Here is a 72089-nt window from a genome sequence, read left to right as displayed (position 1 = left end):
CTCCTGCCTAGTTCTTAGTCTCCTAGGAGTCTAAAGGTGGTATAAAACTTCATTTTCAAAAAGGAAATGGTACCAAAAACAAACAAACAAAAAAAGGAAATAGGAAATGGTAAAAAAAAAAAGGAAATAGCAAACCCCTCTCATATCTTTGCCAAGAAAACCCCATGGAAAGTAGGGTTCACAGGGTCTCAAAGAATAGGACACAACTGAACAACAAAAGTTCATTTGCATAAAATGCTATATGTGGGCATCTAGGTGGCACAGTGGATAAAGCACTGGCCCTGGATCCAGGAGGACCTGAGTTCAAATGTGACCTCAGACACCTGACACTTACTAGCTGTATGACCCTGGGTAAGTCACCTAAACCTCATTGCCCTGCAAAAACAAAAACAAACCCCCAAAATGCTATATGTTAGATATTACTCTCCCTGGAAGGTTCACAGCTCCTAATAAAGCTCCTTCTTAGAAGAACAGAGCATATTTGCCTTCTGAACACTGCAAAACACATGCTAATATAATCATTTCAAGCAAGGATAAGTAATTTTTCTACAGAATCCTTGAATGTGTATATTTTATATGCTTGTGAATACATATTACCTTGATACACACACACACACACACACACACACACACACACACACACACACGGGTTTTTTATTTTTATGGATTTTTTTTGTTTTGTTTGTTTTTATATATACCTCCTTCATTTCTGAATATATCTTTCCCCTCTCGCCTACCCAGGGAGCCATCCATTATAACAAAAAAAGGGGGGGGGAGTCAGCAAAACTAACCAATACATCAACTGAGTCTCACAGTATATGCAGTGTTCCACATCCATAGGCCCCCACCTCTACAAACAAGAAAAGGAGGGTACATTCTCTCATCTTTTCTCCAGAGCCAAATTTCCTGGTAATTATAATAACACAGCATCTGCCCTGGTTTTTGTTGCTGTTTTTGTTTTTTTTCATTTGCATTTTTGTTATACATGCGTATATATATATATATATATATATTGGTTCCTGGTTCTGTTTCTCTGAAGCTTTTTGTATGTTTTCATGCTTCTCTGAATTCTTCATAACCATAATTTTAAAAGTTTTGTGTTTGACATCTCTTGTTTTTATACCACTTCCATGTTCCAATGCATATCTTCCCTTCTTCCCTCCCAGAGATTCATTCCCTATAACAAAGAATTTAAAAAGGGGGGGAAATCATTCAGCAAAACAAACCAATACATCTTCCAAGTCTGATATTACATGCAGAGTTCCACACCAATAATCAGCCCCCTATTTCTGAAAAAAAAGGGAAGTTCATTCTCATTAGATTTTTTTTCGGGGCAATGACTTGCCCAGGGTCACACAGCTAGTAAGTGTCAAGTGTCTGAGGCCAGATTTGAACTCAGATCCTCCTGAATCTAGGGTTGGTGCTTTATCCACTGTGCCACCTAGCTACAGGAAGTTCATTCTCAAATCTCTTCTTTAAAGCCAAACTTCATTGTTGAGATTCTAAGGATTCTTTTTTTCCATCACATTATTGGCATTTACATTGTTGTAGTTAATAGTTGTTTTGATGGTTGTACTTACTACATCAGTTCATAGAGGTCTTCCCCTGCTTCTCCATATTCATCATCTTCATTGTTTCTTGTGGCACAGTAGCAATTCTATTACATTCATGTAGCACATAAATGTAATGGAATATTTGTTTATCTGTTCCCCAGCTAATGAGCACCTACTTTGTTTCCAGTTCTTTGCTACCACAAAAAGTGCTTCTATGAACATGTTCTTGTATTTGGGACATTGTTGTCATTAAAGTCCTTCATAACCTGGGCTCTTCCTATTTTTCCAGTCTTCTTACACTTTGTTGTTCCATCATATCTGACTCTTCATGACCCTGTGGATCATACTGTCCATGGGGTTTTCTTAGCAAAGATATTTGAGTGCTTTGCCATTTCCTTCTCCCGTGGATTAAGGCAAACAGAAGTTAAGTAACTTGCCCAGGTCCCACAGCTAGTAAGTGTCTGAGTCTGGATTTGAAATCAAGTCTTCCTGATTCTAGGACCGGTCTTCTATCCACTACACCACCTTGCTGCCCCTCTTATACTTTATCTACTCTCAAATATTGCTAAACTATTCTTTTACTATTCCTCTCATACAAGACTCCATTTATTTGCACTGTTTTTGATGCTCCTACCCCTAGTTTCCCTGGCTACCTTCAAGACCCATCTCCAATCTTTCCTTCTTTAAGAGGCTTTTTCTGGTACCCTCTCTACCTCTGATCCCTTCCCTTTAAAATCACCTCCCATCTGCACTGTATATGCCTTTCATGTATGCTTATTCTCATTCTGTCTCTTCCACTAGAATGTGAGCTCCTTGAGAAGAGAGACTAGGTTTTTGCTTTTCTGTGTATCCTTCAGGCTTAGCACAGTGCCTGGCACATAATAAACTCTTTTTTTTTTTTTTTGGTGGGGCAGTGAGGGTTAAGTGACTTGCCCAGGATCACACAGGTAGTAAGTGTCAAGTGTCTGAGGCCGGATTTGAACTCAGGTACTCCTGAATCCAGGGTCGGTACTTTATCCACTGCGCCACCTAGCCGCCCCCACATAATAAACTCTTAATAAATGTTTTGTTTTGTTTTTTATTATACCTGCTGACTGATTTGACTTGGGATATATGCCTGGTGATAAGATCTTTAAGTCTAAGGATAAGGACATTTTAGTCAATTTTTTGCATAATTCTAATTGCTTTCCAGAATGTCCAAATTCACAGCTCGACCAATAGTGAATTAGTGTGCCAATTATCCTCCAGTCCCTCTAATATTGACTATTCATATATTTTGTCATCTTTAACAATTTTCTGGATATAAGGGGAAATCTCAGAGCTGTTTTTATTTATATTTCTCTTATTAGTGTTTGGAGCATTCTTTCATGAGTTATTGATAGTTTTATAATTCTTTCGAAAACTTTGTTCATATCCTTTAACCACTTATCCATTGGGACTCTTGGTCTTGTACATTTATGTTAGTATACATACTAGAAATCAGAATTTTACCAGAATTTTGAAGCAAAGATATGTTTTGCTAATTGATAACTTCCCTTCTTATGCTAGCTGCATTGATTTTGTTTGTGTAAAACATCTTGTTTCAGGTACTACAGCTATTATTATCTCTAATTTACCAATGAAGAAACTGAGGCTCAGAGAGGCCCATAGTCACAAACCTGTGTCAGAAGGGAGATACATACAAACATAGGTATCCCCATAGTCATGCTCCTACACTCACACACCCATCATCTTGGCTCTGTTTGTCTCTTTTCTTCTTCCTGACTGTAAGTCACATGCTCTATCCACTATACTCTCTCATTATAGTGTAATGGATAATGTGCATGTGTCCAAGTGTCTTTGTGTCTGTATTGTTCTGTATGTCTGTGTCTCAGCATGTCTCTTTGAATCTATAGAGCCAGTTTTCAATTATTCGTGCTAATGGAGTATAACAGTGGTCCCAGACAATAAAAAATGAGAAGCTGACACGAACTCTATGTCTCCAGGGTTTTTATAATAATAATGACTCCCATTTCAGTAACGCTCTTAAGGTTTACAAGGTGTTCTCTTCACAACAACCTAGTAAGGTAGATACTTCTGAGTATTGTTAGGCCCCTTTTACGGAGGAAGAAACTGAGGCTCAAGGAGGTTATACGAGGTGCCTTGTCTGTAGTAAGCACTTAATTAATGTTTGTTGAATTGTATTGCCTGGAGCTAGGAAGCCATCTGAGCCAGGGCTTGAAGCCAGCCCTTCTGACTCCAATCTTCACTACACCTGGCGGCCTTGCCAATGTAATGCATTCGATGGCTATTTTGGCCTCTGTAATGCCTCTTGGCTTATGAAAATGAGTTTCCCTGCACTGCATAATGCCAGGTAGAAGATGGCCACCTCCACAAAAGATGCAGCATGACTAGATAACACATTACTTCCCCTCCCTGGTCCTCAGTTTCCTCTTCTGGAAAATGAGGGGGTGGGATGAGATTTCTAAATCCCTTCAGGCTGGAAATCTATAATCCTAAAATATTTTACTAGTTCCATGTCTCACCCCCAAGGCCCTCTCCCACCTCTTTGGGAATCAGCCAAGCTTCTAAATTAATATCCTTTTTTCCCCCAAGCAAAAATAAATACACCCATACACACACACACACACACACATACTCAGGCATTCACACACCCATCATTTGGGCTCTGTTTGTCTATTTTCTTCTGAGATAAATAGAAAACCTTCCCCTGCTGGTGGTTCATCAGTAGCCAAAATCTGCCACTGGTTAATTTCATGGGCCTGCAATTGGGCTGGAAGGAGCCAGGAACTACTGTTGAATTCAAGACAAAAGGGACAAAATGATGAAGATGACAGATTTTTTTTCCTTTGATACCTTCATTCAGTCAAAGAACATATCTGAAGCATTGCAGGCTCATAGACTGATTGTTAGAACCAGAAGGGACCTTAAGCAATACTTGGATTCACTTCACCTGGCATCTCTTGTGAATCTGGTTCTATGCTTGGCTACATTGTATGGGAGACCAAAGAAGGAAGGACATGGGCTTCTGTCTTCAGGGAGCCCATAGTCTACTTGGGGGGAGAAGGTACACATGCTGGCAAAGTATACAGTAGATAGAGCACTGGCCTAGAGTCAAGAATACCTGAGTTCAAACCTGACCTTGGACACTTACTAGGGGCATGACCCTAGGCAAGTCACTTCACCTCTACCTATCTCAGTTTCCTCATATGTAAACTGGAGATAATAATAGCGCCTACCTCCTAGGGTTGTTGTGAGGATCAAATGAGAAAATAATTGCCAAGTGCTTATCATCATACATAGAGTAGAAGCTATAGAAATGTTAGCTAGTATTTATTATTGCTAATTTGATTAAATCCTTATTAAGCAAATCGAGCTGTTTGTGTTGATATTTCATGCTGTTGCTTTTCTAAAAAGTGGCTTATTGATTATTTTTGCCTTTACATTTCCCTCAGAACCTTTCCTTGTGACAAAGAAAAAACAATTGAACAGAAATAGCTTCAACTGAAACCTACTAAGATATGGGGTCAAATGTCAATCCTGGTAGTCCCCCACCCCTGTTATGACCCAAGAGAACAAACAATAAAAAGCCGGGTTGTAGAATCTAGCCTTGGGTTTTGTGCTTGCTTGATACCACGGACGGGTCACAGAAGATTTCAGTAGAAATGAGGAGGATGCTCATGACTGTGGTGCCTCGGGGCCAGTGAAACTAAGAGTCGGGGTGCCAAGTGACTAGGAGGCTGTTGCAGGGATCCAGATGGAGGGGAATGTGAGGCAAGGGCAGCGGGAATGGGCAGTACAGGGAGAAGAGGACCCAGTAAGAGGGGAACGGTCTGGGTCCAGTGGGGATGTTAACAGAGTTATTGTTATTGTTGTTTATTCGTTTGAGTCGGGTTCAATTCTCCATGACCCCGTTTGAGGGTTTCTTGGCAGAGATACCGGAATGGCTTGCCATTTCCTTCTCCAGCTCATTTGACAGATGAGGAAACTGAGGCAAACAGGGTGAAGTGACTTGCCCAGGGTCACACAGATAAGAAGTGTCTGAGGCCAGATTGGAACTCAGGAAGATGAGTCGACAGAGTCAAAGTAGCCAAATGTAGCCTCCCATCCCTTTAACTACTGAGAAGACTGCAGATAAAAAGGAAAAATCAAGGCATTTCCCCCCAAGACTTGGGTTACCTATCTCCCCTAGATGGGCTGAGCACAGGCCCAGAAGCCGGGCCAAATGGCCAGTGGAAACAGACCTTCTTCCAAGGAAAAGAAAAGAGCCACCGGGGTTCTAGGGAGAAAAGAACAGAGGCTGTATCAAGTTGTGTGTGAGTGAGAGTGTGTCTTCTATTTATAGCCCAGGCTGTAGCATGATGCGTGATTCAGACCCAGCAAGGACCAGGTAGCATGGTACAGTTGGAGGGGGTTGGGGGGAGAGTCATGAGGGGACAGCAGAATTCATTTCAGCACCCAAGTGCCGAGCCTTGTGCTCAGCCCTCCAAGCCAGCCCATCAGCCAAACACCGGCAGTCACAGAACATCTGCCCCAAGTGACTAGTCCTGTTCTACCTACCCTGTGTAGGCAACAGGAAAACAAAGAAACTCCATCTGAGGCATTCCCTGCCACAGAACCACAGAGATGGAGATCAGAGATCTACAAAGATAGCTAGCAGTAGCCCTCTGCTTTTGCCCCTGAACCAGTCATCTCACCTCCTCAGACTCTTGTCCCCACCTCCCCTGCCTCCCCCACCTTCCCCCTCCCCCCACACCTCAGGTCCCTCCTGGCTCAGTAAAGCTAACACACAGCAATGAAATGGTAAGGACGAAATGAGCAATACAAATACACAGCACTTCCGGCGGTGGGGGTGGGGTGGGGAAGAGAGCCCTTCAAGCTCTGGTTATCTCCTCTGAGCCTCATGGCTACCCTAGGAGGGAGGAATACAATGGTTCTCATTGTGCATATGAGCGATCTGAGGCTCTGAGACTTGACTAGGATGACCCAGTCAGTCACCCTGCACCTAAGGCAGGATTCCAGTCTAGGACTGGCTAGCTCCATTGGTACAGAAGGCCACACAACATGACTCTTCTCAGTAGCCACATTGGTTTTGGTCATATTATTACCAACAGGGCAGCTAGGTGGCACAGTGGATAAAACACTAGCCCTGGATTCAGGAAGACCTGAGTTCAAATCCGACCTCAGACACTTGACACTTACTAGTTGTATGACCCTAGGCAAGTCACTTAACCCTCATTGCCAGGCAAAAAATTAAAAAATATATTATTACCAACATAGGCCTTCTCCAAAAGATGATCTTTTAAAACCAGTGTGGAATGGTGGAGAGACTTTGGAAAGACTCGGGTTCAAAGTCCACTTCTGACAGTAGCCCTGTGACCATAGGCAATTCACTTAACATCTCTGAGCCTCAGTTTCCCTATGTGTAAGATAAGAATAATGATACCTGTACTGTCTTTCTGAGGTTCAAATGAAATGTCTGTGAAGCACTTTGACAACCTTCAAGCGTTATGTAAATGCCAGGTGGGATTTTTGAAATCCATAGTAGTGAAAATACAATGGAATGGGGTAACTTCTCTACCCAGCCAAGTGCCCGGAATAGGCACTAAGGATCCCATTACATTTCAGACTCACTGCTCACATAGTTTGCCTTCATTTTGGCAAAGAGACTCCAATACATATTTTCAAGCTCTCTCTATACCTACCCCTATGTTTCTCTCAGTCTCTTTGTGTGTTCAGTCTAATTGTTTATGTTTCTGTCTCTCTGTCTCTGTCTCTCCCCGGCTCTCTGTTTCTGTCTCTGTCTCTCTCTGTCTCTGTCTCTCTCTGTCTCTGTCTCTCTGTCTCTGTCTCTCTGACTCTATCTCTGTCTCTCTGTCTCTCTCTGTCTCTCTGTCACTCTCTTTCCCTCCTTCCCTCCCTCCCTCTCTCTACTCCCTCCCTAGTTGTACCTCTCCTTTGCCTCTCTGTGTATGTATGTTTTTCTTCCTCCCCAACTCTTTCTGTCTCTATCTTTCACTTTCTCAATCTATGGCAGCCTCTGCTCTTCTCATCTCAGTGTCTTCCCGGCTGGTTGAGTTTGGGGGCTTGCTTGGTCACATGGCCTAACGTCTATGCCAGTCTCTGCTTTTGGGATTCCTTTTTCCTCCCATCTGCATTCCCAGGATGCAAAGCCGTTCCCAGTGTGGGAAGCCAGCGCTGAAGGGATAATAGCTGCTCTCTAAATTTAGACAGGGGAAAAGTCCCCATAGATTTTGCAGAAATATTTCTGAGCCTCTTTTGAATTGGGGGAACAATAGGATTCATTTGGATTTACTATGCGCCCAGCAACATGCTCAGCCCTAGGCCTCAGTCTCTAACCCTTCCAATGAGGGGCCTGAAATCTATAAAGCAGGAGAAGGGACAAGAGGCTTTTGGGGGCTGGAGCTGTGACCAATCTCAAATAGTTGGGTGTAGCAAATGTTGGAAGTAAGGGAATGATCGCTTGGGAACCATCCTCAGGGGAAGATGAGATAGATTTAATACACTTACAAGTTGGCTGATCCTGGGCAAGTCACTTAACTTCTCTGTGCCTCAGTTTCTTCATCTGTAAAATGAGGGAGTTGGACTCAATGGCTTTTCAAGTCCCTTGTAGCACTAAATCTGTGATTCTATGTGGTCAAACAGCTAGCACAAAGTCCCAAAGGAGTCAAACCAGGGTCATCTAACCCCAGGGCCAAGATTTTTCCGCTGCACCATGTCCTTGGAGAATCTATCCAGATGGAAATCCTGTGATTCCATGGTGGATTCCGACCCCATCAATTACTCATAGGCCACATATCAATTACCTGGAGGAACAGATGATCCAGTTTGAAGAGTATTCCCACTGACTTCATTGAATCTCCAAGTTAGCAGGTAAGTCAGCAGCATCTTATCATAAATAACAGGCTTAGGCCTGGAAGAGGTCACTTAGTCCAACTCTCCCATTTCACAGATGAGGAACCTGAGGTCTGGAAACAGTCAATAAGTGGCCCAAGGTCACAGAGGTAATAAATGGCAGACCTTGACTCCCAATCGAACTGTTTCTCTTTCTACTATACCATGCACATCCCACTCATTTTTGACCCAGCAGTCATCTATCCTTTGATCCTAGATGGAGAGCTGGGAGGAACTTCAGTGGCCGTCTAGTACAAATTCCCCCCTCATTTTGCAAAGAAAGAAACTGAGGCAAACAAGGATATCGATTGGCTTGCCCAAGGTCCCCCAGGTAGAAATTAGAAGCAGAATTTGAAGGCTCCAATCCCTTTCCCCTGTAATCACCCTGACTCCCCTCCTCTGCTGGAAGCCACTCCCTCCCATTCCACTTTGGGACAATCTAATTATTGGGAAGTTTTTCTTTAGATCAAGCTGAAACCTGCCTCTCTGGGCCTTCTACCCCTTGCTCCTTGTTCTGTCCTCTTAGACAAACCGAGACAAGTCTGGTTCCTCTTCCATATGACAGCCCTTCAAATACTTTAAGAGAGCTATCATATTCCCCACCCTCCCCAACCCCCACAAGTCTTCTCCTCTCCAGGCAAACCGTCCCTGCTTCTTTCAACTGCTTCCCATATGGCACCCACTCTGTTCCCCTCCCCATGCTTTCTAGAGCTGGTCATGCTCTAAGAGCTTGCCAATGTCCTTTCTAAAACGAGGCACCCAGAACAGGCATAGCACACAAAATCTTTATCTTTATGAGTCTTACATGAAGGGTAACTTCTCACATTATAGCATTTTAGCGTACTCATTCAACAAGCATTTACTAAATGCCTGCTGTGTGCAGAGGACCATACTAGGTACTGGGAGAGAAACAGAGATAAATAAGAAATGGTCCTGTGGAGCTTCCTGTCCGGCATGAGAAGATGCATTGGAGGTGGTCTTAGGAGGAATTCATAGAAATTCAGTAGGCAAAGCAGAGGAGGGAGAGCATTCCTCACTCATTCAATTCAACAAGCATTTATTCAGTTTTGTTTATTAAGTATTGATGATGCTGATAACTCTCTTTATCCCTATAATCCATCTTTGCCTCCATCCAGAGGTGGAATGACTCCTGAGACCAATGTTCCATCCCTGATGCTCATATACACACATCCACTTCTACAATTCCTAGGCACCTCATTGATTGGGTCATGGGGTTATGGTTTCTCCCTTAAAGTACATTTATCAAGGGTACTCAACGATTGTCTTGGCTAGACCCACATCCCTTGGAACTGTGGGTGTTGGGGGGAAAAGGGGAGAGGTAGTCCATGAAGGATCAGCAACAGTTCCATGGTCCTTGTTGAGATTAAATGTGAAAGTTACTTCGTAAGCCTCTCCATTCATTTGTTCATTCAGTATATCCAAGAAACATTTCTTTATTAAGCACCTACTATGTGTGATGGGAATAGATCAGAGAAATCCCTGATCACATTGATGAGTATTCTAAGCAACATAATGAGATTACAGTGTGTAGCCCTTTGAAAAGGACACTTACAGGGGTGTCTAGGTGGCGCAATGGATAAAGCACCAGCCCTGGATTCAGGAGTACCTGAGTTCAAATCCATCTTCAAACACTTGATACTTACTAGCTGTGTGACCCTGGGCAAGTCACTTAACCCCAATTGCCTCACTAAAAAAAAAAAGAAAAAGAAAAGGACACTTACCCTGAAGGTAAGAGTGTGTCTGGAACCTTTTGGAGAGGACCCACAGAACTCCTCTGATTAACTTCCAGTGACTTCAGTTGCCTCTAAGATTATTGGCAACTGAGAGTCAAAGGGGAAAGACTCTTGCCAGAAGAACCATCCCTCCCCCATAGTCTATTAGAATGAACCAGTTTCATTTTTCTGGTCAGGAAGAGGTCGCTCAGCTCTCCATTGAACACCCACACCAGAGCCAGCAGAGCATACCTTTTTTCTGGGGGAGGGAAATGGTTTCTCAAACAGTGGGGAGGAACAGAGGCAGAGCAATACAAGATCTTAAACTGCACTACAAAGCAGTAATCATCAAAATTATTTGGCACTGGTTAAGAGAGAGATCGATCATTGGAACAAATTAGGTACCACAAGTTACAGAAGCAAATTAACCTGGTAGCCTGGTGTTCAATAAACCCAAAGACTCTAACCATTGGAGTTAAAACAAAAACTGCTGGAAATTTGGAAAGGAGTCTGACAAAAAGTAGTTATAGATTAAGACCTCATACTATATGCCAAGATGAGCTCCAAATGGATACATAACTTGCATACATAGAAAGTCACATCATAAACAAATTAGAGGAGCAAGGAAGAAATTACCTTTCCGATCTATGGCTAGAGGGGAGAGTTTGTGACTAAACAAGGAATAGAGAGGATCACAGATGATAAAATGGACAAGTCTGATTACATAAAACTTTTAAAGGTTTTTGGACAAGTAAAACCAATACACTTAAATTAGAAGGGAAATGTTGAACTGAGGTGAGGAAAATCTTTCCAGCAAGTTTCTTTGACAAAGGTTTCATTTTCAAGATACATAGGGAATGGATTCAAATTTATAAGAACAAGAGCCATTCCCCCAATAAAAAAATGACCAAAGGATATGAATAGGCAGTTTTCAAAGGAAGAAAACCAAGCTATCAACAGCCATTATGAAAAATGCTCCAAATTAAAGAAATACAAATTAAAGCAATTCTAAGCTTCTAGCATTTAATACCTATCAGATTGACAAAGATGGGAGGTGAGATTTTCTCATTTTTGTCATTTTGACAAATGTTTCATGGGCTGGGGGGAAACAGATAGATCAAGGTTTATTAAGCACTTAATGTCTAGCAATGGGGATGCAAACAGAAGCAAGACAGTTCCTACTCTCAAGGAACCTCCATTGAACATAAAGTAAAGCTGGAGGGGGGTGGAGAAGAGGCTGTATAGAGTAGGGATGGCAGGGAAGTCACCTGAAGGCATCATCCCTGACAAGATAGCTGAAAGCTCACCTAGCATGGTCTTATATCCCAGTGGTAGAGTCCAGATTTCCAGTGGAGGAGAACGGGATAGAGAGGAGGGATGTTGGGATGCTTTCCAAGGTGGAAGTTGAATGGTGGAGATATGACCAGGATATGGGGTAGAAGGAAGAACCAAAGACAATTGTTTTTTTTTAATTCTTTTTTTTTTTTAGCAAGGCAATTGGGGTTAAGTGACTTGCCCAGGGTCACACAGCTAGTAAGTGTTAAGTGTCTGAGGCCGGATTTGAACTCAGGTACTCCTGACTCCAGGGCCGGTGCTCTATCCACTGCGCCATCTAGCTGCCCCCGACAATTGGTTTTTAAGCCAGCTTTAACTCATCCTCTGAGCTCTGATTCCAATAGAGTGAGTGCATCTCTTGGCAGAGCACATCAATGCACTGTTAATGGAGCTGTGAACTGGTCCAGCCATTCTGGAAAGCAATTTGGAACTATGCCCCCCAAGTCACCAAACTGCATACCTTTTGACCCAGCTATTTCACTCCTAGGTTCAATACTCTAAAGAGATCAAAGAAAGAGGAAAGGGACCCACTGTAAGAAAACTATTTATAACATCTCTTTTTGTAGTGGCAAAGAACTGGAAATTGAGGGGGTGCCCACCAATTGGAAAATGGCTGAACAGGTTGTGATATATCAATGCAAAGGAATGTTATTGTGCCATAAGAAATTGTGAGAAAATTTCAGTGAAACCCGGGAAGACTTGTTTTAACTGATGCAGAGTGGAGTGAGCAGAATCAGGAGCACAACTTATAAAATAACAACAAAGACTTTTTTGTGGGGCAATGGGGGTTAAGTGACTTGCCCAAGGTCACACAGCTAGTAAACAACAAAGACTCTTGAAAGACTTAAGAACTCCAATCAATGCAATGACCAACTACAATTGCAGAGGAATGTTACCTACAATTACATGAAGAATGTTACCTACCTTCTGAAAGAGTGATGATGAAAAAAAAATTTTAAGTATAACAAAAGTATACTATAAGTATAATTTTAAGTATAACAAAAGAACAAGACAGACATTTTTGACATAGCTAATGTGGGAACTGGTTTTGCCTATATGTTATGAGGGGTTTGCTTTTCTTTTTTCCAATGGAAGAGGACAGAGTGAAAATAAATTCTTGTTACTTGAAAAAAATTAAAACTTAGAAAAAGAAAATAGATTTGTTTTTCTGCTCCCCTCCTTGCCCAGGAACAATAATGACGGCTTACAGAAGAGGCATACAGCACTGGTTGAATGCTTTCTTTCACATGGCCTGAGAGTTCAAGGACAGTGTTCCTGAACCCTCTCCTCTCTTGCTGAAGAGGGAGGGTATTTAATTCCCTAGGCATCATGATGCCAGAATCCTAGCCTTCTAGTCAGAGAAGGCAGCACCAGTCTGGGGAGTTATGTCAAGTTTGAGACCTTTTGAGTTCAAACTTCTAGGCACCCGCCTCCTAGCAGGAGATTTCCTGAACAGCTGCTTCTTGAAGAAGGAAAGGGCTCATCATTTTGGTCCCTTCAACTGGAAGACTAGAGGCATGGCATGGGAGACCAGGAGACCAATAATCCTATCACTGCCGGGAGCTGCTCATAGAGCAGAGGTTCAAGGTGAAAGGAAGAGTCTAATCTAGTACGTTATATGTTTGTGTATGTGTTCATGGATTCCTTGGGTGTCATTCATTTTGTGGGGTGGGGGGGGTGAAATAAAGGCTACCCCCTACCCAATATGAATTATTAGTACATTAAATGCCTATCCAGGAGTTAGGGACCTTTTACCCACATTGGAGGAAATTTAAGATTTGAACTATACCAAGAGGATATTTAGAGATTTTTCTAGGCTACTCCAAGTGGGGACATGAACCAAAGAGAGAAACTGACCCTCAGTACCCCAGGATGGACTGTACCTAGTCCACATCAGCCCTGAGTCTTTGGGGGACCCTGAGCCACAGGTTACATATATATATATATATATATATATATATATATGCACTAAGCACTGTGCTAGGTACTAGAGATACAAAAACCAAAAAAAACTTTACAAAGTAAATACAAACCATTTCCAGGGAGAGGGTCCTGATTCCTGGGGGAATCAGGGATGGACAGTCTCTTTTGTAGGAGGCAACACTTGCACTGAGATTTAAAGAGAGCTAGGTAGCCTCAATCCAGTCTCAGACACTCGACACTTACTAGCTGTGTGACCCTGGGCAAGTCACTTAACCCTCATTGCCCCGAAAAAAGAAAAAAAAAGAATGAAATAAAGAGAGCTAGGGATTACAAGAGATGAAGATCAAATAGAGGTACATACTAGGGAGAGCTATGGAGATGGGAGATGGACTGTCACATATTGGAACTAACAGGTAAGCCGGCTCATTTGAAATAGAGAGAGCTTCTGGGGGAGTAATGTGAGATCATCATGAAAAGATAGGTTGGAGTGAGACTTCTGAAGGGCTTGAGAAGTTTGTATTTTACCCTCGATGCTTGAGCCGAGGAGACTCAGTCAAATCCTCTCAAAAGGGTTGTTAAACAAGCAATCACTAAATCATAACGAAGCATCTGCTCTGAAAATTCCTGACTTTTATAAAGCGCTTTCCCATTACATTGATCTGCTCCTACAATCGGGGTGCTATGTGTATTGTTATGCCCATTTTAGAGATGAGGAAACTGAGCCTTGGGAAAGGGAAGTGACTTGCCCCAAACCCCACAGTCAGCATACGGTGGTGTGACTCAGGCCTTTGCCTCCAAGTTGTGACCTTTGGTGGTCAGGATGAGAGACGTGATGGGCCTGGCGTATTCCGCCTTCATCAGCTCCCAGGTGGTGACTGGCCTCCAGCTAGGAAGGATGCTTACAAGCTGGAGAGTCTCCAGAGGAAAGAGATGAAGGAAGGAGGTGATGAAGGAAGTAGGACTATTCAGCCAAGAGAAGAGAAGATTCAGAGGGAACCGGAGAGCTACCTTCAATGGGGAAGACGACCTCACTGGGCAGAACTAGGAACAATGGGGGGAAGTTACACGAGGCTGAGTAAGGGAAAAACTTCCGAATAATCAAAATGGAATAGGCTGCCTCCGGGGTAGGAAGTTCACTATCATCTGGAGATCTTCACCCAGAGATAAATCTTCTGTTTTTCAGGGATGGTACAGAGAAAACATCTGCTTGTGTTTGGGTTCGACCAGGTGGCCTTCCAACCCTAGTCTTATGGGCTTCTCTTATTCTTTCCACTACGCCCAGGGGCCTCTTCTCTATGAGAAGACATCTAAGTGGGATACCAAAGAAAGAAGGCGTTCTGCCCTGAAGGAACTTTGAAGGGAGAATAAGAGAGGCAGCTAGGTGGTGCAGTGGATAGAGAACTGGCCCAAGATTCAGGAGGACCTGAGTTCAAATCTGGCCTCAGACACTTAACACTTACTAGCTGTGTGACCCTGGGCAAGTCACTTAACCCCAATTGTCTCATAAAAAAAGAGAGAGAATAAGAACCTCAAACCTTAGAATTGTTTTCTTTAGATTTAGAAGGGACCTAAAAGGTTATCCAATACATTCTCCCATGTATGCAGGAGAAACTAACTAAGCCTAGAAGGGAGCATATGCTAAATACAACATGAGCTGCATATATAGTAAGGCCAATGGAGATCTAGTGGGGAGAAATAATAATGGCTAATATTTATATAGTGCCTATTATACACTGAGTCGGGACAGCTAGGTGGTGCACTGGCCCTGAAGTTGGGAGGAGCTGAGTTCAAATCTCACCTCAGACACTTACTAGCTGTGTGACCCTGGGCAAGTCACTTCACCCCAATTGCCTCAAACATCAGGGGCCATCTCCAGTCATCCCTATGTATATCTTGCCACTGGACCTAGATGGCTCTGGAGGAGAGAGTGAGGCTGCTGCCCTTGCACAGTCCTCCCTCACTTAAATCCAATTTAGTGCAAGGCATGACATCACCCCGATATCCTGGTCCTCTCTGAGAATGAAGGACAAACAACAACTACATACCAAGCACTGTACTAAGTGCTTTAAAAATATCATCTCATTTGATCCTCACGATAATTATGGGAGGTAGGTACTGTTATTGTCCCCATTTATACAGGAGGAAAATAAAGGAAACAGAAATTAAGTGATTGCCCTGGGTCACCCAGCTGGTAAGTGTCTGAGGTCAAATTTGAACTCGGGGTTTTCTTGACATCAGACTCAATGCTCTTTCTATCCACTGAACCACATAGCTGCTAATCTTGGGAACTGGAAGGTGTCCTAAAGGAGGTATGACTTGAGCAGAGAATAATAGATAGGTTAAAACAAGATGGAGAGGAGGCATTTCATAGAATGACTGAGCAAGGGCTTGGTTTACCAAGCTACGAGTATTTGTTAAGTGGGTCACATTATGTTGATTGTATCTAGCCCTAAAACATTGTAGAAGATCCTGGAGGAGATCTATAACCACTCACAAGAATTTGACCTGACCATCCACATAGGAAAGACCAAGTGGATGAAAGATGTCTATATCCTGATTATGAAAAACAGTTGGACAATCTATAAAACTCGTATGTGTATCTAGCACAGACAGTAAAAATGAACAAATTGGGTCCAGGATTAAACAAGAGGAGGAGAGCAGGCTCAATTGCCTTCAGGGAATTGCAAAACTCCTTTAATGACCCCCAAATTTTCTCAGAAACAAAGGCCCATGCTTTTAATACCAGTATTCTTCTAGGGTTGTTATGTGCATGGAATACAAGTGCCTCTGAAGAACACAGAGGACAACAGAAGGGCAAATGGTGTGAGCAAGCAAACATGTGACATGAAACCAATGAGGAACTTTGAACATTAACAGGAGCAAACAATGTTTTCAGGGAAAATGTATGAGAAGAGAAGATAGGCCACTCCCATGATAAGGGCACAGGAAGATGGGTAGATAGTCCAAGGGTTCCACTCTTGATAAGAAAAGAAATGGAAGAAGGCCTCTAGCATGTTGGGTGGACTGTCTGTGGGGAGTTTGTGGGCGGCCATGGACAAGAGTCCCACAGGATGGGTTGCAATCTTCCCCATTGGAAGAAAACGCTCAAATCCATGCAGATCACAGACCCACTGGAGTATTGGAGCAGGCCCTGTTCTAAGTGTGGAGTAGATAAAGACAAAACTGAAACAGGTCCTGACTGCCCTCAAGAAACTTACATTCTGTAGATTGTTGTTCAGTCATTTCAATCATGTTCGACTCTCTGTGACCCCATTTGGGGTTTTTTAGCAAAGATACAGGAGGGGTTTGTCATTTCCTTCTCCAGCTCATTTTACAGATGAGGAAACTGAGGCAAACAGGCTGAAGTGACTCACCCAGGGTGTAGTAAGTGGCTGATGTCAAATTGGAACTAGAGTCCTCCTAACTCCAGGGCTGGCACTCCATCCACTGCACCACCTGGCTGCCCTACATTCTGTATGAGACAAAATAAATACAAAGCAAGGGGGGAGGGGCCTGAGAGGAGACATCAGAAACTAGAAATATCATGAAAGGCTTCTTGTAGGAGGTGGAGCTTGAACTGAGCCTTCAAGGAAACTAGAGATTCTAAGAGGTAAAGGTGGGGAGGGAGAACATTCCAGGCATGGGGGGACAGCCTGTGCAAGGCCACGGAGAGGGAAGATGGAATGCCATTGGGAAGGAGCAACAAGACCAGTTTAGCTAGGTCAAAGAGTGCCCAAAGAGAAGGAATATGTAAGTAAGAAAGCTGTTTGAGTGGAGAGAAGGGTATGGGTTCAAGAGATATCATGGAGGTGAAATCAATGAGGCTTGGTGACTGATTGGCTGGGGGGGAGGATGGAGAGAGGGAGTATGACAGAGGGTCAGGATGATGGGAAAGATGGTGGAAATAAGGAATCTTGGTGGGGGGAGTTAAGCTTCTTAAGGGCAGGGGCTTTTGGCTCTTTCCCTCTCATCTTCCTAGCCCTAGCACCTAGCACAGTGGCTTGTAAAATCAAGTCCTTAATGAATTGAATTCTTCCTTTGTGCCTCCCCCCTCTCTCTGGGTCACACAAATTCCTTTTTGAGCTTTGGACTAAGACACGGAGAGAGCAAGAGAGGACCATGGGACAGCCGGGAATGAACAGATCCCGAAGCCAGGAGGCTAATGGAGGATCAGCATCGCAGCCAAGCCATGAAGTCATCTGTTTATCCTCTCTTCTCCTTCTCTTAAGTGGGGGCTGAGGCCTTTGAAAGATTGATCAGCCAGCTGGACTATGAAGCCAGGCCTGTGCTTCACCAGCTTCACCAGGCCTCTTCTCTTCCCCAGCCATCCTCTGCCTGTTCAGTCCATGGGCCCTGGATGGATCTCTCTCTCTTTAAAAGGATTATATCATCTGTGATGTATATCCAGAGAAAGACAGAGACAGAGAGGGAGAGAGAAAGGGGAGAGACAGATTGAGGGGGGAGTGGGAGGGGGGGATACAGAAAAAAAGAAGGGAGACACAGAAACAGAGAGAAACCTAGTGGCTCAGAGGACCCTGGCAGGAGGGGCAGGGGGCATGCAGCTAGGTTGAAGGTTTTTTGGTTTGCTTTGGTTTGGTTTTTTTGTTTTGTTTTGTTTTGTTTTTTTAGTGAGGCAATGGGGGTTAAGTGACTTGCCCAGGGTCACATAGCTAGTAAGTGTTAAGTGTCTGAGGCCGGATTTGAACTCAGGTCCTCCTGACTCCAGGGCTGGTGCTCTATCCACTGCGCCACCTAGCTGCCCCTTGGTTTGGTTTTTTTAAGGACATCATTGAAGCCCAGATCTCCAGGGTCGTCTCTTTTCAGCTCCTTGAATCCTGTGTTACCCTTGGGGTCTGGCCTTCTAAAACCTCCTGAGCATCAGATTACCTTCCGGGGACGTTTTGTTAACACTGCCTGGGTGTGTCCTCTTTGGGGAGCTGGTGGGCATCAGTTAGGAAGCTAATGACCAGTTGGGACTAGCAAAGGTGGCGGGGTGTGGCATGGCCAGTGGAGGTGGCCCGCTTGACCATTTCCAAGATGGGTCTAGAACACTGGCAGAACATGGCAAGTTCATTTCCAAATAGGTCCCAAATGTTTATTAGAATGCCGCTGAAGTGCATATGGTCTTGCCCAAACGTGATCGACCATAGAGGATGCTGGGGGGTAGGGGGAGTGGTTGTCATGTGAGCAGCCTTCAGGAGCCCTGAGGAGGTCAGCATGGACAGAAGCAAATACAGGCAGCGGGAGGGAGTGAGGATTGGACACCTCCTTGGGAGGGGGGAAGCAGGGGGATCCCCTCTTTCCCAGCTCAGCTTGCCCTGCCTGGGCTGTGTCTGGCTGTGAGCATGTGTTTCGAGGCCCAGACAGTGGGAGTGATGAGCAAATTGATAGCAAACATTTCTCCTAGGACACATTATCCTAAGGGGATGAGGTTCCAGAAGCAACCTCCCTTTCGGGTGAAGGATGGCTTGACGTTTTAAGCTTCAGAAGTTGGCAGAAGGTTGGTGACAGGAGGGTATTTGGCTGCGTATGAAATGCTTTTAAGAAAAAAAAAAGACACACTTTGGCTGGGAAAAATGCTTAGACCAGAGGGACTGCTACCATCCCACTGGGGCAGTTAGCCAGGGTTTTTCCTGTGCCCCTATCAATACCCGTGGGCAAATTTGAATCATAGGTGAAGGGTAGTATTTGTAGTAAGAGGCCACAGCTCCAGTCCTGGCTCTGCCACTCACTACCTGGGTGAGCTCGTCACCTCTCTGAGACCCAGTTTCCCCTAGGGTGAAGTGAGGGACCAGATGGCCCGAGGGTCCCTTTCAACCTGAAATCTGGGAGTGTAGGTTCCTAGAGGAAGAAGCTCTGTCCTGGGAGCCAAGAGATCTGAAGTTGAGTCCTGGCACCATAGTGCTCTCCTCTGGGCCTCAGTTTCTCAAGCTGTAAAATGAGACGGTTGGACTAGATGATCTTGACATTCCCTTCCAAGTGGAGTATTTTGTGATTCTTTGACTTGATTAGCTCTAAGGCACTTTTGAGCCCTAATGTTCTATGAATCTATTTCTCTGTTCCCTACCCCATGTCCTCTTTCTAGCTGTCCTCTCCTCAAAGCTCCTCACTCCGAGCCTCGTGACCCAGACCCAAGCCTCCCCCATCTGCACTTGTCCTCCTATGCCCTAGACACTGAGCTAGCTGGCCATGATTTATACACTCATCCCACTCAGGTATTAATGGCCGAGGAGAGCTCAGCTCAGTGCATTCCCCGTTCCTGGGTAGCAGGGATCAGAATGTTAAGCCAAAGAAATTGATCTCAAATGGGGGTACTTTTAGGAAACGAGACTGAAAGTGAGACGGTGTTGGTCCAGGGAGAGGCCTTCCTTCCCAGGGCCTCTCCAATCAGACATTCACAGAGGCTGTCTACTGGGCCTTCAACCTCCTGCCTCGTAGAGGGTGGGTCCTTGTAATTTCAGGAATGTAGAAATGTATGGACTCTCCCTAGTCCCAGCAGAGATCCTGGAATAATGTTCTAGCCCCAGGGGAGAAGCAAGAAAATTCTGCCCAATTATGGGCCCCCACCTCTTGCCTTTCCCCTTCCTTCCTAGGAGACCAAGGTAGGAGAAAGGGAAACGTCCCTCTGTCTGGGGAGGGACCTATCTGCTTCCAACGCCATTGGAGTGGGTCAGTTCAGTGGTCAGTTTGGATAAGGAAAGACTGTCAGAGCTAATTCCACAGTTCCCAGCTTCACCCCAGCAGGCCAGTGAACTTGACTGACCCCCCCAACCCAAAACTAAGCTCCTCTGAACTCTTCCAGTCCATGTCATTGGAGCACATGGGTGATTCTTCCTCGTGACTTAACAACCAAATGGCACTTCAACCTGATGATATTGCCCAAAGATCCCTGGTTAGGCTACTGTAATGGGCTTGTCCTGCAAGAGGCTAATGAAATGAGACCAAATTCATTGCAGTTAGAAAAAAAGAAAACAAGAGAGAGAAAAGGAAAAACTCCTCAGACTATTCCATTCCCAGGCATCAGGGCAGTCCATATCACCTTTGCAAAGCACCTCCCGACTCATTGCATGTTCTAACACCCCAGCCAGGTCCAGGCCAAGACCTGCCTTCCAAGAAAAACCCATTAGGGGAACAAGTAGGGGAAAGAGTAGAGGAAGTTGGGCAGGCCTGGTTCCTTTAAGGATCCCACGGTGCATTTGGACTGGATGCCTTCATGGTGGTTTGGTTTGTGTGTGTGTGTGTGTGTGTGTGTGTGTGTGTGTGTGTGTGAATGTGTGTCTGTGTTTTCTGTGACAGTGGTCCCTCGTGTTACCAGGGAGACTGAAGAGATGGGAGGAGGATTGGCACAGGGGGTGGGGGAGGGCTGGCATTATTTAATGAAAATCAGCTCAGGGAAGTTTACCTCCCCCCCCCACACTTCATCTCTCTCTCTCTCTCTCTCTCTCTCTCTCTCTCTCTCTCTCTCTCTCTCTCACTCACACACACACACACACACACACACACCACAGACATACCACACACACCACACACACCACACAGACATACCACATACACCACACAGACATACCACACCACACACACACACAACACAACACACACACACCACACAGACATACCACACCACACACACACACACAACACAACACAACACAACACAACACACACACACACACAAGCTTCTCCTCCCCCCACCTTTTCCTCAGCCCTGAGTCACCAGCCACTAGCTAGGGAACTTCATTACTGGCTGGAGATGGGGGGTGGGGGTGGGGGGGGGCAGAACTGGGCACCTAACTCTTCCACCAAGTCCCATCTCTGCCAATGCAATCCTGGGCAATTCCATTCCATCCGAGTCATCTGCATTGAGTATCTGGCTGTGGTCTCAGAGGCAGTGTAGAAGTGAGAAGTCTTCAGCATGCACCCAGCCTAGCTAGAGAGGCAAGCTTCAAACAAACAACAAAAAAGTCAAACCAATTTTAAAAGGGGGCTAGTGCTAGGCAGAATGTACAATGGGTGCAGACAGTGAGGCCTGCAGAAGGGGGGAGTGGGGGGAGTGCCCTTGGCACTGGGACAAGCAGGGAAGACTCAGAGAGGAGGTGGGGTCTGCACTCTGGGCCTCGGAGCACAAGAAGGCTTGGAACTGACATGCAGGAGAGAGAGCTGAACGAGAAAGGGTGAGGTAGGACTGAGCCTCCATGAGGGTGGGGGAGGTGGGTGGGAGGGGGAGGTGACAAGAGTATGTATGCAGGCATGTTCTCAGCAGGGCCCAGAAAGGGGAGACAAGCTGTCACTGCTTTTTGGGCCCAAATAACACATGGTCCCATTTTAGAGATGGAGAAACTAAGTCCCGGACTTCCTTACCCAAAGCCACACGTTGAACTAAAAGCAGAACCAGGCTTGAAACACAGGTTTCCTAATCCCCCGCCTGGTATAGCGTCCAACAGGCCCTTCTCCACCTCCACCTCTACCTCCAAATCCTGCTGCGGAGGGGGCTCCCCAGCCCCGGTGGCAAATGGCACAGGAGGCCCTCGGGACCTGGGACAGGAGCTGAGAAATTGCCTCTGTACACTTGTGCATGTCTGAGCGATGATGACTCAGGGGGATTAGTCACAGAAAAAAGCCTGCCGCTGGTCACCTTCTCCCCTTCCCTCACTCAGCCTGTCCTAGCAACAGTGAGGCCCCAGACCTGGGGTCAGCTTTGATGCTGAACTACGAAAGCATCTTCTCATCTCAGCAGTCTGCCCGAGCAGAAATCGTGCCGGGCTGGGAGGAAGGGGCTCCCGGTCCCAGTGCTGGCTGCGCTCGGAGCTAGAGACGGGAACCTTGGGCACATCGCTGGCTTAATGGGGGAGATGCCGGGGTCCTCATCAGTTACCTGAGGGCGCCGGACTCCCGACTTATCTTCCAGCTGGAGCCCAATGAGTCCGTGGGGCTTCCCCAACCCCGAGTTCTCTCTTCTCTGTCTGGCCTCCCAGGCTGGCCTTGGGAGGAGGCTTGTGCTGCCTCCCCTGCCCTCCCTCAGTCCAGACTAGAAGCTCCCCGAGGCAGGGCCCAGGGGAGGGGGACTGACTGAAGGCGTTAGTTCTGTGTTATCTCGGCTGACTGGACGCCCTGGTCTGGGGTCCCAGCTCAGCCCTGAGTGGGTTGTACAGATGGAAGGCATTAGGAGGAGGGGCACTGCCTGCATGGCTTCCTTGTAAGAGCTGTGCTAATGAGACCAAGGTCACTGGTGAGCCCTGTGGGGGCCAGTCAGTTCGACTCTGTTCCCTAGTCCCAGAGCGAGGCCGAACCACAGCCCCAGACTGAACCCTGAACCCAAGCAGTCTCACAGCTTCATACACCCTCGGTCCCTAGGAGGGAGGGTAGGGAAGAGGAAGTGGGGATGGCGCATTCTCACCATTCAGTGATCACACAGGGGGGCTAGAAAACAAACTCTGCCTATCCCCCCACCCCCCACGCGCACGCACACTTTAGATTTGGGGCTCTGGGGGGTGGGATGTAGCCCTCCCCCAAACTGGGGAGCAGGCTGCCCCTCAGCAGAGCCCAGAAACTCAGAAGGGCTCTGAGGCATGGGCCGGGGGCTGGATGCAGTGCCCACGTGGAGCTGGGGTGGGGGATCTGACTGCAAGAAGGCTAAAAGCCTCCACAGGATGCAAACTGTTCGCTCAGGTCCCCCCCCCCCCCAGAGAGGGGGCGGTGGCCGTGGCAAGTGGCGGGAGGGGGGGAGAGAGGAGCGGGGGGAGGGAGGGAGGGAGGGGGAGAGAGAGAGAGAGAGAGAGAGAGAGAGAGAGAGAGAGAGAGAGAGAGAGAGAGAGAGAGAGAGAGAGAGAGAGAGGAGGGAGAAGGGAGAGGGGGAGAGAGAGGAGGGAGAAAGAGAGAGAGGAGGGAGAGAGAGCGGAGAGCGGAGAGAACGAAACAGGGAGAGAGGGAGAGAGCAGAGAGAGAGCTGAGACGGAGAGAGAGGGGACACAGAGAGAGGGCAGAGAGATAGGGAGAGGGGCACACACACAGAGAGGAAGTCAGAGATGGAAGAGAGAGACCCAACCGACAGAGACAGAAAGAGAGAGTGAAAAGGGCGCTAGAGATTGGGGAAGAAGAAGAAAAGGGAGCCAGAGGGGGAGACGGGGGTGGGGGGGCCGGAGGGGAAAGAGGGACAGAACGGAGCTAGACAGCGAGAGGAACGGGAGACGGTTCGGGTGAGCGCCAGAGCAGAGAGCCGGGAGAAGCGCGAGAGAGCCGGAGCGGAGGCTCGCCGCCGGGGTGCCCGGGTGCCCGGGTGCCCCTGTGCCCGTGGCGGCGGTGCGGCTCGCTGCTCCCTAAGGTGCGGAGGAGGAGCCGGAGCCGGAGCCCGAACCCGAGCCGGAGCCGGAGCCCGAACCCGAGCCGGAGCCGGAGCCGGAGCCGGAGCCGGGGGAGGCGGCGGGCTGCTCGCCCGGTTGCCCCCGCCTGCTCTCTCTGGGCTCTGCGCGAGGCCGCTCGCTCACTGCCCGGAGCTCCGGAGCCCCGCTCCTGCCCGCAGCGGCGGCCCGGGTGCCAGCGGCGGCCCCGGTGCCAGCGGCGGCCCGGGTGCCAGCGGCGGCGGAGCGCGGCACCACCGCGCCGATCCCCCCCGCCCCCCGGCTTCGGAAACTTCCCCCCGGCGGCGGCGGCGGCGGCGGAGCGCGGCTCGGCTCTAATACACTAAGGTGAGCGCGCGCCGGACCGGCCCCTCCCTCCCCCTCCCCCCCCAGTCCCTCTCTGCAGAGACGCCCCCTCCCCAGCGGCCCCGACCTCGGGCCCGGGCCGTGGGACCCGGGGCAGCGGGGGCCGGCCGAGCGTCCCCCCACCCACCCCGCACCCCCCAGGGCTGGGGGCGCCGGGAGCCCAGAGCAGAGCGGGCGGGGCTGGGAGGCGGCGGCGGCGGCTGGCTGGGCTGCGGGAGGCATGGGGAGCTGCTTGCATAACCGCCACTCGCGGGAGCCTCATCCCCAACACCCACACCCCGACATATCCCAACATCCCCCCTCAACGTACACGCTGTGCACACCCCGACATCACACACATGCATGCACCACACACACACACACACCAACGCACACCCTCAGCACACACCCCTAAACACACCCCCCAGCCCAACTGTCACACTCAAATACAAACCCGACACCACCCCCCCAGCATCTTCCAGCACATCCCACCCCGACATACACACCGAGAAACGCACACACACACACACACACACACACACACACACACACACACACATACACACACACTCACACTCAGCCCAGGTACCCGCCGCTCAAACCCACATCCACGGCACTCTGTACCCCCATGCTCACCCCCCACCGCGCTCCCAACGCAGAGCACCACCAGAACACAGCCTTCCACCCCCCTCACCCCCACAATGCACACATTCACCCTCACAAGCTACCATTCACATACATTCCAAACAGCCTTCCAGCACTTACACCCCCTACACACGCCCCTCCAACATCAACGCATCGGCTCAATACAGAGATGCAACTCTCCCTAGCCCCGCGCCCCCCCCCCAACACCCATTAGGTACCCTCCTAATAACACATCCATTGTTAGGGGTTAGGGAGGCGTGGGCCTTGACTATCTCTGGGCCTCAGGTTCCCCCTCTGAAGAAAATGAGCAGGGTGGAGAGTGATCTCTCAAGCCCCTTCCAGCTCTTATTATATTCTGGTCCCACATCTCCACAAACTCACTGAGGGCCCTTGTGTAAGTCCCTGGCTCTCTCCAGGTCTCAGTTTCTCTATCTATAAAATAGGGGGAAGGTTTCTCCCAGGTTCAACATTCTGGGTCTGGATCTGTTAAGGTAGGGAGTGAGGTGCACTCAGGCAAGGGCCTTGGGCTCCCCAAACCCCTCCAGCCCAATGCTGGCTTATGGAAGGAAAGCCCTGTTGGGGATCCAGTCGTGAGGGGTGTCTGGGGAAGTACCTAGGGGGAGAATGGCCCTGAGAGAAGAGGACCATACATGCATGCCTCAGGGTTTCTCTCTGTCTCTCAGTCTCTCTGTCTCTGGGTCTCTGTCTTTCACCCCCTCCCTTTCTGGCATTCTGTCTATCTGTCCCTCACACCCATAGACACGGAACCAAAGTTATCTTTTATCAGGTGCCTGAGATGAGGGGGCTTTCATGCTGGGGTGGGGTGGGTGAGAGGGCACACAACCCTACTTGTGGGAAAATCTTCCCAGTCCCGGCCTTCATAGAAGCCTCAGCCTTCGGCTAGCCATCTCTTCCTTCCTCAGTCCACAGTTCAACACCCCTTTCTACAGACTGACTCCCTTCCTCTGTCCTTCCCCACCACCCCCACCACCCCCTGAAAATTACCCCAGTGTCCAAAGGAAATAGTTTCCAGGATGGAAGTTGGATGGCAGCGTGCCAGGAAACAGAGGCCCATGGACACACAATCGCATGCACACACACACACATTCACACAGAGACACTCACACAGACACACTCACACACATGCACACCCAGCATACACAGAGGTAGGTAGCCTGAGACAAATACACACGTAGGCACACACCAGCACATACGTGCCCATACTCCGAGAGGGACATACAGACAGGCATACACACACTCATGTGTACGCATGTCTACATGTGCATCTATCCTCACATTTCAGAGACATATGCAAGCACATACAAACTTACACACGCATGCACACACTTCCTCTTTTTATCCTCCCCCAACCCCCTTTCCCAGCCAACTGGGAAATTCCCGAGACTCAGGCTCTGCCCTCAGGCTCACCTACTGCTTTTCTCTCAGGGGAGCTGACCTCAGCTCCTGACTTGTTTTCTCCACCTCTACAGGTCTCAGCAGCCGGTCAAGTCAGGATTGCTGCCCCCAGCCTCCCACCTCGGTCTCGACATTGGGGGCGACTAAGGGATCTCACCACAGCCAGCGGCCTTTCCAAGAGGAGCTGCGCAGCCCACCGAAAGCCTAGCCGAGTTCTGAGAGTCCAGCCACTAGCCTCCTCTTTCCTCAGATTCTGCCCTTGATTTGCCAGCAGTTTGGGACACCCAAGCAACTGGCTGGGGCCCCCGGGCTCCCCAATCACCTCGAAAAACAATACCCCAGCACATGGGCTAGGGGGAAGAAGGAAACCCTGCCCCTCAGTCACCTCCCATCCTCCTGCCTCTGGGTGTTTGGTGTCTCTCCCTCCCTTTAATTCCAGCTGTAGCAATCTGGAAGGACAATCCCCCCCTCTCCTCAATTTGTAACATCCCAGAGATCCAGAACACCCTTCCAAATTCTCAGGACATCTTCCCCTGGCGCAAGGCTCACACTGGCCTTGGACTCGCTTTCCTCTGAGTTTTCCTCCTCTTCTCTGCTCTGCAAGAGAACTTGACAAACAGCGGAAGAGACCTTAGCCCCCTGAAAACACTGAATTATCCGATCAACTTTATTGAAGACCTTGTGATCAAAGGGTCACATTTCCTTCCCTCAGAGAAGACAGTCTTTCTTCTTTCCTCTCCAGAATACCCCAGTGGGATCAGGAGCTGCTGAACCCACTCTCTTGGCCTGGAGAATTAGCCTTCCTCCCTGTACCCCACCCCCAGGAAAAAAAATTGATTCTTTGCCTTACAGAGAACTTTGAGTCAGAAAAGGGACTGGAAAGAAGGTCCTTGGATAGTCCCCCTCCCACCCTCAGGACCTCAGTGAAGTGGTCCCTGTAAGCTGGCATCTCCCTCATACCACTGGAGAATCGAACTTGTGATTCAAGGTGACAACCTCTCCCCTCTCCCCTCCCCCAGTTGTGGGAGCAGGAAGGGCCAGGCTGCTGGACCACCTAGAGTGGAGGTGGGAGATTAAGGCCCTAGGAGGTGGCAGGAGTGAAGGTTGTGAGTGGAGGGAGTGGTGCTTTTGAAGTATTCTTGGGGCTACCAAGTTCATTCCTAAAGCTGCTCTGTGGGAAAGGGAAGTGTGGTAGCCAGGCTCAGGCCAGGAGGGAAATCCCTCAGGGCTTCTTGAGGGAGGAGGTTTCCATTTGCCCATGAGATCGGTTGGCAGCTGTGTCCTAGACCCAGAGTGGCTTTCTTCGTTTGGGGGTTTGCACCTCTGTCTCTTTTTAAAATAGCAAAAAGTTGTCTTCAGTCCTATCACTATCTTCCCGTTTGCTACCAACCCTCTGCTGCCCCCACACATACCTACACACACCTTCAACTTAGCCATGCTCTCTGACTCCTAGGGCTGTTCTGAGAGGGGGCTGAAGAAGAAATAAAAATGGCCCCTACCTCTCATCCTTCCCCTCTCCTCTTACTTGCTTGAGAGACAGACAGATAGACAGAGCCTGAGGAGAAAGAGAAAGAACCGGCTCTGACCCCTGTGTCATGTACACATCCATCCTTGGCCCCTCTGAAAAGATCAGGGGGGAGCTCAGTAATTATCTTTCCTCATGGAGGGGCTTGGAAGGTCACCCCTGTGGCTGAGCAGAGAACTGGCTGCCCCCCAGCCTCAGCTGCTCCTTCTGGACTGCCGGAGCAGGGAACTGTATGAGTCAGGCCACGTCCAGGGGGCTCTTAGTGTAGCCCTCCCAGCTCTGCTGCTTCGGAGGCTGAGGAAGGGGAACTTGTCGGTGTGCTCTCTGCTCCCCAGCCCGCTGCAACAGCAGCGGCAGCAGCAGAAGCCGCCACTACCCCCTCTACCCATCCTTCTGTATGATGAAGGCCGATGTGTCGAGGAGGAGGAAACTGAGGCAGCCCAGTCAGTGCTAGCCACCCTGCTCCAAAAGCTACAAGAGGAAGGCCACCCTGCCTACTACCTACAAGGTAGGTGTCTGGACTGGGACAGCCCCTGGGGGTAGGGATGGGGTGAGAGCACTGGTGCCTTGAGGAGCAAGAGGCTTACGTGGGATGGGCACCGGCCTGTGAGAGAGTGTGTAGGCAGAGCTTTGAACCCCAGCTACATAAGTCATTGACTGAGCAAAACCCAGTTTCCTCCCTTGGAAGAGAAGAGAATAGATCCCCCTGCCCTGCCCTGTGCTGCCCTGTGCTGCCCTGACTCCCTTACAGGGTCACAGAGCAAACTCATGGGCAAACCTTGCTCTGGCTCCTAGGCCAAGGCTCTTTCTACCCCATCCAGCTTGCCAGATCTTATCTCCCTAATTATGTTTTTTCAGGGCTGTACCCTGCTCCGGCCTGCTCTGCCCAGACTTGCCCCTCCCAGCTATGGCCTAGGGGGAGGTTTTCCATGAGAAATTGAAATCAGCTGTCCTCTGCTTAAATCAGATTTTTTTTTTGAAAAAAAAAATCAAATTATAGTTTAAATGCAAGGGGGTAGCTGGCAACTTAAAGGAATCCTGTTATAGGCCTTTCTGGAAAGTAAAGAATCCTTGTATAAATCGAGTTATCGCCTCCTAATTTTCTGATTTGGAAATCTGGATTTTCATACACAGTGTATTCCTGCTGATTGACCATGAGTGAGGAAGGAGGAAGGTGTTCCCACTGATGGGATAGTCTGACTTTCCTCCCTATGATATATGTGGGGTGGACAATATCTGGCCTACCAACCAGATCATAGAACTGGAAGAGACAGTAGAGATCATGGAGTCCAACCCCTTCATTTGACAGATGAAGACCCTGGGGAACAGAGAGGCTAAATGATCTGCCCCCATTCACCCAGCTAGTAAGCATTGATGGCAAGATTTGAACCCTGTTCTTCCTGATTCGAGCCCAGCCCATACAGTTGGGTTAGAGAGGAGAGTATTGAGGGAGAGTCAGCACTGACTAATAATGGAAGGGTACAGACATCAAGTCTGCTGGTCTTGAGGGATATTTTCCAGGCAGTATATGCAAAGGTAAGGCTCTTGCTATAGGAACAGCAGCTTAGCTGCACAGTCTAGTATTCCCTCAAGCTGCTTTCCATTCAAAGTAGCTGTAGCTGCTGATCTGCTGGGTAGAGCAATGAGGAGCTTGGGTGGTGTGTCTGGCTTCCTCAAGAAGTTGGGTTCTTGGGGGCAGCTAGGTGGTGCAGTGAATAGAGCACTGGCTCTGGAGTCAGGAGGACCTGAGTTCAAATACAGCCTCAGACAGTTGACACTTACTAGCTGTGTGACCCTGGGCAAGTCACTTAACCCCAATTGCCTCACCAAAAACAAAAAAAACAAAAAAAGAAAAAAAAAGAAGTTGGGTTCTTGGGGGCAGCTAGGTGGTGCAGTGAATAGAGCACTGGCTCTGGAGTCAGGAGAACCTGAGTTCAAATACAGCCTCAGACAGTTGACACTTACTAGCTGTGTGACCCTGGGCAAGTCACTTAACCCCAATTGCCTCACCAAAAACAAAAACAAAAAACAAAAAAACAACAACAAAAAAAGAAGTTGGGTTCTTGGGGGCAGCTAGGTGGCGCAGTCGATAAACCATGGGCCCTGGATTCAGGAGGACCTGAGTTCAAATCCGGCCTCAGACAGTTGACACTTACTAGCTGTGTGACCCTGGGCAAGTCACTTAACCCCAATTGCCTCACCAAAAACAAAAAAACAAAAAAAAAGAAGTTGGGTTCTTGGCTACTCCAGAGCATCAAATAGGGTCTGAATAATGGTGAAGTATATCACAGAGCCAGCCTGCAGCTACAAATCTGCTCTTTAGCAGCTAAGTTCAGTCTCCTCTCCCTAGAGAAAGGATGCTTAACCACAAGAAATACATATATATATGTGTTTATGTATGCAAAATATTATATTATACATGTATATGCATATATGGACAGCTAGGTGGCGCAGTGGATAGAGTATGGGGCATGGAGTCAGGAAGACCTAGGTTCAAATCTGACCTCAGACACTTCCTAGCTGTGTGAGCTTAGACAAGTCGCTTCACCCTGTTTGCCTCAGTTTCCCCATCTGTCAAATGAGCTGGAGAAGGAAACAGCAAACCACTGCAGTATCTTTGCCAAGAAAACCCCAAATGGGGTCACAGAGAGTTGGACACAACTGAACAACAACTCTATATACATACACACTCACAAACACATATATTAGATGTATTTGTTATTGACATGACTAACATATATATATGTGTGTGTGTTATTCAGTCATGTCAACGACGAGTATATATGTGTGTATGTATATACACTTGACAACAGGCATTATATATAGATATAGGTATAGATGTAGATATAATTGGCGTTAGGAATTTTATATTTGTGTATATATATACATATATGTAGTTAATAGAGTCAAACACAACTGAAAATGACTAAACAATATATACATGTATGCATTCCTAGAGTTGTAAAAATGCAACATTTCTTTAATACTCTTTAACAGCAATATTCTAGAAAGCCACAAGGTGGTGATACACATCTCATTTCCCCCCCCCCACCCACCAAAATATATTTTTTCTCTGTAAAATAAGATGTTTTTCATTTTCAAAAGAGGAAAAGAAAAGAAACTTAAGGATTTTCCTCTATTGAAAGAACAAGAAATAAAAAATTGTAGGAACTTTTTTGTTCTAAACTTTAGGTAGACATTAACATGGTTGATGGTGTTCCAGCAATATTTACTAAGGTTTTCAATCTCAAGAGGTGAATTCTACCACCTCCCCCCCAAAAAAGAGCAGAGTTAGTATGTATTAATACTGTTATCACTTTGCATCTCTGCCTCTTTTCTGCCATCTCTTTTCTTTAACTGGAACTAAAATTCATCATGTTTGTTTCTTGTTGTATCTGTTCAATTTAGCAAACATGATTTGAGTATGTGGTATGTGCAGAACTCTGTGCCCAGGGCTGGGGCAAGTTACAAATATTAGATAAGAAATAGTTACAGTCTAGTGATGGGATATGCCGCACATACAGATACCTCACCTATACAATTATGTATAAGTGAACAAGAGAAGTACTAGCACAACGTGCTACATAGGATTCCAGAGGACAAGGCTCTGGAGATCCAAGGCAAAAGGAAACAGTCCCTGACGTGGGCATTTGAATTGGTCTGTAGGATAAATTTGAATTGAACAGAGGATGGGAGGAGAGGAGGACATTCCAGGCATAGGACATAATGTGGAGGAAAGACACTGAGGTGAGAAAGCACAGGAAATGTTTGGGTGGGGGTGGGGGGTGGAATATCAAATCAGATTTGACCTGAACCTAGGCTATCAAGGAAGTAGAGTCAGAAAAGGTAGAAAAAATAAGGCAAGATCAATTGTGGGAAGCTTTGAATGCTAGATTAAAAAGTTTGGACTTTATATAGTAAAAAATTTGTTATTGTTGTTCAGTCATTTTTAGTCATGTCCTACTGTCTGTGATTCCATTTGGGGTTTTCTTGGAAAAGATACTGGAGTGGTTTGCTCTTTCCTTCTCCAGCTCATTTGACAGATGAGGAAACTGAGGCAAACAGGGTGAAGTGACTTGCCTAAGCTCACACAGCTAGGAAGTGTCTGAGGCTGGATTTGAACTCTGGAAGATGAGTCTTCCAGATTCTAGGCCCAACACTCTACCCACTGCAGCGCCACCTAGCTGCCATAGTAGGGGATAGGGAACTATTCAAGAGTGCGGTAGGATCACAGACTTTGAGCTGGAAGGTAACTTAGAGGTCACTTTATCCTGTCCCCTTATTTTACCAAGGAGTAAATTAAGGCCAGAGAAATTAGGTTACCTGCCTCCAGGTCAACCAGGATTTGAACCCAGGCATGGCTCCTTGACATAGCATCAGACTGAGCAGAGGAATGATATGATCAGATTGATACATGTAGAAGAAAGGTTCCGGGCAGCTAGGTGGCACAGTGGATAGAGCACCGGCCCTGGATTCAGGAGGACCTGAGTTCAAATCCAGCCTCAGACATCTAACACTTACTAGCTGTGTAACCCTGGGCAAGTCACTTAACCCCAATTGCCTCACCCAAAAAAACAAAAAAGAAGAAGAAGAAGAAGAAAGGTCCCTTTTAAACACCTACTATGTACTGAGGAGTTGGTCAAATATACTTAATACAACTTTACTAGACAAAATAGAATCTTTCTCTGATGACGCAGAACTTGCTTGGCCTCTGGGCCCCTTTTGTAATGTCAGTGATTTTGTAATGTTCAAGATTGTTTTAAAAAATGTGCTTATTTGCATCATCTATTTGATTATGGGCATTCAGGACAATGTAAGCTAGAGCTTATTGTGTTGGGTTTGTGTCAGGTGGAGGGTACCTGCAATCAGTAACATTGTGAAAATTCCCATTGCTGCAGCATCTTGTACTAGACAGAAGAGAAAGAAGGAAGAGACAATAATACCTATTAGATATAGGATGTTCAAGCCATGGAAGTGAAAAGAGCTTTGGACTTATAATCTATCATATCAAAATCCTTCCTAAAATGTGGTACCCAAAACTGAGCCCCAGACTCGAGATGGAGTCTGCCCAGTGCTGAGGACATATCACTGGATGCTGCGGTTCTTAATGAGACCTAAAATCTCATTAGCTTTGGGACCACCATGTATCACACACTTGGCTCCTGTGGGGTATGTGGGTAGCATGCTTAAAGCCTTTTTCAGATGAATGTATACTTTTTTTTTTTTTTTGCGGGGCAACAGGGGTTAAGTGACTTGCCCAGGGTCACACAGCTAGTAAGTGTCAAGCGTCTGAGGCCGGGTTTGAACTCAGGTACTCCTGAATCCAGGGCCGGTGCTCTATCCACTGCGCCACCTAGCTGCCCCTCTGATGAATGTATACTTAAACCCAATGACCTGATTTTGTATTTGTGAAGATGGTTTCAGAGGTAACTGAATCAGTTTCATTCTCATTGATTTGACCCATCCTTTGAGCCTGTCAGGATCTTTTCAAAGACCGACTCTGTTATCTAAAATTTTGATAAGCACACTTAGCTGGAGGTAGCCAGGTGGCAAGGCAACTGGTGAAGTGGATAGAGTGCTAGAACTGAGGTTAGGAAGGCCTGAATTCAAACCTAGGCTTAGCTGCGTGAACCTGGAAAGGAAGGAAATTAACATTCCCTAAGTGCCAGGCACTATATATGATCTCATTTGATCTTCACAACACCCTGGGAGGTAAGTGCTATTGTTATTCCAGTTTTACAGTTGAGGAAACTGAGGCAGACCAAGGCTAAGTGAATTGGCTGGCATCACACAGCATCTGAGACTGGATTTGAATTCAGGTCTTCCTGACTCCAGGCCAGCTCGCTTGCTCTATGTATGTTTGTGTGTGTTTGTGTGTGTGTGTATGTGTGTGTGTGTGTGTAGATATAGATAGATATCCCACCACCTAGCTGCCCCATGTCAAGTTACTTAACTTCTACTTGCCTCAGTTTCCTCATCTGTAAAATGGGGGTAATAATAGCGTCAGAGTTGTGAGGATCAAGTGGCATAATGTTTATAAAGTGCTTTGCATCCCTTAAAGTTCTGTATAAATCCTAATCATTGTTGTTGTTAGTGGCAGTGGTTGTGCTGGTGGTAGTGGTAGTGGTCCTTCCCTTCCCAGACTGACATTTTTGTGATGATAAACTAGGCCATATTTTGTCTCAACTCTTGCCTAGCCCTTATCCATTGAATGAGAGTGGCATCAGACAAACTGAGACCTAAGAAAGACCTTAATTTAGAAAGGCCAAGGTCAACCCCTTGCATCCTGGGTCATTTCCAGGCCAGTTGTCTTGACCTTTTTCTTGCCACAGGACTTTGATGACTCTGGAGGAGAGAGTGAGACATTATTATTACTATCCCTTTGTAAAAGTCACGGATAAAAATGTTACACAGCACAGGGCCAAGGACAGATCCCTAGGGTACTCCTCCAGGGACCTCCTTCCAAAGTGACATTGAGCTTTTAATGACTATTCTTTGAGTCTATTCATGCAGCCAGTTCAGAGTCTGCCTGTGTTATCCTCTAGTCTACATCTTTCCTTCTTGTCCACAAGAAGAATGTGAAAAAAGCTTGTCAAGTGCTTTACTAAAATCTAAGCAAAGTATATCATTCCCTGATCAACCAGTCTATTAACCCTGTGAAAGTAAGAAATGTGGCTAGTTTGGCACGATCTATTCTTTATAAAGCCAGGCTGACTCTTTGGCATCACCACCTTCCCTTTCTAGACATCATTAGCCATCCCTTTAATAATACACACTGAATTTTTTCCAGGAATTGAAATCAAACTCACTCTTTTGAAAATTCAAACATCAGTTGCCCTTCTGAAATCTTTTCTTATCTCTCTTATTCTCAATTTTCAAAATGCTTTCTTTTTAGAAAAAAATTAACATGTTTATTTAAAGTTTTGAATTCCAAATTCTTTCCCTTCCTCCCTCTCTCTCTTTTCTCCTCCCTCCCTGAGGCAATAAACAATCAGCCATAGGTGCAATTATGTAAAACATGACCATATTAGTCATTTTCTATAAGAAAACTAGAATAAAAGAAAAAATGAAAGAAAGAAGGTGAAAAATAGCATGCTTCAGTCTGTATTCAATCAATTCCAGTTTTCTTTGGAGATGGATAGTATGCTTCATCATTAGTCCTTGGATCATTGTATTTCTGAGAATAATCAAATCATTCACAGTTCTTCATCGAACAATATTGTGGTCACTCTGCATAATATTCTCCTGATTCTGCTCACTTCACTATCAGTTCATACAAGTCTTTCCAGGCCTTTCTGAAATCATCCTGCTTGTCATTTCTTACAGCACAATAATATTCCATGAGCATCATATACCACAGCTTGTTCGGGCATTCCCCAATTGATAGGTATTCCTTTGATTCCTGGTTCTTAGCCACCACAAAAAGAGCTACTAGAAATATTTTCATACAAATAGGTCTTTTGTCTCTTTTGGGGGATGTCTTTGAGATATAAACCTAGCAGTGGTTCAATAGTCTTTCAAAGGACATTAATAATGACTCAATGATCATATCCACCAGTTAGTTCTAGCTCTATCTGGGCTGTAGTTTTTCTGGGCCTCATGACTTGGCTCCATCAAAGGAAGTTAAGTGAACTCTTACTTAGATCTTGGATATTAACTACCTACAGGTCATTTTGATTTGATGTTTTCTATTCCAAATAATGTTCTACTCAGCAAAGAAAACTGAAGCAAAAGAAATCATTGTCCCTGAGCAGCTGTCCTAGCTTTTATTTGATACCTACCCCCAACTATCGCTAAAATAAAACAATCCTACCTTTGGGGCTTTCCTTAGCATCCTGCTTACCCTCTGCTCATCCTGAGCTTCTTCATTCCTGTCATTATATGAATATAAAACTGTTCAAAATTCTGTCTTCTCTCCATATTTGCTGGAAGAAAGATCCTCAGACCTCTGTTACTCTTTTTTGGGGGTGGGGCAGGGAAATGAAGGTTAAGTGACTTGCCCAGGGTCACACAGTTAGTAAGAGGCCAAATTTGAACTCGGGTCTTCCTGAATCCAGGGCCAGTGCTTTACCCACTGTGCCACCCAGCTGCCCCCAGACCTCTGTTACTCTTGTCAAGGCCTCTTGTGGGCAACTCCTATGACAAACTACCCAAGAGAATCTTCAACTCACTCCCCATCATACCCCCTTTTTATCCTTTCCCTCTCTCCTGAGCATTCTTTCCTCCCCTGGCTCTTAGGACATTGTTCTCCAATGTTTCTCCTAACCATTTGGCCATCCCTTTTCCTTCATTCTTTGCTAGAACATCATCCTCTTCCCATCCACTAAGGGTATGCATCCCCCAAGGCTGGGGCCCTCTTCTCTTTCTACTCTCCCTTGGTGAAATCATCAGTCCCATGAGTTCAGTTTATCACCCTAGGCAGATGATGCCCCAATCTCTATCTCCAACCCTAGTCTCTCTCTCCTGAACTCCATTCCCACATTCTCACCTTTCTGATGGACTTTTCCACCTTTATGTCCCATGGGCATCTCAAATTCAACACTTCCAAAACAGAATTCATTGGAATTTTCCCCAAAAGTCATCCTTCTGGGGCAGCTAGGTGGCGCAGTAGATAGAGCATCCGCCCTGGAGTCAGGAGTACCTGAGTTCAAATCTGGCCTCAGACACTTAACACTTACTAGCTGTGTGATCCTGGGCAAGTAACTTAACCCCAATTGCCTCACTAAAAAAAGAAAAAGAAAAAAAAAAGAAAAAAGTCATCCTTCCTACCTACAGACCACCCTGTTGCTTTTAAGAAAACCACCCTACTTCCAGTCACTGAAATTCACAACCTTGGAATTATCCTTAACACAACCAAGCAACAAGCATTTATTGTGCTTCTGTTATGTGCCATGTGCCAGGGATGCAAAGATAACAATGAAATTGTTCCTGCCCTCAGGAAACTTACACTTGATCAGGGGAAGCAACATATACATATTTAAGTAGGTATAAAATATATGCAAAACAAATCCAATATAATTTCAAGGGGAGGATGGGAATCAGGGAGAAAAGAAACAATTTTTTTAAAGTAACGATTTTTTACTACTACTGATAATAATAATAATAATAACAACAACATTTATATAGTGCCTACTATGTGTTAGGCATTATGCTAAATGCTCTACTACTACTACTATTTATTTATTTATTTTGGTGGGGCAATGAGGGTTAAGTGACTTGCCTAGGGTCACACAGCTAATAAGTGTCAAGTGTCTGAGGCCAGATTTGAACTCAGGTCCTCCTGAATCCAGGGCTAGTACTTTATCCACTGCACCACCTAGCTGCCCCCAGATACTACTATTTATGTAGTACTGACTGTGTACCAGGCACTGTGCTAAGCACCTTTACAAATAATATCTCATTTGATCCTCCCAACAACCCTGTGGGGTAGGTGCTATTATTACCCCCCCACCACCATTTTACAGATGAGGAAATTGAGGCAGACAGCAGCTAATTGCCTTACCCAGGGTCACAGAACTAGTAAGTATCTGAGACTGGATTTGAACTCAAGCCTTCGGGACTCCAGATCTATCTGGACTCTATCCATTTCGCCAGCCAGCTGCCTTTAGGCAAAGCCTTCATGTAGGAGGTGGCTAAAAGCTGAACTACTAGAAGTATGAAAGGGGTTCTGAGAGGCCCTAGTGAGGAGAGAGGAGATTACATGGCAGTGTGGAAGACAGCCTGTGTGAAAGGATGGAAAAGGGGACAGATGCGCTAGACATTTTTTTTTTTTAGCTAGGCAATTGGGGTTAAGTGACTTGCCCAGGGTCACACAGCTACTAAGTGTTAGGTGTCTGAGGCCGTATTTGAACTCAGGTACTCCTGAATCCAGGGCCGGTGCTCTATCCACTGCGCCACCTAGCTGCCCCTGCGCTAGACATTTTGAAATTAGAATCACAAGACTTGGCAACTGACTGGTTGGTGGAGAGGAGGTAAGGGAAAAGGAAAAGTTGAGGATGACGCTGAGATTATTAGCCTGGATGACTGGGAGGATGGGAATGCCCTTGACAGAAATTGGGAAGTTCTGAAGCAAAGGGGTTGGGGAGGAAAAGATAACAAGCTGTGCATCGAACAGGTTGAGTTTAAGGTGCCCATGTGGACATCCATTTGGAAATGTCCTTGACTCTCCCCTCATCACCTGTCAGTATTGAAATGGGGCAACTCCATGGTTCACCATGCTCCTCTTCTCTCCCCTCTGTAGCCCAGCTTCCATATAGTTTCCAAATTGATATTCCTAAAACATGGCTATGACTATGCCAGGCCCCTACTCAAACATCTTCAGTTCATCTGACTCAGACTCTCTCTTTGCCTCTAGGAGGAAAATACAGAATCCTTAATTTAGCATTTAAAGCATCCCCTTTCCCATATAGCTCATACCTACCTTCCCAGTGTATACTGATGGCCTTTGCCCACAGTCCATTCCAGTTAAACTAGTGGGGGGGGGCAGCTAGGTGGTGCAGTAGATAAAGCACCAGCCCTGGATTCAGGAGGACCTGAGTTCACATCCAGCCCCAGACACTTGACATTTACTAGCTGTGTGACCCTGGGCAAGTCACTTAACCCTCATTGCCCTGCCCCCCCCAAAAGTAGGACCAGTTAAACTAGTCAACCACCTGTTGCCTGTACATGACATTCCATCTCCCACCTCCACCCGTGACCACAGGTGGTCTCTCATCTCTAAATTGAGCTGTTTCTCTGCCTCCGCCTTTCGAAACCCCTAGTTCCCTCCAGAGTTCAGATGACACTTCCACCACAGGACTTTGCCTGCTGCCCCTCCACACACACCACTTGTTATTCTTTTCTCCTTTTAAAAATTACTTTGTATATGATTCGTGTTTATCTGTGTACATGCTGTGCCTTCCTGAGGAAAGAGATCGTTTTCTTTTTGTCTCTGTATTGCCAGCACCTTGCACAGTGCCTGGCACATAGTAGGTGTTTAAAAATATTTCTTGAATGGAAGATACAGACATTTAGTTGTGGTGTGAATTTGGATATGGCACAGCTGAAACTGGTCTCGATCTCATCATTTATTTTATCGAATGGATGGCTATTGTCCTCATCAGAGCTGTTATCCTATAAGGCCTGGCCTTGTTCAAGCCAGTGGAGTGATTTGTGGTGCTTGATCTTATTCTTGTGTTGTCACTGACATAGAAAGCTCATGGTGAGGAGATCTGGTCACTCATGGTGACCAAAGCAGATCAGCAACTATTCTGAATGACCCTGGCTGACTTACTTAACACCCCAACCACTGTTCTATGTCTATACATTGCAGAATAGTTAGGTTCTTCTAGGCACTATGCCTGCAATTTGAGTAGCTACCACCGGGTGGATAGTAAGAGTGCTTTGCTATTTAAGCTCTTCCCATCCCAGGAATGAGTTGCTGAATCCTTGAGTATTTAGCATAGCATCTAGTCAATATGGCTTGTCCCATTTTAAAAAAAGGTACGGGGCAGCTAGGTGGCGCAGTGGATAGAGAACTGGCCCTGAAGTCAGGAGGACCTGAGTTCAAATCTGGCCTCAGACACTTAACACTTACTAGCTGTGTGACCCTGGGCAAGTCACTTAACCCCAACTGCCTCACTTAAAAAAAAAAAAAGGTACGTAGCTTGGCAAACAACAGTATAAATGAGATAACAGAAGGCTACATTTGCTAAGTATAAATGGAGTGACAATATGATGCAGAGCTTAGAAAAATAAAACACCTAAGTACAATGTACTACCTTCTCTTATTAGAGTCAACTGTTATTAGTCACTAACCAATTAAGTCTTCTATTATAAGGAAGGCCTTAATTGAGCCATTCCCAGCATGTTTTCTTCCCATGTCTCTTCCACTTTCTCCCTACTACAGGTGGCTTCAGCAAGTTTCAAGCTGAGTGGCCACACCTCTGCAAAACAAAGCTTGATGCCCCCTGTGCCAGTAACTCACTAGTGCCTGTTCCAGCACCTGTGGTGGGCCTGGGAGGCCTGTGCCTCAGTTCAGACTGCTCAGATGCTGAATCAGACCCAGACCGGGACACACTGAGCTACAGTCTGGAGTCAGAGGGTGGGAGCTCTCCACCACCAGGACACCCTCCATCCTTCCCTGTTCAAATTCTCCCCAACCTCTACCTGGGTAGTGCCCAGGACTCAGCCAACATGGACACGCTGGCCAAGCTGGGTATCCGCTACATCCTCAATGTTACCCCCAACCTGCCCAATCTCTTTGAAAAGGACGGTGACATCCATTACAAGCAGATCCCCATCTCTGACCACTGGAGCCAGAACCTCTCTCAGTTTTTCCCAGAGGCCATCGACTTTATTGGTGAGTTGTTGCTAACCAGAAACACCCTTCCCTTCACACGGTGCACACACCCCCCCACCCTCATACCTTATTCCGTCTCTATTTCTCTTTCTCTTCTCCCCTCAATATTTCCTGTCTCTCTACCCACATGCTTAGGTGAGCAGAGAGTATGGGACAATTGTATGTGAAATGATTGTGCCAGCACCTCTGGCCCACATTCATACAAGCCTATATCTACATATCCATATGTTTGTTACTCTCCTTCCTCTAACTTGCTTCCCATTTTAGCATCTCTTCCTCCCTTTCTCCTTTTTCTCTCTTCCCCTCTCTCTGTCTCCCCCCCCCACGTCTCTCTCCCCTTTTTTGTTTCCACAAAACAAGAGAACAATACAATGTTAAATACTGTCAAATACTCATGGTCTTGACATTAAATGTAGCAGGAGTTCAGAGAGAGGCCAGAACATGGGCCTGGGATAATCAGGATAGGCTTCTGGGAGGACTGGCGATTTGGACCGGGGCTTGAAGGATGGGAAGGATCTCACATAATTAGGGGAATGGCAGAAAAACCTTCCAGAGGAGGGAGGGATAATAGTGGAAGAAAAGGCCAATAGGGCAGGAGCTCTCATTTTGTAGGGAGGAGAAACTGAGGCTCAGGGACGGGATTTGTCCAGGGTCACAGAGATAGAACAGCTAAGGTTTGAACACGAGTCCTGCCCTCACTTGACTTGGAGCAGCTGAAGGAATTGCAATCTGGCTTGGTGGGGGGGAAGGCCTCACATGAATGTACTGAAGTAGGAAGATGTGTTCAATAACAGTCATCTGGAGAGCATTCAGAAAGATGAAAGAAGGCCCCCCATTCTCAACCCCTTGTCATGGACATAGACATGGCCTGGGTGGCCATAATAGGCCTACTTTGACTTTCCAAGCTGGAGAAGTAGGTTTCCCAGGAGAACACAATTCAGTCTTCCCAGGGTGGGGGTGGGCTTAATACTGATATTGGGGCAGCTGAACTTAGTGTTGTGGGGGACAGGATGAAAGCAGACAGGGACCTCCTGTATTCGATGACTTGAATCTCAATCTCTCTCTCTCTCTCTCTCTGTCTCTCTGTGTCTGTCTCCATCCCTGTCTCTCCTTCCATCTCTGTCTCTCTGTGTCTCTGTGTCTCTGTCTCTCACTCCTTCCATCTCTGTCTCTCTTTCTGTCTGTCTGTCTCTGTCTCTCTGTCTCTCCTTCCATCTCTGTCTCTGTCTCTCTCTCCTTCCATCTCTGTCTCTCTTTCTGTCTGTCTGTCTCTGTCTCTGTCTCTGTCTGTCTCTCCTTCCATCTCTGTCTCTGTCTCTCTCTCCTTCCATCTCTGTCTCTCTTTCTGTCTGTCTCTCTCTGTCTGTCTCTCTGTCTCTTTCTCTCTGTCTCTGTCTCTGTCTCTCTCTCCTTGATTTGCTGCCTCCCTCAGATGAAGCTGTGTCCCAGAACTGTGGGGTGTTGGTCCACTGCCTGGCTGGCATCAGCCGCTCCGTCACCGTCACCGTGGCTTACCTGATGCAAAAGCTTCACCTCTCGCTCAACGATGCCTACGACCTGGTGAAGCGGCAGAAATCCAACATCTCCCCCAACTTCAATTTCATGGGGCAGCTTCTGGACTTTGAGCGCAGCTTGAAGCTCAGGGGCGAGGGGCCCAGGGACCAGAGGGATGGAGAGGGAGTGGGAGGGGACCATCCCCCAACCCCTCCCTGTTTCTTCACCACACCCACTGGTGAAGGTGTCTTTGAACTGGACTCTACCTAAGGAATGGGTCTGGGATGGGGGTTGGGGTGGAGGTTAAGGACCGCTATCCATTGAGAATTGCTTGCCCCCAAACCCAGGGGACTCCACCGAAGTTGGGGGAACCCCAATACCTCATATGAAGAGACAAGAGCTAAGAACCCAGAACCTTTTGCCATTTCCTACTCCCTTTAATGTGGTGAAAGGGGAAAGACCTTTTGTATCCACTTGAAAAACCAAACTTCAGCAAGAATCTGAACGTGCCTATCGACCAGGTATTGACAATAATGTTGATACTGCTGCCCCACCCCACTCCTGGAGTCCCCTCCATTGGAAGGTGGCGCCATTCTGGATGCCCTGCCTCTTCTGTGACTGGAGGGTCGGAGTTGGGAGTCAATTCGACAGTCCAAGGCAGCGTGCACTTCTGAAGTGCCTGCTCGGTGCGGCTCTGCCGAGGTTGGGGCTGGGGTCGCCTTAGAAGTGGAGTTTTTCCAACCGTGCCGGTTCTCCAAGCCCTGTCTTGGGGCTCCTTAATGACTCAGGCGACGAACCTGTGACCTAGAACCGGCACCTCCTTCCTCCCCGCCCCCTTCCTCTTCAGGAAAGCCCCCGAGCCACCTCAAGATACAGAGCAGCAGCAGGCTGTGGACAAAGTGAGCCCCACTGAAGAGGTTAAACCTCCCACTTCAGGTGGGTCATGCCACGCAATACCAGGTCTAGAACCTGGACCTTCAAGACCCAGGTCAGGAAAATCCACTTCTATACCTTGTCCAGAACTTTCTGTTTGAGAGCCATACTTTTTCCCCTAAAGAGGCCGGCTCTTGGGGTATCTGGGACTCAGATCTGAAACCTGCCACTCTAGAACTGAGATGCTCTAGGCCCCACATCACCATGCCATACCTCAGCCATCAACTTGGTGGTGGTTTGTGTGTGTGTGTGTGTGTGTGTGTGTGTGTGTGTGTGTGTGTGTGTGCATATGTGTGTGTGTTTTGAGAAGGGTGAGGGGAGTGTGGGCATGGTGCTACACCAGGAGGGTTTCCTGTGGGGAATTCTGGGCACCAGAAATGGAATAGCTATCAGAGAAGGGATGTCCATGTATTTCATTTTTCATGGGGGTAGGCTGGAAGGACGCTGGGGGAGTTGGGCAGTGGAGGGGATGGGGGAGTAGGAGCTGTGAGTCTGATTCCAGACCCAACATCTGGCTCTCTATTTATATACTAGATGTTTTCAAAGAGGTTGTTTTTCGTTTTTTTTTTCTCTTCCCCCAGATATGTCTTAGAGGGGGCAATTGGATAGGGGTCTCTTTGAAACTGTGGCTAATTTGGAATGATATTTCTAAGCAGGCAGGTCAGGAACTTTTCTGGGGAGAGAGAGAATTGGTGAAAAATCAGTGGTGACAAGGAGAACAGAGTCCACGGACAGTGTTGTTGGTTTGATTTTTTCGTTTTGTTTTGTTCTGTTTTTTGGATGGGAGGAAGGAGTGCTTAAGACACACACACTCACACATACACATACATACGCAGAGGCTCACACATATACAAACGTACCTAGGCGTGCACACTGTGAACAGAAACAGACATACAGTCTCGTACACACAGTGTTGGGGCCAGGGCAAAACCAGCAGGCATGGGTGGTGCCAGCCATGGGCTTCAGCTGAGCCTTCTCACCCTCCCATATGGAAGAAGGGACATGGCGCTTGGTTTCTTTAACAAATTGGCAGATTTAATTAGTAATAAACATTTTATGGAGGAAAAAGGAAACAAGGAAGGCACCATTTTTATTATGCTCGGGGAGGAAGGTTTGTGGTGAAGGGCAAGGCTGCTGGGGAGGCAGACCTGTATTCTAATCAAAATCTTCATTCTCAATTTCATCCACACCTGGTTTTCAGTAATGATCAATATTATTGTCTATTTCAATCAGTGTTGTCAGAAGCATCATCGTGGATATAAGCTAAGCTTCTTCGAGTCCCAGATTCCCAGCTGCTTATTGTGTTTGTTTTAGCACCAAGGCTTTGTTCAACTTGGAAGGAACCTTCTAGTGGTGTGCCCTAAGGCTCTCTCCTTGATATATTAAAAATAATTGACATTTATACAGCACCTTCAAGTTTGCAAATTGCTTTATTTACATTCTGTCATTTGAGTCTCACAACATCGCCAGACATTATTCTCCCCGTTTTGCAGATGGGGAAACTGAGGCTCAGAAAGTTGACACAATTTGCCTATACTTGTACAGTGGAGCATCAGGGGCCAGACATAACCCAGGTTTTTCCTGATCCCAAGTCTAGCACCCTAACCACTAGATTCTCTCTCCTGTTCTTGCCCCGGCCTCTTTTGAACCTTTTTTATCCATGGCTTGGATATAGGTATGGATAGCATGTTTATACATTTGTAGATTTATATGAAATTGGGAAGGGTAGCCCACATGTTGGGTGGCACAGCCAGGATCCAAAAAAAATTTTAGCAGGCTAGCATGATAGGTTGACTTTAATAAGATGAAATTTAACAGGCATTTACTATGTAACCCATTTACTATGGCTCAACAAGTAAATCACACAAATATAACATGGGGAAGAAATGGTCAGATAATAGTTCTTATTTAAAAAAAGAAAAGGAAAAAGGAGTGCAGTGGATACAGGGCCTCAGTAACTTGATCCATAAAGTGGGGATAACAATAGGACCTACCAAGGCTTTGGTTGGTATGTAGATAAAATAAGATAATATTTAAAGATAAGAAAACAACCAGAGGTTCTTAAGTGAATTGCAAGCTCAAAATGAGTCAACAGTGTGATAATACAACCCAAAACACAATATAGTCTTGGGCTGCATTGACAGAAGCATAGCATTAGGAACATGGGAAGTGGCCATCCCATTGTGTACTGTTTTGGTCAGAACATGTCTGACTTGTGGTCAGTAATGTCCTTCACATTTTGGGAAGGATACTGACGAAATTTGGGGTGTATCCAGAAACTGGTGACCAGGATGGTCCATATGGTATGTGAAATGCTTTGAGGAAATAGTAGGCATGTCTAGACATTGTCCAGACAATCTAGAAGATTGAGACGGAGCCTGGGGGAACGTGATTGATGTCCTCAAGTATTTGAAGCACCATTATGTGGGAGAAGGGATCAGATATAGGATCAAAAGTCAAATGCTGGGGCAGCTAGATGGCACAGTGGATAGAGCACCGGCCCTGGAGTCAGGAGTACCTGAGTTCAAATCCGGCCTCAGACACTTAACACTTACTAGCTGTGTGACCCTAAGCAAGTCACTTAACTCCAATTGCCTCACTAAAAACAAACAAACAAAAAAAACCAAAAAAAAAGTCAAATGCTAAGAGACCTGATAGTTCATCTAATTCAAACCTTACTTTTTTTTAGATGGGGAAAATTAGGCTCAGGAAAGTTCATTGAGTTTCACAGGTTCACAGCTAGTAAATGCAGAGCCAGGATTTGAAATAAAGGAATTGAGGTCCATCCCTCTTAGTACTTAGTTCTAGACAGCGCCACCAGAAGCAATGGGAAAACATTGCAAAGAGACCTACTGAGATTTGATATCAAGAGAAACTTGCTAAGAAGTGAAATGGGCTGCCTTGGGAAGCCTCTCCTCAGAGCTCCCCAAATAGGGCCTAAAAGACCATGGATAATAAAGGGAGACCCGAATATTCGGGATGGTAAAGAGAAGGTTCCTGATTGGGTAGCAGGTTGGCTGGATGACCTTAGGATGACCTCCAATTTGCATATTCTGTGATTCAGTGGAAGCCTTCAAACAGGGGGCCAGTTGTAGCCCAATGAGCAGTATGTCTGTTACCTGAGGACAAGCCCAGTTAAGTTCAAAGACTTAGCACTAAATTTGATCATGAGGGATTGACTTTTTCAGTCCCATTAACTTTCATAGCTTCGGACTGAAACCCTCCAATGAAGAAAAAAAAAGAAAACCTCCAATGAGAGAGAACCTACCAACTTCCTGGGCAGCCTATTCCACCTCAGACAAGTCTAATTGTTAGGAAGTTTTTACTGACAAGCTAAAATTGACCTTTCTGAAGCTCCCACCTTTTATTCTGACTTCTTCCCTCTAGGGCTAAGCAGAATGAGTCAGATCCAACATGACAGCTCTTCAGATAATTCAAGATAGTTCTCTTGTCACCGCCCCCCCCCCAATCCTCTCCACGCTCAAAGTCCCCATTGTTTCCCACCAATCTTCACATTGAATAACCATGAGGTCCTTTGCCATCCTGGTTGCCCTTCCTTCTTCTCTCTCCAATTTGCCAATGTCCTTTTGAAAATGTACCCTCCACAAAGATAGCAAGGTCCCATATACCTGAAAATATTTATACTGATGCTTTTTTGTAGTAGCAAAGACCTACAAAGTAGATACCCATCAATTGGGGAATAACTAAATAAGTTACAATGCCTAAATGTAAAGAAATATTACTATGCCATAAGAAAAAATGAACATAAAGAATTTAGAGAAATATGGGAAGATATACGAACTCATGCAAAGTAAACAAAACCAAGAAAACAATTTACATAGCTACTACAACAGGGCAGCTAGGTGGCGAAGTGGATAAAGCATCGGCCCTGGATTCAGGAGGACCTGAATTCAAATCTGGCCTCAGACACTTGACACTTACTAGTTATATGACCCTGGGCAAGTCACTTAACCCTCATTGTCCCACCCAATAAATTAATTAATTAATAACTACTACTACAACATAAATGGGGAATAATGACAAACTGAAATTGAACGCTATCATTATGATAATTAATCTTGACCCTAAAGAAGAGAGGAAAAAATGCACATCCATCACTTCTTTTCAGAGGTGTGAGACTATGAGTGTGGAACACTGTATACACTGTCATATTTCGTTGATGTGTTGGTTAGTTGTTTTGGACTGCCTTTTCACTCTCTTTTTTATTATTTCTTATAAAAGATGGCTTCCTGGGGGAGAAAAAGAGAGGATATATTTGGAAATGAAGGTGATGTAAAAAAGAAAATATCCAAAAAAAGTAGCCAAAGATTTCCAATAGTCATCTTGACTTCCATATCACACTAATGTCATATTGAGCTTGCAGCCCATTAAAAATACTAGAATTTTTTCAGGAGAATCACTATCTAGCCACATCTTCCCCACTTTGCACTTATGAGGTTGATTTCTTGAACCTCATGGAAATACTGATCTCTTGCAAATTTCATTACATTACTTTTGGACCAACATTCTAGCTGTCAAGATTTGCTATCCCTCCTACCTCTGGGTCATCTAAAAATTTGAGCAACATTCCACCTAATATTTTTCCACATCACTGATAAATATGATAAATAACACAGAATCTGGGCCCCTGGGGGACTCCACTATACCCCTCCTTCCAAGTTGACATTTGATAACTACTCTTTGAGTCAACCAGGTCTATCATAAATGAACTATTGTCTAGTCCGTTTCTCTTTGTCTTTTCCCAGAAATTTATCACATGAGAATTTATCAAATTATTTACTAAAATCAGGGTGAAATAGTAACATGATAAACTACTAGCTAATTTAATCTTTAAAAGAGAGAAGAAAACCAGATTATCTAAATAAAAAATTAAAAGGAGGAAATCACAACAAATAGCTATAAAACTATAAAATATGCACATTGATAAACATGAAATAGGCAACCTAGACAAACCAATCTCAGAAAGATTTGAAAGGGCCATAAGTGAACTCCCATGAGAAAAAAAAACCACCAGGGAGACTAGCAAAAATGGCAGAGTAGGAGGAAGCATTACAGGCCAACCCTCCTTAACAGTTACTCCAACAGAGTAACTGTTAAGAAAGAGCATCAGATCAAGTATTGATCCAAAGAGCCAAAGAAAAGTCAGTGAATCATTTTTCCAGTTCTGGTTAGCATAGGGAGGCAAGCAGAGGCCTGTGGACATGGAAGACAAGGTCTACACAGGAAGATACTCTGTACAGAGTCTTCCTCGGGCCTGAAGCTGTGTTCTAAGGCAAGAAGCTGTTTAGGATACAACAGGGACAGGCTTGACACTCACTGTGCAGAAAACAGGAACAGGAACTAACTGGTACCTCTGTCAATGGTACCCCAGAGCTAGGTGATATATTCAATGCATACTGAGGAGAAGGTCTGTTTCCAAAAGTGGAATTGGTCATGGCCTGAGGCTTTGTACTGGACAGGAAGGAGAGTGAAGAGCTTAATACATGAGGTATAAAACCTTACCCATGCAATGGACCTCTGGAAAATTAGAGTGGACCAAAAGGAAGTTAATGATTCCATGAAACAACAAGAAATATTCAAACAAAGCCAAAAGACTAAGAAAATAGAAGAAAACATATTGTATCTTATATCACAAACAACTGCCCTGAAAAACAGATAATTTAAGAATCATAGCACCTGAAAAAAATGACCAAAATAAGAACTTGGACATCATATTTTAGGAAATCATGAAAAACAATTTCCCATGTCTACTGAACAAGAAGGAAATGTGAAAAAAGAAGGAATCTCCCAATCATTTCCTGGAAAAGAAATACCAAAATGAAAGCTTCTAAGAATGTCATAGCCAAAATCTAAAGTTTTCAGCTCAAAGTGAATATACTGCAAGCAGCCAAAAAGAAAGAATGCCAAGTACTGAGGAGCCACAGTCAAGATCACACAAGATTTAACAGCTACTACTCTAGAGGAGCAGTAAATTTGGAATACAATACTCCAAAAGGAAAAAAGACAAAAGACTTACAAACAAGAATGATTTATCCACAAAAATTGGATATAATCCTTTGGGGGAGGAAGTGTACATTTAATGAAATAGAAGACTTCTAAGTATTCTTGATGAAAAGAAAAGAGCAAAATAGAAACCTTAAAATACAGTCAAGAAAGAAAGAAAAAGGTAAGTATGCAAGCAATAGAGGGAAGATTAGAATGAAATATTTACATATCAGGGGATATGTGTCCCCATAGAACTGTAATGCTATCAGGCATCACAGAGGGAGTTAAATTAGTCAGAAGACCTAGGATTGGTTTTGTTGTGTTTTGATGATCTTAGGAAAAATGAGTGGGGGAAAAAGGGACTAGAGTATGAAGAGGAAGGAACTTCATACAACCAGGATGCACTTGTAGAAACTTGTAAAAACAAAGAGGAAAGGCTGGTGGGGGGAGGGGACCCCTGGACCTTACTCTCATCTGATCTTCTTGAAAGAGGGTAGAATACACACAGAGTTGGGTGGAGAAATACATTTTAACTCAACCAGGAAATTGGGAGAGAAGAGCAAGGGAAATAAGGAGGGAATATTCAGTGAAGGATTAGTCATAATCAAAACACCCTCTAACCATTGGAATGTGGATAGTGAAGGAAAGAAAGAAAGGATAAGAATCAGTGATTGGGATCTGGGTAAGAAAAGAAATGGAATGGAGGAACAAAAGCAGATTGTAATAAATATAGAGCATTGGTGATAAGCTCACTCTTCTCTCACCACCTTCAACAATCTTTGTAAAGGAGTGCCAGGAATCAAAAAGAAAGGTATAAGAGAATAGAATAGAGGGGAAAACACAGAATTTAGAATGTGAATCAAGATAAACTCACATAAAACAGGGGGAGAAGAAAATGGATTAGAAAACAGAATCCAGTGGTCCGTTGTTTACAAGAAACATACTCAAAACATAAAAATTCACAGTTAAAATAAGGGACTGGAACAAAATAGATAATGCTTCAACTGACCTCAGAAAGACAGAGTTAGCAATCATGCTCTTGGACAAGGCAACAGCAAAAATAGACTTAATTAAAAGAAACAAACAAGGAATCTATATCATAGTGGATTATCTAGTGCTGGACCTGGAGTCCTGATGACTTGAATTCAAATCCTGCCTCAGACGTTTACCTAGCTGCGTGACCCTAAGCAAGTCATTTAGCCTCCATTTGCTTCAGTTTCCTCAACTACAGAATTGGGGTGTTCATAGCACATACCTTTTGGAGTTCTTGTAAGGATTGAATAAGGTAATATTTGTAAAAAGTGCTTAGCACAGTGCCTGACACATAGTAGGAGCTACATAAATGCTTATTCCCCACCCTACTAATAGCTACTATGGACAGTGAATGAATATCAGTACTTAACATCTATGACTCAATGGTATAGCATCTAAATAACTAAAGAACAAACTAAATCAGCTACCAGGAGAATAGACAGTAAAACTGTGATAGCAGCAAATCTCAATGTACCCCCTTTCAGAGTTAGATAAATATAACAAAAGAAAACAAGAAAGAGGTCAAGGACCTGAATAGAATTTTATGAAAGTTATATATGATAAACCTCTAGTGATTATTGAATCGGAATAGAAAAGAGTATACACATCTCTCTCTGTAGATAGCACCTTTACAAAAATTGACCATGTATTGGACAAACTTCACAAACAAATACAGAAAAGCAGAAATATTAAACACAACTTTTACTGACCACAATGCAGTAAAAATTGTATTCACTAAAAGGTTACTGAAGAAAGGATTCAAAATTAATTGAAGATTACATCCTAAAAAAAATTATTGGGTCAAAAAGCAAATCATAATAATGATAGATAATTTCATTAAAGGTGACAATGAAACAGCATGCCAAAATTTTGGGGATGCAGCCAAACCAGTCCTGAGGGGAAAGTTATACCTCTAAACATTTTCATCAACAAAAGAAAGAACAAATCAGCAAATTGGGCAAAAATATTAAAAAATAAGAAAATTTAAGAAAAATTTATGAAAAAATGTAAAAATCCCAATTAAACACCAAAAATCGATATTCTGAAAATCAAAAGAGATGAACAAACTTTCAAACACAAATATCCATTGAACTAATAAACCTAAGAACTGTTTTTAAAAAACAAATAAAATAGACATATTAGGAAATTTTATTTAAAAAAAGAAAGAGGAAAACCAAATTACCAACATAAAAATTATGAAAATTTACAAGTGAAGTAGAAATAAAGGAAATTATTAGAAGCTATTTTGCCCTATTATGTAACCCAAATAAAATGGATGAAGATTCATAAAAGTATAAAATGCTCAGATTAACAGAACAAAAAATAGAGAATTTAAATAACCCAATCTCAGAAAAATAAGTTGAATAGTCTATAAATGAATGCCCAAAGAAAAAATACCAGGAATCAGATGAATTGAAAAGCAAATTTGGTAAGACATTCAAAGTACAATCAATTGTAATTGTGTGCAGAAATAGTGGAAGAAGCAATCCTACCAAATTCTTTCTATGATAAAAATATGGTCTTGATGCCTAAACCAGGAAAAGCCAAAATAGAGGAGGAAAATTCTAAAACAATATCCTCAAGCATGAGACCATACTAAAGACATGGGAACAAAAATTATATGATTATATCAATAGATATAGAAAAGGCCTTAGACAAGAAACTATGCCTGTTCTGTTTTAAAAAGAAATAAATAAACTAAAAAGTATCAGAATAATTGGACCTTTCTTTAATCTAAGTAATATCTGGGGGGCAGCTAGGTGGCACAGTGGATAAAGCACCAGCCCTGGATTCAGGAGAATCTGAGTTCAAAACCCACCTCAGACACTTGATACTTACTAGCTGTGTGACCCTGGGCAAATCACTTAATCCTCATTGCCCTGCCCAAAAAACAAATAGACAAACAAACGAATGAATGAATGAATGAATAATCTAAGTAATATCCATCTAAAACCCAGAACCAGAATTATATGTAATGGGGATAAATTAAATGCCTTTTCAATAATATTAAGGGTAAACCAAGGATTTCCATTATTACCACTACTATTTGATGTCATGCTAGAAATTCTAGCTATAGAAAGGACCATCCAAAGCAACTGAAAGAATAAGCATTATCACTTTGTGTAGATGATAGAGTGGTGTACTTAGAGAACCCTAGACATTCAACTAAAAATTAATTGAAACAATAATTTCAGCAGAGTTGATGGATACAAAGTAATTCCATGCAAATCATCGGCATTCTGTATATTATCATCCAAACCCAGCTGGAAAACAAAGAAAAAGAAATTCCATTTAAAATTAACTACTGAATGTAGAAAATACTTTAGAGTATACCTACCAAGACACAAAGAAATTACATAAATAAAACTACAAAACACTCTTTATACAACTAGACAGACCTAAATGCCTGAAAAAAGGGACAATACTACCTAAATGAATTTACTTATTCAGTACCATACCAATCAAACTACCCCAAAATTTCTCTATAGACCTAGAAAAAAGTAATCACAAAATTCATCTGGAGGAATAAAAAGAATTTCAAAGGAATCAATTTTTTTCATTGGGAATTGGAGGGGGTATCAAACAGTATCATATCTCAAACTATACTACAAAGCAGTAATTATTAAAATTTTTGGTACTGAGTAAGAAATAGATCAATCAATAGAACATATTAGGTACATAACGTACAGAAGCAAACACAGTCTGATAAACCAAAAGACCCCAGTTACAGGGGTAATGACTCATTATTTGACAAAAACTGCTGGGAAAACTGGAAAACAGCCTGGCGGAAACTAAGTATAGGCTGACATGTCACACCATATACCAAGATATCTCCAAATGTATACATGACTTAGACGTAAATACTTCAGCATACTAAGGGTTGGGCGGTGGGAGCAGTCCAACCCAGATGCAGGCAATAATGGGGTACATTGTCTGTAGAGAATTTAAAAACAATAATGAAACTGACTAAAAATCAGTCTGCTCTTTAAAAAAAATCACCATGCACTGGCAATTCTTAATAATGTCAGTCGTAAAATACTCCTCCCTTCCAAAATCTTTGTTGCTTTAAATTGTCTAAGTTTTCAATAATTGCTATGTGACCACCATTGGGTCTCCAGACACATGCAGACTCAGCTACATGTGTTCATTTAGTTCTTAATGGTTTGGAATCTTGTGAGCTCACTTCGGGCATAGTTCATGTCTCCAGCCTCTGTGACATTACATATTCCTGTGTTTAAACAGTAGATTCAAAAATATGATGATAGCACAGTGATTGTAGAGACAAAAAGAACTTGAGTTATTTCAATTCTGTCATTCTATGTGAAAATTTGGTGTTTTGATTTGTGTTTTAAATTTAAAACAGTGAAACTGTGAACTGCAAAGTGTAATATTTTTGTTCAGTAAGTGCAAATTTTAGTTTGTGAAATCTTTTACTGAATTTGAATAATATCTTTAAATCGAAATGTATTCTTCTTTTTTTAATTGTTCATTGTTTGCTTTAAAATGAAAGAAGGAATCGAGAAAATAAAGTGTTGTTTGTTTCAGTGGTACGATTTAGAAGATGCCTAAATTGTGCCTTTTGCATACATTTCCGTTTTATTAAAATTTGCCTGTGAAATGAGATTTTTATGAATCTCTGCCAAACATCCTCATATTGAAGACTTTTCCTAACTATTTGTATATCTGTTTCTTTGTGTGAAAAAAAAAAACTTTTCAAAGTTAAAATGAATAAAAAGTGTTCAATCAACTATATGTGCAGGTAGATTGACAAACTGAGCTATTCTGTTTATTGAATGTGAACATAAGATCAATTTTCACAAAATCATTGATGAATTTGCAGAATTAAGGCTCAAACTGTAATGTTATTATTCATTACTGTGACAGACTAATATATAGATATGTTTTCCCTTTTTTCAAAAAGTCCATTAGTTCAATTAAAAAGTATTAATATGTTAGTTTTTCCTTTTTATATTGTAATATTTATTTTAGTCTTTATTTTTATTTTTCTACAGGCATAACTATACTATATATGAAATACAATAAAAGAACATTTTCACTGTGTTTTGTTTCTGACCATTATTATTATCCATTTAATTCATGATTCTTTTTTTTTTTTTAGTGAGGCAATTGGGGTTAAGTGACTTGCCCAGGGTCACACAGCTAGTAAGTGTTAAGTGTCTGAGGCCGGATTTGAACTCAGGTACTCCTGATTCCAGGGCTAGTGCTCTATCCACTGCGCCACCTAGCTGCCCCTGATTCATGATTCTTAATGAAAATAATTTTGTCATACAAAAGAGAAGGAGAGGGGCAGCTAGGTGTTGCAGTGGATAGAGCACCGGCCCTGGAATCAGGAGTACCTGAGTTCAAATCCGGCCTCAGACACTTAACACTTACTAGCTGTGTGACCCTGGGCAAGTCACTTAACCCCAATTGCCTCACTAAAAAAAAAATGGACTAAGGATCATCACCTATAGACTTCTCCACCTAGCCCAGGGATATACAGCTGGAAACCCTGACAAAAGAGGAGTCTGGGTATGTGGAAATCATAGCAGGAAGTAGGCCTGGACAACTGGAAAGGGATCTGGATCTCAGCTCAGCATATCATGACAGGAGGTGACCCCAAGTTCAGTGGCACAGGAAGGGACCTAGACAGAGGCAGAAGTGGGGGACAGCAGCCCCAGAGCCCAATAACAGAAGAGAAGGGACCCAGGCAGACTCTAATTTGCAGCCCTGGAGTCCTGTGGCAAGGAGACCTTAGGCAGAGACCAATGTGGGAGCAGGAGAGTTGGTATGTTCCTTGGAAAGGGAGTGGCCTCATGAACTCCAGCTGAGGGATGACAAAGCAACACAACAAAAGAAAGTGGGGAAACATGGCCTGTGGAGCTCAGCAAGGAAGGGGATGCTGAGCCCCATGGCAATGAGAGAAGCAGAGCCCAGTGTGAGGGTAGTCCAGGAGTCCCAGTAATAGCAGGGGAAGAAAGGCCTCAGTGGCAGTGTTGCCCAGGGCTCCAAGAAGCATCTAAGAAGCTCCTGTCCAATTCTAGCATCTAGGCAGCCTGACTGTGAACCACAACAGGAAATAAGGCCAAACAATCCTCATAGAAAGGACCAGGCAGGGCCTAAGCCAACCTAGACACTCAATCTAGATACTGGGATTGCTGAAATGAACAAAGCGAAGCAAACATGAGGACAAAGATGGAGATGCCTAGAAGATACCCTGCAGAAGAGGGTGACCCCATATCAAGTCCAAGTAAAATCTTGGGAAAAGAGTTCTGGGGAGGCTAGGTGGTGCAGTGGATAGAGCACTGACCCTAGATTCAGGAGGACCTGAGTTCGAATCCGACCTCAAACACTTAACACGTACTAGCTGTGTGACCCTGGGCAAGTCACTTAACCCCAATTGCCTCACCAAGAAAGAAAGAAAGAAAGAAAGAAAGAAAGAAAGAAAGAAAGAAAGAAAGAAAGAAAGAAAGGAAGGAAGGAAGGAAGGAAGGAAGGAAGGAAGGAAGGAAGGAAGGAAGGAAGGAAGGAAGGAAGGAAGGAAGGAAGGAAGGAAGGAAGGAAGGAAGGAAGAAAGAAAGAAAGAAAGAAAGAAAGAAAGAAAGAAAGAAAGAAAGAAAGAAAGAAAGAAAGAAAGAAAAGAAAGAAAGAAAGAAAGAAAAGGGTTCTGGCCATACTTGGGAGGGATGCCAAGGAGCCACAATAAGAAATTTCCCCTATGCCTTCTCATCAGCTCCATGGATTCAATTAGCATCTCTGTGGTGATTCTCAGATCTACTTGTCCAGCCCTAACCTCTCTCCTGTCCTCCAATTTGGCATCTCCAACTGCCTATTGGACATCTCAAAGTGGGTGTCTCATAGATACTTAAATTCGACACGTCTAAATTGAACTCATTATTTTTTCCCTAAGCTCTCCCCGCTTCCAAATTTTCCTATTACTCTGTGTGTGTATTTTTTATTATGTATTTTATTTTTATTATTTTGTGGTTAAGCTCCTTGAGAAGGCCATCTATAAGATACAAGTCCCTCCACTTCTTTCCCTCTCTTCTTTTTTTGCGGGGCAATGAGGGTTAAGTGACTTGCCCAAGGTCACACAGCTAGGAAGTGTCAAGTGTCTGACTCTGGATTTGAACTCAGGTCCTCCAGTGCAGTGCCATCCAGCTGCTCCTCTCTCTCTCTCTCTCTCTCTCTCTCTCTCTCTCCTACATCCATTGCAGTCTGGATTCCAACCTCATCATTCAGCTGCAAACTGTTCTCTCCCCAACTTATCATGGCCAAATCCAATAGCCTTTTTTTCAGTCTTCATCTGCTTACCCTTTCGGAAGCCTTTGACACTTTGTCACTCATTCTCTTCTCTCTGAGTTTCCATGACACGGCACTCTCCCGCATCTCCTCCTGCCTATGTTCTAAGCCCCTTTCTCTTGTCAAGCCCCTTTACTTGGTGATCTCATCAGTTCCCATGGAATCAATTATCTTCCACGGCACCACCTAGCTGCCCCTCGCTCTAACTTAACCTAATCTTCAATCTGGCATTTCCAACTGCCTATTGGATTTCTCATATTGGGTATCTCCTAGACACCTTAAACACAAAATGTCCAAAATTGAATTCATTTGCTTTTTCCCCAAAACCTCCCTCCTCCAAACTTCCCTTTCCTCAAACTTTGCCTTCTTCCTAACTTCTCTATTACCATCAAGGGGACCACCATCCTCAGGCTCACAACCTAGGTGTTATCCTCAAATTCTCACTCTTTCTCTACCCACCCCCACCCCTATATCCCATTAGCTGTCAAAACTAATCAGTTTTACATCCCTCAAATACGTCCCTCTTTTTTTTTTCTGGGCAATGGGGGTTAAGTCACACAGCTAGTAAGTGCCAAGTGTCTGAGGCCGGGTTTGAACTCAGGTCCTCCTGAATCCAGGGCTGGTGCTCTATCCACTGCAGCGCCACCTAGCTGCACCCATACGTCACTCTTCTAACTCCTCTGACCCTGCCACCCCTCTGGGGTAAGCCCTCATGGCCTCACCTCATGCCGTGACTACTGCAATAGCCTGCTGGTTGGCCTCCCTGCCACAAGTTTCTCCCCACTCCAGTCCATCCTCCATTCCTCTGTCAGAGTGATCTTCCTAAATGAAAGATCCAACCATGTTACCCCCAACTCTCACTCAGCAAACTCCAGGGGCTCCTCATCACCACTGGGATCAAATGTAAAATTCTACTTGGTGTTCCAAAGCATCCAGAACCTCACTCTTTCCCAGTTTTCCAGGAACCTACATACTTCTTAGCCATACAAGCACCTTTACAAAAACCGACCATGTGAGGTCATGCTCACCATAGCAAGGCATAAAGACCTCACTACAAAATGTAGAGAATCAGAAATGCTAAACACATAAGTTACTAACTAGAATGCAATACAAATTATATTCGATAAAGGGAGCTTAAAGAAAGAATTAAAAAGTAATTAGAGACCAAAGAACATAATTCTAAGGAATAAATTACAGAAACAATAGAAAATTTCAGCAGAGAAAATACAACAATGAGACAACATGCCAAAACTTATGGAATATAGCTAAAGCAGGAAACATTTCTATCTCTAAAAGCTTTTGTCAATAAAAGAAAGACAAATAAATAAATAGATAGATAGATAGATAGATAGATAGATAGATAGATAGATAGATAAATAAATAGATAAATAAATAAATAAGGGCAGCTAGGTGGCACAGTGGATAGAGCACCGGTCCTGGAGTCAGGAGTACCTGAGTTCAAATCCGGCCTCAGACACATAACACTTACTAGCTGTGTGACCCTGGGCAAGTCACTTAACCACAATTGCCTCACTAAAAAAAAAATTAAATAAAAAAAAATAAATAGATAGATAGATAGATAAATAAATAAATAAAAGACCAAATCAATGAAATGGGCACTCGACTAAAAAAGAAAAACTTGAACAGCAACAAATCAAAAGCCTTCAATTAAACAACAAAGTAGAAAGTGTGAAAAATTAAAGAGATTAATAAAACTGAAAGCAAAAACACTGAACTGATAAATAAAACTGGGAGCTAGTTTAATTTTAAAAAACTAATAAGGCAGATAAACAGCTAATTGGATTTTTAAAAGAGAGGCAAACCAAATTGTTCATATCAAAAATAGAAAAGGCATATTCATGACAACTGAAGGGGAAATAAAGGAAATTATCAGAAATGATTTTGCCCAATTACATGCTAACAAAAAATGATAACTTGGAGAAAATGATGAATACTTATAAAAATATAAACTACCCAGATTAACAAAAGAAGAATTAGGCTATTTAAATAACCCAGCATCAGCAAAAGAAATTTAACAAGCCATTAAATTACTCTCAAAGAAAAAAAGTCCACGATTAGATGGATTCAAAAATGAATTCTAACAAACATTCAAAGAACAATTAGTTCCAATATCACATAAATTGTTAGCAACAGTAGAAAAAGAAGGTACCCTTTCAGTCTCCTTTCATGATACAAATGTGGTTCTGGTATCTAAACCAGGAAGAGACAAAGCAAGAGAAAAAAGCTAAGAACCATTATCTCTGGATGAATAGTGATATGACATATATACATATATATGTACATATATGTATACATATATTATGGAATGCAGCTAAATAGTGATAGATAGATAGATGGAAATATATAATTGTACAACATATTTGAAGGATTCTATACCATGGCCGGGTTGGAGTTATACTAGGAATGCAGAGTTGGTTCAAAATAAGAAAGACTACAAATAGTATATTGTGTTAATAATACAGATGTAATTCAAGGACTAATGACGTCATGGGATGATGTTTTGACTTTCAAGTGACTTGAATTGAAGTGAGGCAGAGCTGCACAAAGTCATCAGCCTCACTCTCTCTTCCAGAGTCAAAGAGGTAATTGCCATCGGGCAAGACAAAAGTCAGGATGATTGGCAATGACCTGGGATGCAGGGGATGACCTTGGCATCTTTGGTGCCTGACCAAACACTCCACAGAGCCTGCTTCAGCCTCCTTCGTGGTGGTTGGATCAAATTGTTCTCACCCACCCATTCTGTCTTTATATGCTTTGGATAGACATCCCTCAATTCACAGACAGGTTTGAAGCTTGTCTGTTACTGTCTGCCAAGACAATTTAGCAAGGGTATAGCTGCTGTACATGCTCTAGCTTCTTGGAACCACAGGTGAGAGTTGTGTGCCAGTTGGGTACCACCCAAGGTAGATGGACAATACTGAAAAAGGCTCAATAAGCCCTCACACCACGGGTGCTAGTCCTCCTCTGATCTGATTGCCCCCAACTTCTCTGATGCAGTTTCCTGGCTTAGGGCCAAGAGAAAGCCAAAGCCATGTTGGTGCAGGGTCTCTCAGATTTGATGGATGCCTGAGAGCATGTCAGTTCCAGATGGAGACAAGGTTCCCTCTCCCACCTTCCCCACCACCATGACCTTGAATCCAGAGGCCACTGTATACTTTACTGTATACCCCTGTTGCATAACCTTGCTATATTAGGACAAAGTAAACCTCCTTTGTTAAAACTCACTTCCGGTACCTCATTTCATCCCAGCATCAAATCTGGACTAAGAGGATCTGGCTTTAGAGCCGGGCCTATGACAAGTCTGAAGGAGCAAAGTGATTCCTTCACTAATGGCTTCCAGTAAACCAATAATGCTGTAAGAAGGGTTATGGGGGACAGCTAGGTGGCACTGCAGTGGATAAAGCACCAGCACTGGATTCAGGAGATCCTGAGTTCAAATCCGGCCTCAGACACTTGATACTTACTAGCTGTGTGACCCTGGGCAAGTCATTTAATCCCCATTGCCCCACAAAAAAGAAGGGTTATGGGGGCCCTCCTCCACCACTTCCACTTCTACCCCTGAGAAATAAGCTATTTTCTTTCATTCTTTTTCCATTCTACTTGCAGAGAATGGAATCTCCAATCCGAGCTAAACAAACAAGCCACAGGGATTCAGGAATCCAGTCATCTATTCTGGATATTACAGTTAGCCTAACATCAACATGGGGTAGCTTCAGACCCCATTCTATCCCCTTTGACACCTAGCTGCCTCCTATGTTGTAGGTAGCCCATTGGACAGCTAGGTGGTGCTGCATTGGACAGAGTGCTGCACCTGAAGTCAGGAAGACTCGTCTTCCTGAGTTCAAATCTGAACTCAGTCACTTACTAGTTGTGTGACCCTCAGCAAGTCACTTTACCCTATCTGCCTTAGTTTCCTCATTTGTCAAATGAGCTGAAGAAGGAAATGGCAAACCACTCTTGTATCTTTGCCAAGAAAACCCCAAATGGGGTTGAAGAGAGTCAGACATGACTGAAAATGACTAAACAAGCATCACCCTGAGAAACAAGGGTGCAGGATTCCAGCCCAGCAGAAAGTGGCAATGATACCAGCTTTAGATGTGAACTTGGTGGGACCAATTCTATGTAGGAAATGAACTAAGTTGTGAGCCTAATCCCTCCCTCAGAGACTGAGGTGGCATGAGGGAATTATGTTCCTGAGGTGTTGGGGAAAATATTTGTCCATTTGTTTTTGCTCTATCTCTGAAGTAAGTAATCTCTTTGTAATAGCCAATCAGCATTAAGCAAATGAAACCAGAGCACTGGTCACTGGTCCCCTAAAAATGGGGCACACCCCCACACACAGCTGGTGTGGGCTCAAGCTAATGGCAGAGAAAAAAGACACCTAGAAACCCCATGGGGTAACTGAAAACCTTAGCACAAAGCAGGACCCTTCAGATCTGTGGAGACCACTGGAGAGATTCTCTATCTGAGATTTCAAATTTGGGGTACCCTAGTTTGTAGGATACTTGAGAAATTGGCAACAAAAGGTAAGGTGTAATTTTGTACAGTTGACTTTTGTCCAGTGTGTGTTCCCTCACAAGTCGATTCCGTTGAAATAATTTTACAATCTTTGCATTTGTTGATTTCATAAGTTTTTAGGTACTGATACTTGCTGTGTTCCTGAATCTATGAGTCTGATATTCCAAATGTGGAGTTTTCCTCACTAGAATGTTGGTGCCTGGTTGAGAAATGTTCATTTTTCTTGCTTTTGCATTTGAATAAACCTCAGCTGCTTGCCTTGTTATAAGAGCAATATACCCCACAACTTCCCAATGTAACGTGCCTTAGAAAGGTACCAGTGTCCCTTGAAACTCCAAGAATTTGACTTGTTTCTATTGTTTTCTTTTTTTTTCTTTTTCTTTTTTTATTTTTTTTAGTGAGGCAATTGGGGTTAAGTGACTTGCCCAGGGTCACACAGCTAGTAAGTGTTAAGTGTCTGAGGCCAGATTTGAACTCAGGTCCTCCTGACTCCAAGGCCAGTGCTCTATCCACTGCGCCATCTAGCTACCCCGTTTCTATTGTTTTCTAACTGTGCTATCTTGTCCCTTTGGGAAAGTTTGCAATTCCATTTGAATTTTTCTTGCAGTGCAGGATCCATTGGGGAAGAATTCTGGGTTCCTTTTAGAATAGGGAACCAGAGAAAACTTGCATAGAGGATCATCCATGGTACAGGGATCCCTTGAGAGTTTTGGAAGTGTAGCAAGGGACACTTAGAAAATTTTATTCAGACCCAGCTGGTTGGTCTTAGATGGTAGGACATCAGAAAAGAGTTCGCACTCAGGACATTTGAGGAAGAGAGAGAGAGAGACTTACAGGGGCAGCTAGGTGGCACAGTAGATAGAGCACCAGCCCTGGAGTCAGGAGTACCTGAGTTCAAATCCTGCCTCAGACACTTAACACTTACTAGCTGTGTGACCTTGGACAAGTCACTTAACCCCAACTGCCTCACAAAAAAAAGAAAAAATTTTTAAAAGAAAAAAGAGAGAGAGACTTACAGATGACCCCAGGTCCTAAATGCCTGTGGGGAGAGCTCCACTTGGTCTGGGAAGTTCTGTAGGGATCAGGTTTCTTTCCAAGATCTCAGTTATTTTCCAGTTGTGTCCAATTCTTTGCAACCCCATTTGGGGTTTGCTTGGCAAAGATACTGGAGTGGCTTGCCATTTCCTTCTCCAGTTCATTTTACAGATAAAGAAACTGAGGCAAACAGGGTTAAGCAACTTGCCCAGGGTCACAGAGCTAGTAAATCTCTGAGGCCAGATTAGAACTCAAGAAGAGGAGTCTTCCTAACTCCAGGCCCAGCACTCTATCCACTCACTATATCATCTAGCTACCCTCTTTCCAAGATAAGAGGCCAATTTTCTTTGCTTTTTTGCTTTGGGGATGATGAAAGCCATTCCGGCATCATCAGGCATCTGCTGAGTACAAAGCAAACAGTCATCTTTGGTCAATTTTGTTCCTTGTCTGTTGCATCTGCAAAACTTGGTATTGGGGGATAATTGTGATTTTTATTTATACATGTGGGACTACAAAAGATCATGCTACATTGCCTGTTTGAGACTCCTGCGAGGCACTAGGGAAGCAAGGGAAAAACCAAGGTATATGCCTCACCAGAGAGCCTGAAGGACTGCTTTGGATTGGGGACATGGACGATGTGTTCAAAATGCACCCCTGTAAGGACCAGCCAAGGTGGGGAAGTAAAAGGAAGCATTATAGCCTAGCTCCTCCACCATTACACACACTCAGCCTCCCCTCAAGCTTTCCCTCCCATCCCTGGGAGAGAGAGAAGAGCAGGACCTTAGGTTCAGCCCCTCTAGAAGAGGGAAAGGACCTCAGCAAGGCGAAGGGCCTCTGTGGAAGCAGTTTAAACAGCTCCAATTCTAGACCTTCAAACTCACCTCCTGGCATGAAGCAGGACCACGGTAGCGAGTTGATCCTGGTCCCCTGGAGGACAACAACAGTCTTGTCCTTACTCTGGTCCAAGAATAGGAGAGATCATTGTCTCACAGACTTCTTATCACATGGCCAGAAGAGAGACCCAGACAAGTAGCTCCAATCTGAACCTGGTCTCCTGAGGACAGTAAAGTCATTCCCATTCTGGTCCCAGTCGCTCCCAAAAAAGGAGAACTGTGATTTCCTTGCCCACACAAGAAGCAGGAATTTTGCAGGAAGCTTTATCCACTGTGCCACCTACCTGCCCCCAGACTTTTGTTTTTTGGTTTTTTTGTTAACTTTTTTTTTTAGTGAGGCAATTGGGGTTAAGTGACTTGCCCAGGGTCACACAGCTGGTAAGTGTTAAGTGTCTGAGGCCGGATTTGAACTCAGGTACTCCTGACCCCAGGGCCGGTGCTCTATCCACTGCGCCACCTAGCTGCCCCTGAGCCTCATCTTCTAAGTGTGGAGGAGGGCCCCAGAGTCATCCAATCACCAAGAATGAATAAACAAAAAAATTATAAAATGCTATTAGGATGCCAGAGAATCCCAAAACATAAACCAAAAAAAAGGAGAATAATTTCAAAACTTGTAGGAGCAAGGCCTCAAAGAAAAACACAGTTTGAGGGAGCAGGGTGAGCCTGGCCATGTCGAGTCATTAATGTCGAGTCTCTGGTACCCCCCCAAAAAAGAAAAACACAGTTTGCCCACAAGATCAGTCAATTAGAATTCCTAGAAGAAATTATACAAGAGCTAAAAAGAGCTTTAAAATTACATTAGAAATGAAACGCAGGGGCAGCTAGGTAGCGCAGTTGATAGAGCACCGGCCCTGGAGTCAGGAGTACCTGAGTTCAAATCCAGCCTCAGACACTTAACACTTACTAGCTGTGTGACCCTGGGCAAGTCACTTAGCCCCAATTGCCTCACTTAAAAAAAAAGAAATGAAATACAAGTGATAGATGAAAGAATTTGAAAAGAAATGAGAGCTATATAGGAAAGGCTTGGAAAGGGAATCAACATTTTGGCATCAATTTACAGGATTAGGGGGAAGCTAGGTATCCAGCCTCAGACAATTGACACTTACTAGCTGTGTGACCCTGGGCAAGTCACTTAACCCCAATTGTCTTGCAAAAATAAATAAATAGATAAATAGATAGATAAAATTTTTAAATAGTGGTGTCTCCATTGAGAGCAAAGGATAGAATGGACATAGATTTACAACTCCTCAAGCAGCCCAGCAAGTGAGTCTACACCATGACTAAGGGGACCTTTTTGTGAATACTCTGAATTGTGGATAAAAGGCCTTCCAGTCACAAGGGGCTATAGCAGCCCTTTGCCATATGTGCATTCTAAATTCAAGCCCATTTCCCCTTGGACTCTGTATGCATTGATGGAAACATGTCACAGACTTCTGAGAGGAATTCTATGTGTCAATTGTTCTTACAATACCATCTTTTTAAAATTTTTTTTATTTTTTGGGCGGGCAATGAGGGTTAAGTGACTTGCCCAGGGTCACACAACTAGTAAGTGTCAAGTGTCTGGGGCCGGATTTGAACTCAGGTCCTCCTGAATCCAGGGCTGGTGCTTTATCCACTGCAGTGCCACCTAGCTGCTCCTCCCCCCAGTACCATCTTAATAAATACTCCTTCCTAAAAGCTAACTAAAATGATTCTCAGCTGACAATCTTGAGGAGAAGCATATGGATGGGGACTCGTGAGTTCTTCTTAGCACTAGAAGATATACCCCAGGGGGCAGCTAGATGGCGCAATGGATAAAGCACCAGCCCTAGATTCCAGAGGACCTGAGTTCAAATGCGGAGTCAGACACTTGACACTTACTAGCTGTGTGACCCTGGGCAAGTCACTTAACCCTCATTGCCCCTCAAAAAAAAAAAAGAATATATGACAAACCCCTTCATTTGTGTCCACTTCTATCCTTCTTTTTTCATCTGTGCATTGAAAGCACGCTTTCCTGATGCTCTTTTTTGTCATCCTAGAAATGAGATTAGGAGGGGATTGGCTCCCTCCAGCCAGGATGTGGCATGGAGGTACGGACCTTGGTAAGATAAGGCAGAAGCTCAAGGGCTGGGGAACTCAGAAGGAAGGTCTCCAAGATTCCAGTGAGAAGAGCCAAGGATGATAGCCTTAATAGCAGGTATAGCACAGGTCCTTGAAAAGAGCTGGCATTTGGTAAGTGTGTGAATTTAGCATTAACTGACTGCAGACTGAATGGATTCCATTTGGAGACTCATCAACAACCCTTCACGACTGGTGCTTTGTCCCCTCCCAGAGAAATCTGAGAACACCATAAAAGAATAACATTAGCTCCCTTCAAAGATATTCAATTCAGTTTGCTTGATAGCAACCAAGGGTTATGGTTAAGATTAGCATTTTGAACAAAAACATTTTTATTACAAAAAAAGATAAAGAAATACATGGGACATGATCAACTGTGATAGACATAGCTCTTCTCAGCAATACAATGATCCAAGACAATGCCAAAAGACTCATAATGGAAAATGCTCTCCACATCCAAAGAAAGAACTCTGGAGTCTGAATGCAAATGGAAGCAGCCTGTTTTCAATTTTGTTGTTGCTTTTTATTGTTGTTGTTGTTTTTTCTTTCTTGTGTTTTTTCCCTTTTGTTCTGATTCTTCTCTTACAACATGACTAAGGTGGAAATATGTTTAACATGATTTTCATGTATAACCTATATCAGCTTGCTTGCTGCTCTCAGGACAGGGGAGAGAAGGAAGGGTGGGAGAAAAATTTACAACTTAAAATCTTACAAAAGTGAATGTTGAAAACTAGCTTTACATGTAATTGGGGAAAAAAAGATAGGTCTGGGGAAAAAAAAGAAATACACAGAACTCAGACTCTAATCTACTAGCAAGTAACAACCTCCCACTAATAAAGAATTTCCTGCAGTGTGAGTGGGATTTGGGGGAGTTCTAGAGATAGTTGGCTATTGAAAACTGATCATTGTTTTCAGTATGAGCATTCACACCTTAGAAATTGGCGAACTACAAATCAAGGCTTGATTTATTATTCTGTCTAGACTTAAGAAAGTAATGGGGAAATATTAATAATGCAGATTATTTAAAAAAAAAAAAAGAACCAACAGACTACCTAAAAGACCTGGCTATCATCGTTCAAGAAATCATGAAAGAAAATCTCCCAGCCATATCAGAACAAGCAGGCAAAATGAAACTAGAAAGAATCCATCAATCACCTTCTGAAAGAAATTTCCAAATAAAACCTCCCAGCAATGTCAGAGCTAAAATCCAGAGCTTCCAGGTAAAATCCAAATGCCACAAGCATCCAGAAAGTGGAACCCAGGTTTGTTATGTGCCCAGATCATGTGGAAGAGGAGTACCCCCATGGGAGACACCAGAGACCTACTCTGGGGAGACGAGCATGGGCAGTCTGCTGTATAGAGATCAGCCTCTTTCCATTAACTGCATAGCCAGAACTGCCTGAGTCTTTAAAATGGAAAGCATTGTCTCTCTCTTTTCTGGCCCATGCCAGCAGAGAAGAACACACTCATTCGAAGAGGACCTGAGGGCCCTTCTGAGATCATGTGGTCCCCAGAAACTTGCTTGGGGTTTTAGTCTGTTTTTTATGTCCTTTTCAGGTCTGGTGTAGGAAAGGATTGGAGTCCTGGATCTGTAAGTTTGAGCCACAGTGACCTAAAAGCCTAGGATTCTAAACCTAATATTATAGTCAGCCCAAGACTCAGGTCCAGGGTGGGCTTTAGATTTGAATTTGGTGGGGTTAATGCTATGTAGGAACTGAGTTAAGCTGTGGATTTAATACTCCCCCCTCTCCAGATACAGAGGGGATTATGACCCCAAAGTGTTTGTATTGTTGCTCTTGTTATACCTTTGAAGTGAGTATTCCTTTGCAAAAGTTCATCTGAATGTTAAGCAAATAAATAGAATTGGAGTACCTGGACCCTTTAAATTGGGGAAGCACAATCAGTGAGGACTCTAATCAATGGTGGAGATGAGAGATCAAATTAAATAATATTTGTAAAGAGTTTAGTAAATGCCTGGAACATAGTTAGCACTTAATAAATACTTGTTCTCTTTCTTATTCCTCCTTGTCCCCGCCCCCCACCCCCAATTCCCTCAGAGTACTGGAAAAACCTAGGGGAAAGGGTGGAAATATAATCCACCTGGCCCTTAGTCAGTGGAAGCCAGAGGCAACTTATTCTCTCACATAATCAGGGTGTGCATGTAGAAGTTTATACAAACATGGAAGGGGTGGGAGAAGAGAGAGCTACTAGACTATTGAGTTGGGGGGAGTGGGAGGTGACATGGTCAGACCTGTACTATAAGGTCAGACCTGTACTATAAGGTCAGATTTGAACTCAGGTCCTCCTGAATCCAGGGCCAGTGCTTTATCCACTGCGCCACCTAGCTGCCCCAGACCTGCACTTTAGGAAGATCAATTTGACAACTAGGTGAAAGACAGACTGGAGTGGGGACAGGTTTGTGGCAGGGAGACCAGATAACAGCTATTGCCATAGTCCAGATGTGAGGTGATGTGGGCCCCTACCTGGGTGGTGGTGGTGGTGGCTGAGTAGAGAATGAGACTTATAGGAGAGATGCTGTGAATGGGAAAAAATGAAAGAGAATGAGGTGTCAAGGATGACACCTGGGAGGATGGTGGTAGGTAATTTAGAAAGAGATGAGGGGAGCAGCTACGTGGCACAGTGGATAAAGCACCAGCCCTGGATTCAGGAGTACCTGAGTTCAAATCCAGCCTCTGACATTTGACAATTACTAGCTGTGTGACCCTGGGCAAGTCACTTAACCCCCATTGCCTGCCAAAAATAAAAAAAAGAGATGAGGGTTTGGGGAGGGGGAGGAGGGAATAAAAAGTTCCATGTTTTGGCCATATTGATGTCTATCCCGTATTGATTGACATCCAGTACAAGAAGTCCCATAGGCCGTTAGAGCTCAGAAGAGAGGTTAGGGTTAGAAAAACAGATCTGACAATTATTAGAAGAGAGATGATCACTGAATCCATGAGGGCTAAGACCACCAAGCAAAATAGGACAAAGCCTTGGAAGACAGCCTACTATGTGCCAGGCACTGTGCCCTGTGGATACAAAAAAAAAGTAAAAGACCATCTCTGCTCTCAAGGAGCTCACGATCTAATGACAGAGACAACAAACAACTATGTACAAACAAGCTATATACAGGACAAATTGGGGGGGGGGGACAACAGAGAAAAGGCATGTAAATTAAGAGGGACCAGGAAAGACTTCCTGTAGAAATTGGGATTTTAGCTGGGACTTGAAAGAAGTCAGTGAAGCCAGGAGGCAGAGATGAGGAGAGAGAGTATTCCATGCATGGACAGCCAGTGAAAATGCCTAGCGACGGGACATGGAGTGTCTCATTCAAGGAACAACAAGGGAACCAGTGTCACTGAATCACAGAATGAGGAAGGAGTGAGGAGGGGAGGAGGGGCAGGTTATGAAAGGCTTTGAATGCCAAACAGAGGATTTTATATTTGATCTTGGAGGTGATAAGGAGCCCCTGGAGTTTCCCAAGTAGGGGAGTGACTGACATGCACTTTAGGAAAATCACTTTGACAGCCAAGTGGAGGATGGATGGGAGCGGGGAGAGATTTATGGCAGGGAAACAAGCAGTATGCTATTGCCAAAGTCCAGGTATGAAACAATGAGGGTGATGGGTAATGGCAGTAACAAGAGAAAAGAGAGGAATATGGGACATGTTACCAGGGTAAAACTGTCAAGACCCAGCAACTAATGGGATGGGGGGGGCAGAGAAAATTAATATTTGAGGATGACACTTCGGTTGTAAGCCTGGGTGACTGGGAGGATGGTGGTACCCTGCACAATAATAGAGAAGTTAGGAAGACAAGAGGGTTGGGGTGGTGGGGAGAGATAATGAGTTCAGCTTTGAATATGTCTAGTTTCAGATGTCTCCAGAACATTGAGTTCAAGACGTCTGAAAGGCAGTTGGAGATTCGAGACTGCAGATTAGGTCAGGTTAGGGCTGGATAAGTAGATCTGAGAACCATTAGCAGAGAGATAATAATTGAATCCATGAGAGCTGATGAGATCACCAAGTGAAATAGCACAAAGGGGAAAGAGAAGAAGGCCCAGTACAGAAGTAGGAGGAGACTCAGAAGAGAATGATGTCAAGAAGACCTAGAGAGAAGAGAGGATCCAAGAGATGATGGTGATTGACAGTGTCAAAAGCTGCAGAGATGTCACAAAGGAGTGGGATTGAGAAAAGATTAGATTGGGTGATTAAGAGATTATTGGGGGGGCAGCTAGGTGGCGCAGTGGATAAAGCACTGGCCCTGGATTCAGGAGGACCTGAGTTCAAAGCCGGCCTCAGACACTTAACACTTACTAGCTGTGTGACCCTGGGCAAGTCACTTAACCCCAATTGCCTCTCAAAAAAAAAAAGATTATTGGGGGGCAGCTGGGTGGTGCTGCAGTGGATAAAGCACCAGCCCTGGATTCAGGAGGACCTGAGTTCAAAGCCGGCCTCAGACACTTGACACTTACTAGCTGTGTGAACCTGGGCAAGAGAGGGAGGGAGGGAGGGAGAGAGAGAGAGAGAGAGAGAGAGAGAGAGAGAGAGAGAGAGAGAGAGAGAGAGAGAGAGAGAGAGAGAGAGAGAGAATTGGCAACTTTGGAGAGAGCAGTTGCAGTTTAATGATGATGAGGTTTGCAGCCAGACTGCAGTGGGTTTAGAAGAGGGGAGAGGGAAGGAAGTAGAGGGACTTGCAAATTGTCGATGGCCTTTTTAAGGAGCTTAGCCACAAAAGAGAGCAAAGAATATGAGACAGTAGCTAGCAGGGAAGGATGGATCAAGTGAAAGCTTTGGAGGCTGGAGGAGGCATAGGTGCTTTTGAAGGCTGTAGGGAAGCATCTAGTGGCCAGGGAGGGATTGAAGATTAGTGAGAGCAGGGATGATAGAAGAATGGATCTGTTGGAGAATAAGGGATGGAACAGGGTCACCTGTGAATCTACATTCCTAGGGGTTTACCCTGGCAAGGAGAAGGGACATCTCTTCATATGTGGGACAGAGGTGAAAGAGGAGATCAGGGGGGAAAGCAATGAGTGGTGAGAAATGAAAAGGAGGGGAAAGAGAGCTCTCAGGAAATGGCTACCACAGTTCTCCAGCACCTGTTCCAGCCCTTCCTTTGCTGTACCCAATCCATCTTATAATTGGCAGTGGCCATAAGAGTTCACAACCACAAAGTTTTACTGGGAGTCACTGGTCTCTCAGAAGCCTCTTCCTCTCTGGCCATATGGAATGGAAAAACCCACAATGGCAGATGGGATGGAACCTGAATGGGCAGAATCACAAACTAGAAAGTCCTTTCCAGGACAAAGTCAGTGATAGAACAAAAAGAAGGGGGTTGCACTCCCAACCCCAAAATCTCCCCCCAACCCTGGCCAATGCTAACCTCTTTTTTGCAGACAATGGGGGTTAAGTGACTTGCCCAGGGTCATACAGCTAGTAAGTGTCAAGGGTCTGAGGCCAAATTTGAACTCAGGTCCTCTTGAATCCAGGGCTGGTGCTTTATCCACTGCAATGCCACCTAGCTGCCCCAATGTTAACCTCTTGAACAACTAGCTACACCTCTGCCCTGAGCCTCTGCTCAGATGTTGGTCCTCACTGAACTATTTTTCTAATACAGCACCAGACGTTTTGATAATTATGACTTTATAATGTACTTTGAGTTCTGGCTGTGACATTTTCTGTCCTTTTCCTACCTTTTTCATTAATTCTCTTAATATCCTTGACCTTTTGGGGTTTTGTATGAATTTCATAATCATTTCATCTAGTTCTACAAATCATTTCCCTGGTATTTTGATTGGCATAGAGGCAGCACAGCATTGCTGTTATTGGCATCAGGAATACTTGACTTCAAGTCCCACTTGTGACACTCATTAGCTGTGGAACCCAGGGTAAATCATTTAACCTCTCAGTGCCTCAGATAACTTCTGTGGTTTAACTATTAAGCCACCAGTGAGCTAGGATCTGCATTTATGAAAGGAGTTCCCACAGTGGAATTTTTCTGAGTTGATAAAATTACATATTGGGTTATTTTCATTGGTATCCCATTAAATCTGTAGATGAATTTGGGACATAGTGTCACCTTAACTAAGTTCCAAACAATGACCAATTCACCAATTATTTAGATCTATTTTTTAATTTCTCTAACGCGGTTTTGTTGTTTTCAAAAATAAATCCTATGGGGCAGCTAGGTGGCGCAGTGGATAGAGCACTGGCCCTGGATTCAGGAGAACCTCAGTTCAAATCCAGCCTCAGACACTTGACACTTACTAGCTGTGTGACTCTGGGCAAGTCACTTAACCCCAATTGCCTCACCAAAAAAATAAATAGATAGATAGATAGATAGATAGATAGATAGATAGATAGATAGATAGATAGATAGATAGATAGATAGATAGATAGATAGATAGATAGATAAATCCTGGGGGCAGCTAGGTGGCTCAGTGGATAAAGCACTGGCCCTGGATTCAGGAGGGCCTGAGTTCAAATCTGGCCTCAGATACTTGACACTTGCTAGCTGTGTGACCTTGTGCAAGTCACTTAACCCTCATTGCCCCACCAAAAACATCCTGTAAGTCTCAGTAGATATTTTGTAGTTATTCTGAATGGAATTTCCCTTTCTCTCTTTTTCTCTTGGCTTTTGCTAGTAATGTATAAATCTGGAAACATGACCCAAAGAAAACGGGTCTGTGATCTGTGACATGTATTGGCTGTGTGACCACTTCCCATCTCAGTGCCCCAGTACACAGAAGGCACCGATCTGTCTTGGAGGAGGGATTTTACATATGCCTCCTACCCTTCTGCCAATGAAACCACAGGTCCTATCTGAAAACAGAAAAGGAATATAGAGAAATTCCCATGGTTTCTGTGGATTTATTTTATATGTTACTATTTTGCTGAAACTTTTATCTCAATTAGTTTTCTGGACCTTCTGAAATTTTCTAAGTGAACCACAATATCATCTGCAAACAAAGATAGTTGAGTCTCTTTTGCCAATAGTCATTCCTTTCTTAATCCATGACTCAGGGCCTCCAAGATTCTGGGATCCCAGTCTTGGTTGCCTGACCCCAAAAGGGCCATTATCTCTCTTGGGTTCATTGTGCCTACCTGGAATTGCTCCAAGAAAATCTCTGTATGTGGCCATGGGATAGCTTTTTTTTTTTTTCTGCAGGGCAATGAGGGTTAAGTGACTTGCCCAAGATCACACGGTTAGTTAAGCGTCAAGAGTCTGAGGTCAGACTTGAACTCAGGTCCTCCTGAATCCAAGGCCAGTGTTTTATCCACTGTGCCACCTAGCTGCCCACCATGGGATAGCTTTTGTCTAGATTTCCTCAAATGTAAGTAAAACAAGTCCCCAGATGCCATCCAAGCACTCAAAAGCCAAGGTGGACAACAGGTATGAGATAGCCTTTATTTCACCAGACACAAAATCCAAAGGACACATGGGAGCCCATGAACATCAGATGTAGACGTAGCTTATCTGCTGGACTCTTTGTAAGAGCCTTAAATTGGTTTTCCTCAACATGTTCTTTCTGTTCTTGGCTCCTAACCCCAACACTGCCATCAGGTGTTCCAGGAATGGACCCCCGTAGAATACCTGCTGCTCAGACTCCAAGAAAAAAGTCCAAATTCTCCAGACCCTTAAAAGTTCATGAAGTCTCCACTGGCTAACATGAGAGATGGGGAGGAGAGGAGACC

General features: G+C 44.4%; 1 protein-coding gene across 1 annotated transcript; it reads left to right on the top strand.

The window, feature by feature from the left end:
• Window positions 1-24024: 24024 nt before the first annotated feature.
• On the top strand, window positions 24025-46223 carry DUSP9 (dual specificity phosphatase 9). The gene is made up of 4 exons (XM_043973648.1): window positions 24025-24141; window positions 26274-28232; window positions 39612-40064; window positions 41497-46223. The coding sequence occupies exons 2-4, from the start codon at window positions 27860-27862 to the stop codon at window positions 41826-41828; spliced, it is 1158 nt and encodes a 385-aa protein (XP_043829583.1). The 5' UTR covers window positions 24025-24141; window positions 26274-27859; the 3' UTR covers window positions 41829-46223.
• The last annotated feature ends 25866 nt before the right edge of the window (window positions 46224-72089 follow it).

Source organism: Dromiciops gliroides, chromosome X (assembly GCF_019393635.1).
Source record: "Dromiciops gliroides isolate mDroGli1 chromosome X, mDroGli1.pri, whole genome shotgun sequence".
Taxonomy (NCBI): Eukaryota; Metazoa; Chordata; class Mammalia; order Microbiotheria; family Microbiotheriidae; genus Dromiciops; species Dromiciops gliroides.
The sequence above is the reverse complement of the archived record's forward strand: the minus strand, read 5'-3'. Positions and strand labels throughout refer to the sequence as shown.

Bases quoted from the DNA above. Each gene is read 5' to 3' on its own strand.
- DUSP9 (XM_043973648.1), top strand. From the start codon at position 27,860: ATGGAGGGGCTTGGAAGGTCACCCCTGTGGCTGAGCAGAGAACTGGCT. The intron at 28,233-39,611 runs GTAGGTGTCTGG...TCCCTACTACAG, and splicing joins CCCTGCCTACTACCTACAAG to GTGGCTTCAGCAAGTTTCAA. The intron at 40,065-41,496 runs GTGAGTTGTTGC...TGCCTCCCTCAG, and splicing joins AGAGGCCATCGACTTTATTG to ATGAAGCTGTGTCCCAGAAC.